The following is a 72,089-nucleotide window of genomic DNA, read 5'->3' as shown; positions in this document are numbered from 1 at the left end:
TACCCAAGGCGCCTTGAGTAGGCCGAGTCAGCCGCGGAGATCAGGAGCGAACTGGTCGAATCTTATCACAGATTCAAGGCGCCTTCCACTGTTCACAGGGCGCCTTCATCTGTTCAAGGCGCCTTCTACTGTTCATCAAGGCGCCTTGAACAGCTTCTCGCAGCCAGCTCCAGCCTTGCACCCGAGGCGCCTCCAAGCTCCATGAAGGCGCCTCAGACACTGTTCATCCGAGGCTTTAGGTTTCTTCTTTGCACCTGCAAGATACGTTAGTCCCAAACACTATCCTGCAGTACAAAGTTAGCACATAATATAATAAATATGACAAATGAAGTATAGATAGTCTCCGGACTGTCCGAGTCTGATTTCGGGTTTCCAACCGGAAACCCTAGGTCGACCCGACGCCTACTGTTCCCTCTACGGGGAACGCGTCCTCACCTACTCCACTCAGGAGATTTACCTGTTGCTAGTACGATCCTCCAGATCGACTGGACTTTTGCTCAGCACTCGACGCTTCCAGACTTTCTGCTGGACATCCTCTTCCCGGCTAGTCCAGTCTTTCACCTGGTTCGCGACACCAGGACTTTCCACCTAGGGTTACCACCCCCTAGGACTTTTGCCTGAAGCCATCGACCTACCAAGACTTTCCGCATAGGGTTACCACCCCCTATGACCTAGGGTTACCACCCCCTAGGGTTTTTCCCTTTGCCTAACCTCAGCTAGGACTTTTCTCCACCTAGGGTTACCACCCCCTAGGACCTAGGGTTACCACCCCCTAGGGTTTTCACCTGCCTAACCGCAGTTAGGACTTTCCTGAAACACTCATTCAACATGTTAGATAACAACAACCCTTAACTTTGAATCCTTTGCCATTATTAAAACTCAGGTTCGATCGTCGGATGCTTCCCGCACCAACACTTAGAATGCCAATCGTCATAAATGTGTTGGTGCGGGAAGCATCCGACGATCGAACCTGAATTTTGATAATGGCAAAGGATTCAAAGTTAAGGGTTGTTGTAATCTGACATGGTTGAATGAGTATTTCAGGAAAGTCCTAGCTGCGGTTAGGCAAAGGGAAAAACCCTAGGGGTGGTAACTAGGTCATAGGGGTGGTAACCCTATGAAAGTCTTGGCGGGTTGATAGCTTCAGGCAAAGTCCTAGGGGTGGTAACCTAGGTGGAAAGTCCTGGTGTAACCAGGTGAAAGTCCGGACTAGCCGGAAGCGGATGTCCAGCAGAAGTCCGGAAGCATCGAGTGCTGAGCAAAGTCCAGTCGATCTGGAGGATAAATCTCCGAGTGGAGTAGGTGAGGACGCGTTCCGTGTAGAGGGAACAGTAGGTGTCGGGTCGACCTAGGGTTTCTCGGACAGTCCGAAGACTGTCAATTCTTCTTTACGATGTTTTGTCTTATTCTAACACTGTCTTGCAGGGGATTTTGCTCGGACTAACCTTTGTTTGCAGGTGAGGAACCTGCTGGAAAAAGGCTGTCCTGGCGCCCGGGATGGATCCGGGCGCCCGGAGGTCCGGGCGCCCGGAACACGTCCGGGCGCCCGGGACCAAAGTTTATCCCCTGCGCGAAGTTGACACGTGCAACATCCTGGTTGGCTAGCCACGTCACACTCCAAGCGCCCGGAAGGGATCCAGGCGCCCGGAACATCATATAAAAGAAGGGTCAAGGTGCAGCTTCAAAAAGACAAGAATCTAAGTAATCTCCCTGCGACAAGCTGCTAACGACTCGATCCAGAAAGTGCTGCAACGACACCCCGACAACCCGGAGCTTCGATTTAGTCTTTTGTTGTCGGTATAATCTGTTTACTGCTTTAAATTGTAGTTAATATGTAATAGTTTTATCGTACTTATAGTTGTTGCCCACGGAAAGCGATCAAGGATCGCGGGCCTTCGAGTAGGAGTCGCTTTAGGCTCCGAACGAAGTAAATCTTCCTGTCTCTCTGTGTTTGTTATTTCTTTATTCCGCTGCGTTTTTACTCTTTTGTTTTACGAATCGAAAGAAATAGCCACGAACGCTATTCACCCCCCCTCTAGCGTGGTCTCGATCCAACAATTGATATCAGAGCGAGGTCGTTTTGAATTGGTGCAACCACCTTTCAAAACAAATTTTTCTTTCGATTTTATATTTTTCGGAGTCAATTAGAATTTAGCCTTAAAGCTTTATTCTAATTCTTTTATCGAATCGGCTTTTGCCCGAAGTTGGTGCAACACCACTCGAGCTCGTTATTATTACTATTCTTTATTCCCGCACTACTAATCCAAGACGTAGTCTTGGAACATATATTTTTTTTGTTTTGTTGCATATTACAAATGGCTCAACAAGAGGGGTTTAGTACTGTTCGTCCCCCACTATTCTCCGGAGATGATTTCGGTTATTGGAAGGGAAGAATGGAGACGTATCTGAAGATTCAGTTCGAAACATGGATGATCATTAAGACGGGACTTCAGCTACCTTCCGATGACGACGGCAAACCAACCCCCTGCGAGAAGTGGGACGCCTCTCTAATCAAAAAGGTGGAAGCCGACGCCAAAGCTACCTGCACCCTCCAGTGCGGCCTTACCAAAGAAGAACTCAACAGAGTCGGCCCGTTCTCTTCCGCAAAGGAGCTCTGGGAAAAGCTAGTCGAACTCCACGAAGGCACTAACGACACCAAGGTAAGTAAAAGAGATCTTTTACTTAATAAATTATATAATCTAAAGATGCAGGAAGGCGAGACGGCAAGTTCTCTACATGCGAGAATCCAAGACATCCTCAATTCTCTTCACGGAATCGGACAGAAGATAGAGAATCGGGACGTCATAAGGTATGTTTTAAACTCATTTCCAAGGAACACATTGTGAGCATCAATGGTAGATGCCTACAAAGTTTCCAAGGACTTGTCTTCAATAAAATTAGACGAATTATTTTGTGAATTTGAACTTCATGAACAGACTAATGCACAACCTACCGAGAAAGGTATTGCGTTGGTTGCAGGTACAAGTCGAACACGGGAACCGAGATCACGACGAAGAACGGAACCGAAGTCGGAGGTTGAACCAGACTCAGACGATGAAGACATTGAAATTACAACCGAGCTGGTAAACCTCGTGAAGAAGCTCTACAAAACGAAGGGCTTCAACAAAAGAGATCTAAAAAAGGCAGTAAAAACGAAGGAAGGTTCACAGAACTCAAAGATGAAGTTTGAAGTTACATGCTACGGCTGCAACCAAAAAGGGCACATCAAATCCAACTGCCCTAACCTGAAGGAAGTCAAAAAGCAAAGAAGGAAAAAGGTCCTTAAGGCAACATGGGACGAATCTTCATCGGAGGACGACGACGACGAGCTCGAACAGACGAGTCTACTCGCATTAATGGCCCGGGACCAAATCGTCGAATCCGGAAGCGAGAGCGAGTCCGAGGCGGAGTCCGAGCAAAGCCACCGATCCGTATCCGTTTCCGAAGGACCAGACCCCGCTGTAAGTATCTCCCGGTTAAACATTTTAGTTAGTTATTTATTGCGCAAATTAGCTAAGTCAAACCTGAAAGTTAAGTCACTTCTAAAGGAAGTATCTGTCCTTAAAGAAGTGGTTGACACTAAAACCTTACCTGACCAGAGTCAGACTGAATTTCCAACTCAAGTTCATAAACTTGAGGAATAAAATTCAAGTCTAAAAAATCAGGTTAAAGATTTAAAAACTACTTTAGAACGGTTTTCTTTGGGCTCCAAGAACTTGGACTTAATTCTTGGGACACAAAGGGTCATTTACAATAGAACTGGGCTAGGATATAAAAGTAAATATAAATCTTACTTATCCTTAATAAACAAACAAAGTAGTAACACAGCCCAAGCATGGGTCCCCAAGTCCAAATTGATCAATCAAGTTGGACTTGGTCAATACTGGGTCCCGAAGGATCAAATACATTACCTCGATAGACCATATCGAGGCCGTGATCCAGGGGGAGCAAAAAGAAAAACAATAATTAGAAATTAAATTATAAATTCAAAAATTAAATTCAAAATTTGAAATTAAATTATAAATTCAAAAATTAAATTCAAAATTTGAAATTAAATTATAAATTCAAAAATTAAATTCAAAATTCGAAATTAAATTATAAATTCAAAATTCGAAATTAAATTATAAATTCAAAAATTAAATTCAAAATTTGAAATTAAATTATAAATTCAAAAATTAAATTCAAAATTCGAAATTAAATTATAAATTCAAAATTCGAAATTAAATTATAAATTCAAAAATTAAATTCAAAATTTGAAATTAAATTATAAATTCAAAATTCGAAATTAAATTATAAATTCAAAAATTAAATTCAAAATTCGAAATTAAATTATAAATTCAAAAATTAAATTCAAAATTCGAAATTAAATTATAAATTCAAAAATTAAATTCAAAATTCGAAATTAAAATTATAAATTCAAAAATTCAAAATTCGAAATTAAAATTATAAATTCAAAAATTAAATTCAAAATTCGAAATTAAATTAAAAATTCAAAATTTAAATTCAAAAATTAAATTCAAAATTAAATGAAATTCAAAATTCGAAATTAAATAATTAAATCAAATTAAAAGGAAGGCTCCAGATTATCTGGCACCTCCGAACTTAATATACCCGATAAGGGTAACCAAGAGTAGACCACCCGGCAGGGTAATTGAGGTTAGGTAAAATGGCCTAGGTTTAACTCGACCCACGGTACTGGTGAAATTTTTTGGATGATAGTACGTTAGGGAAGCTTGGGCATCGCATGTCTAGGAAGATATGGCTTCGACCTGGTGCATTTGGCCAAGTGGAACTGACCGAAGCTACCCTTAAAATGGATCCTAACTAGTTAGACCAAGGGTTAGTATTAAGTTCAATGGGTAGGACTATTTGGAAAACCTCGAAGGCATGGTTACTTTAATGAGCTCCGTGTGACTCACCATAGCCCAGAAGTTTATCCAAAGAATGCTTACTTGTTGAACCCAAAGCTAAACCTGAATCTAATACAAAGTTAAACCAGACCTTTGAATTCAACAATAAATCATCTCACATCAATTATAGAATTCCCTGATTGACAATTTAGATCGGGTGAGATGACTAAGCAAACTAAATTTTAAATCTTACTTAAAGTTAAGTTAAACATCCTTCAAAATCAAATTAATTCAAATATCTCCAACCTAAACAGTGTTAATCAAGTTAAATTTATAATAATAATAATAAAAATAAAAAATAAAAAATAAAAAAAAACTTTAAAACACTTTTCTAAAACAATTGCAACAATATAACCAATTATTGTTAACTTAGCCTGGGTAAGATAAAATTCTAAGGAGTCCACTTCAGTCAAACTATCTTTTTATCCATTAACAAGAAACCAATTCATTCACTTTATGTGTAGGAGTTGGATCAATGGATGTTGGATAGTGGATGCTCCAGACATATGACTGGAGATAAATTGAAGTTTTCAATGCTCAAACTAAAAAATTTAGGATCAGTTGCATTCGACAACAATGGTCAACTTAAAGTGATCGGGAGAGGTAATATCGAACTCAGCTCCGATTTTATTATTAAAAAAGTTCTGTTAGTTGAAAATTTCAATTTTAACTTACTAAGTATAAGTCAATTGTGTGATAGCGGATACTTAGTCACTTTTGACAAAGCTAGATGTTTAGTCAAAAATATTGAAAATCCTGAAATCACACTTAAGGGACTTAGGAAAAATAATATGTACTCAATCAATCTACCCACATCCTCAATAAAGTGTTTAATAACACAGGAAGAGGAAACTGACTTGTGGCACAGAAGACTGGGTCACACTCACACTAGACTCATTTCAAAAATGAGTCATAATGGTCTAGTTAGAGGTTTGCCCAAAATAAAATTCATTGAAAACTCAATCTGTAATGCTTGTCAACAAGGAAAACAAACTAAGTCAACACACAAATCAACAAATCTAGAAAGAACCAACTCGTTACTTGAGCTCCTTCACCTTGACCTATTTGATTCACATGGAGCCAAGTCACTAAGCAAGAACCAGTATTGCTTAGTAATAATTGATGACTACTCTAGGTTTACATGGGTAAGATTCCTAAAACAAAAGATGAAACCTATGAAATATATAACTATGCAGAAATGAAAAAGATACTAAAATTAAAAGAATAAGAAGTGATCACGGGGGAGAATTTGAAAATCATAGATTTACTCAATTTTGTAAAATAAATGGATACCTACATGAATTTTCATGTCCTAGAACCCCTCAGCAAAATGGTCTAGTGGAACGTAAAAATAGAACACTACAAGAAGCCGCTAGAACTATGTTAAATGAATATAATTTAAATCACCAATTTTGGGCTGAAGCAATAAATACTGCAAATCATATTCAAAACAGAATTTTAATCAACAAATTTCACAAGAAAACCCCTTATGAACTATATTATCATAAAATTCCTAACTTAAACTATTTAAAAATATTTGGGTGTAAAGTTCACATTTTAAATACTAAAGATTATTTAGGAAAATTCACACACAAATCTAACCCAGGAATATTTTTAGGATACTCCTCAAATAGTAGAGCCTATAGAGTCTACAATCAAAACACCCTAAAAGTTGAAGAAACAACTAATATAATATTTGATGAAGAAAATAATCTACCAAATATAAATGTGAATGTTGAACCAAGAAATATAGAAGATGATGAAATTCAACCAAATCTTAATAAACCAGAGGAACCAGCCCCTGACCCAATTATAAGACCAACTAGGGCCAGTACCTCTCATCCACCTGACCAAATCTTGGGTGATCCAAACCTAGGAGTCAGAACTAGATCTTCCTATAGAATCCATAGTCAGATTGCCCTAATTTCTAAAATCGAACCTAAAACAATAGAAGAAGCACTACCCGACCCGGACTGGATCATAGCTATGCAGCACAATTTGAAAGAAACCAAGTCTGGGACCTTGTACCTAAACCCATAGATAAATCAATAATAGACACCAAATGGGTTTTTAGAAATAAGTTGGATGATCAGGGTGATATCATAAGAAACAAAGCTAGACTAGTAGCCAAAGGGTTTAGTCAAGTTGAAGGATTAGACTATGATGAAACCTATGCACCGGTAGCTAGACTCGAATCCATTTGAATGCTACTAGCCTATGCAGCAAATAAAGGGTTTAAATTATACCAAATGGATGTTAAGTCAGCCTTTTTAAATGGTTTCATCAAAGAAGAGGTCTATGTAAGCCAACCCCCAGGATTTGAAGACTTAAACAATCCTACTCACGTATTTAAGTTAAAAAAGGCCTTGTATGGACTTAAACAAGCCCCTAGGGCATGGTATGAACGGTTGTCCAATCACTTAATTTCCAAAGGCTTCAACCAAGGTAAAATAGATCCAACTCTATTCGTAAAAACTGTAGAAAAAGACATCTTCATAGCCCAAATCTATGTTGATGATATAATTTTTGGATCTACTAACTCTAAATTTCTAAAAGAATTTGTTAAATTAATGGAAAGTGAATTTGAAATGAGTATGGTTGGTGAACTTAATTTTTTCTTAGGCTTACAAATAAAACAAACTAAAGATGGAATTTACATTTATCAAACTAAATATGCTAAGGAGTTAATTAAAAAATTTTGCATGGAAAATTCAAAGATAATAAACACTCCAATGGCAACCAACATCAATATTGACTCTGACCCAGTAGGAAAACCAGTAGACCCAAAATATTATAGAAGTGTAATAGGTAGCTTATTGTACCTAACTGCAAGCCGACCTGATATATTGTTTGCTGTAGGTATGTGCGCAAGATACCAATCCTGTGCAAAAGAGTCACACTTAACCTATGTTAAAAGAATACTTAGGTACATTAAAGGTACTCTAAATATAGGACTCTGGTACCCTAGAACTTGCACTCTTGACCTTCATGGCTATTCTGACTCAGATTACGCTGGATGCAAGTTAGATAGAAAAAGCACAAGTGGCAGTTGTCAATTTCTAGGGCAATGCCTTGTAAGTTGGTCAAGTAGAAAGTAACATTGTGTTGCTTTATCTACCACTGAAGCTGAATATATAGCCTTAGGTGAATGCGCATCTCAATTGCTATGGATGATGCATACTTTTAAAGACTATCAGCTAGATATCATAAAACAAAAATTTTAATTGATAATATAAGTTCAATAAATCTAACAAAAAACTCAATTCATCACTCAAGGACTAAACATATAGAGGTGAAGCATCATTTTGTAAGGGATCATGTAGCTAAGGGTGATATTATACTCAACTATGTTGAGTCAAAATCAAACCTAGCTGACATTTTCACAAAACCCTTACCTGAACTTGAGTTCAGCTCACTTAGAAGACAAATAGGCATGTGTTGGGTAGAATAGATACTATAACTTTATATTCTTTACTTTTTTTTATAACTTCTAGGCAAAATTGATTTACCAAAATCCCCACTTTACTAGACTTTCAAAAGTTGGATTTAGTCTAGGATTGTACCCTTAGAAATCATGTTCCTCCAGGACTCAACCAGAGCATCTCACAAACACCTAGGTTTACCTTGATTGTGTTTGTAAAACATAGAACGGTGTGAGATGCATAGAGTACACCATGGCCTCAAGAATGCTTATTTCGTGCATCAATATGAGTCTGGGCTTAAATACATAATTAACAGTAATCAAATCAAGTCTTCCACCTTAGTCAAATCTAACTGGATCAATTGACTTGACTTGACTTGACTAACCAGTGAACACTGTTGCCCTCTAGGCAATCAGCAAGTAGTTAAATGGTTAGACAGTTGGTGGAGGCAATATTAAAGTTTAAGCATGTTTGTACTTAAGGGCTCTGATACCTGATCAAAACCAAATCTTGACTCATGCTTGGACTTTAGAACACCGAAACCTTACTAAAACTAAATTAAGGTTATCTCTTCTCCTTTGCCTTAAGTATTCCTGAAATTTATCTCAAAAACATTCCTTAAGCAGTTTTATCAAAATTTTCTCCAAACTTAACTTTCAAATATCTTCTTCTTTGAAAATTTTTTTTAACCCTTTTGAAAATTCATTAAGTTGTTAAAGCTTTAAAAATTATTTTTCCTTGCAAATTTATTTGAAAATCACTGAAGTTGAAACTTGTATTTTGAAAATTTTTCTATGAAAATTTTGGAAACCAATGTTTTTCTATAGACTCTATAGACTCAAAAAGAGCTCATGTTTTTCTATGTCTATTCAAACAAAATAAATTCTAAGGTGTTGTCCTTCACTTCCCTTGCCTAAGTTAAAATGTTTTTAATTCTGTCTTGAAAATTAAGTTTTTCAAAACTAGCTCATTTTTGATATATGGCAAAGGGGGAGAGTAGAGAAATTCAAAGTAGAGAAATTCTAAAGAAAAAGGAAACCCTGTATTAAGGGGGAGCTTCACAAAAAGTTTACAAAAAGTTTAAGTGTTAGCTTAAGTTAGGCGTTCATTTGAATTTAGATACTTAAGCTTGCTTAATATACTTATGCATTTGTTTTTTCACTTAACTTTGAATCTGGGTTGCCATAATCAAAAAGGGGGAGATTGTTGGTGCGGGAAGCATCCGACGATCGAACCTGAATTTTGATAATGGCAAAGGATTCAAAGTTAAGGGTTGTTGTAATCTGACATGGTTGAATGAGTATTTCAGGAAAGTCCTAGCTGCGGTTAGGCAAAGGGAAAAACCCTAGAGGGTGGTAACCCTAGGTCATAGGGGGTGGTAACCCTATGCGGAAAGTCTTGGCAGGTCGATAGCTTCAGGCAAAAGTCCTAGGGGGTGGTAACCCTAGGTGGAAAGTCCTGGTGTCGCGAACCAGGTGAAAGTCTGGACTAACCGGGAAGCGGATGTCCAGCAGAAAGTCCGGAAGCATCGAGTGCTGAGCAAAAGTCCAGTCGATCTGGAGGATCGACTGGCAACAGGTAAATCTTCTGAGTGGAGTAGGTGAGGATGCGTTCCCCGTAGAGGGAACAGTAGGCGTCGGGTCGACCTAGGATTTCCGGTTGGAAATCCGAAGTCAGACTCGGACAGTCCGAAGACTGTCAATTCTTCTTTACGATGTTTTGTCTTATTCTAACACTGTCTTGCAGGGGATTTTGCTCGGACTAACCTTTGTCTGCAGGTGAGGAACCTGCTGGAAAAAGGCTGTCCGGGCGCCCGGGACCAAAGTTTATCCCCTGCGCGAAGTTGACACGTGCAGCATCCTAGTTGGCTGGCCATGTCACACTCCAGGCGCCCGGAAGGGATCCAGGCGCCCGGAACATCATATAAAAGAAGGGTCAAGGTGCAGCTTCAAAAAGACAAGAATCTAAGTAATCTCCCTGCGACAAGCTGCTAACGACTCGATCTAGAAAGTGCTGCAACGACACCCCGACAACCCGGAGCTTCGATTTAGTCTTTTGTTGTCGGTATAATCTGTTTACTGCTTTAAATTGTAGTTAATCTGTAATAGTTTTATCGTACTTATAGTTGTTGCCCACGGAAAGCGATCAAGGATCGCGGGCCTTCGAGTAGGAGTCACTTTAGGCTCCAAACGAAGTAAATCTTCCTGTCTCTCTGTGTTTGTTATTTCTTTATTCCGCTGCGTTTTTACTCGTTTGTTTTACGAATCGAAAGAAATAGCCACGAACGCTATTCACCCCCCCCTCTAGCGTGGCCTCGATCCAACAAAATGAGTAATAATATTAAAGAATAAAATCAAGAGGAAGAAGTAAAGTTAAGTATCTACCTCAGAAAATGTGTGAAGTTTCCCTAGAAAGTAATTCTTAAGAGAGCCTGACAAATACAGAGAAAAATTAGTCCAGTAATTATAAGTTTAGGGTATAGGTGTAATAAAATAAAAGTTTAGCACCAGCTATTAGTTGACAGACGAGACTTGGTTAAAGGATACCGGATGAGGTTTGTAGATATGGATCGGATGGTTCTGACAGATCGGCCGAGACAAAGATCACCCAAATGTATCGACCAAAGGCTTATCATAATGAGTCAAATAATATACACTATGATAAAACCGTATGAGACTCGATTAATACATAAAAAGGATAGATGAAGACATAGGGGTAAACCGATGAAATAAATCGACCAATATTAGGGACATCATGATAAAACTGTGTCAAATTAGGCGAGACATAACTACGCTATGAAATATCCGGCGATATTTATCAATCTTGATATATATCGTCTGGTCATAAGGAAATGATCTAAGACGTGACAACCTGTTGGGAAAGATTGTATGGTGACAAACCGAGCAACATTGGACACATTTATATAAAACAGATAACTATCATGAGAAAGAGTAAAATTAACAACAAAAAGAGAATAATCAGCGTTACATGAGATCGTCATTACAGAGTTTCTGCCCTCCTCTTTACAAGAATTTGAATTTAAGTCAAAGTCATCTTAGGGTACAGATCAGGAGGTTTGTTCTCAATGAGTCTGCGTCGATTTAAGAAATTGGGAGGAGGGTCACGAGATAAGTAGCTCTCCTCTCTTAATTGCTGAATCGCCCCTTGAGCTCCCGCAGTAAAAGTTGACAAGATGGACTTCACAATCGGCCTATTGAATTCAGGATATTCGATCATGGCAGTGGCCCGCTCCCTATAATGGGTATCTTCGTTACCCTTGTAAACCACCAAAGCCATTTGAGAAGTCTTCAATTCAGCTTCTTTTGCAGAAACCTCGGTCTTGACTGAGTTAAGGGAGGTGTTCAAGGAAGTTATTTCATCTTCCTTCAGCTGCAGGGCTTTGAGTTTTTCAGTTAATTCTGCTTCATAATTATCCTTTAGTTCGTCAAGTTTGGAAGTCAATTCTTGGTTAAGGTCCGTAACCGATTTAAATTTTGTCTGAAGACTTTCAATCTATGCTTTTAGTTGTTTCTTGATAGCAGCAGAAAATGCAGCAGAAGATAACTCAGCAACCTCTTGTTTTAGCTTATCATTTTCAGATCTCAACCTCTTGTTCTCTGTATATAAGTTGTGCAGTAGTCGAGAAAAACCCATATTTTCTATCCATCGCTGGAAGTATAATGAAAAGTCATAAGATAACAGTTGAGAAATAGAAAGCAGGCGTTAGTAAGCACACCTGATTCTCCTTATGAGAGAAGCGATCAACCACCTCAGGAATAGAGAGCTCTTCAAAAAGGGGGCGAATTTCATCCCAAGCGCCAGCAAAGGAACCTCCTAGAAGTATGGGGAGAACAGGAATAGTAGAAGAACCAGTAGAAAAGGAGGAAGTAGGAATAAATGGAGGAGCAAAGACTAAATAAGAAGAAGGCGAGGAAGGCAAAGACCCAGAAGTTGGAATAGATAGGGGAAAAGTGAAAGATACATCACCGGAAGCGCTGGCATTAGAGAAGGGTGAGACAGGAAAACTAAGGGAAGGATAGAGTTCCGCCAATGTCGGCTCATCAGAAGGAAGGTCAGCCGAAGCAAAACCTTCTGAAACTAGCTCGTCAGCAGGGAGGGTGAGCCTCCTTTTTGACGGAGGAGCTCTGGTAAGTTTGCACCCTGGGCGTTTACCCTTAGAAAGTTCAGTTATCGATTTACCAGAGCTACCGAGAGACGTGAGCTCAATGAGGGGAAGAGGGGCAGATGAGAAGACAACAGCAGCCGCTGGAGAAGTAACAGTGGGTAAAGAACTGGCAAGGATCTCTGCGGAAGGACCTTCAGGAGCTTCAAGAATGCCCAAAGAACTGGGTGCTTCAGCTAAAGGGGTTGGTTCTTCGATTGGAGGGGGAAGAACAATAGCAACCAGAAGTTTGGCTTCTTTGGCGTGAATAACATCCTCTTCCAGACGTAGTTCTTCATCAATCAAAGCATCATAGAAGCTATCCACTACATAGAGAATAAAAATAGTTTAGTTAGTTAAAAATAAGAAGAAAGAAATAAGGTGTTACCTAAAGGAACTCGAGTATCAGGTCTGACAGGGCTTAAGCCAAACAGGTATAGGAGATCAACCCGTAGCCACTTAAGAATAGAAAGTCGATGATTTAACAATTTCTCACAATAGATAGGGAAAGAAGGATGAAGATGAAACTCCTTGACGTCGGGCAAGGGGGGCAAGAAAGATTTCCAAGCATGAGACCAAGGAATGGGTCCTGAAAACTTTAAGAAGAAAAAACGAGATTTCCAAGCTTTGAGAGACGAGGGCATATCCTCAAAAAGAACCATTTTAGTCCGTGAATGAAACAAGAAAACACCCGGTTCTGAACATTTGGGATAAGAGAACATGAAGAAATTTTGAGGAGTAGGAGGAATATCCCGCAAACGAAACAACATGTAAGTACCGCATAGGTAACGAAATGCGTTGGGGGCAAAATGTTGCAAAGGAATATCAAAATACTGGCTTATTTCAATCAAGAAAGGAGGAATAGGAAACCTTAAACCTCCTATCAACTGATCCTTAAAAAAGGTTACGCAATTATCAGGGGGACGATGAGGACGATCAGTTGATTTTGGGATTATGATACCGTATTCCCGGGGGATTTCATACTGACGACGGATAGCTAGCCTCACATTTTTATCAAAGGAAGAAGACATATGGACATACCAAGGAGCAATTGCTTCCTCAGCCATGGACAAAAGTATAGGCTAGTGAAGCAATAGATTACTTACTGAAGACAAGAAAGGAAATCGTCGAGAAATGGTGAGCCCGGGGTTTAGTTGAAGGCAACAACAAAAAAAGAACTCTAGAGAAGAAAAAAGAAGGGACAAAGTTTAAAAGGAGACGAAGGGTTTAGGGTTTAAAAAGCACACAACTGTCGTCAGATCAAAACACTTTTATTGCAGTAGACGCTGAGGATCACAATATAAAGGCAAAAGACCTACGTGACGTGGCGGTCAGAAAAAGTATGTGTCATACCATCATAAAAACATTTATATGGGATGTGATAGGTCGGATCACGCTGGGGTTGGTAGCGTCTCGGGGTACGCTTCTAACATTCTCTCACCCGAAGAAGAGCCAATCACCAGCTAGGAAGCTTCGAAAGAAGACGTAATTAACTGAACATGATAAAGTGAAAAGGACTGATTTTCTTGACTAAAGTCCAAGCTAAGGACAAAAACATTTAAGGATGGAGATTTAAGCGAATGACAGATTTTGAATTAACGTCCTTATGAAATACAAACTAATATTGATCAAAATAATTTTATATTAGCCGATATAACTTTGGTTATGCTAGGTAGGTATAATATTGATGTCAATCAACGAAATCATGTTGGCTGGCATAATATTAGTCATGATATAGAAGTATGCCAACAATTAAGATAGCCTCAATCATGATAAATGACACGTAGGATATGCAGAGAGGTAATGAATACAACATCACATTTATTCTTGTAAATTACAGAAGGACTCCATAGAATCATTTAATTCAATACAAGAGTTTGTTGTTACACTTAGAATCTGATCAAGTACATAACATTACATTTTCCCTCAGAACAGTAAACCTTAGATAGATAACAAAGTTTACAAACACCAGCTCTTGAAACGCTTAGAAAATTTTAATCCCACTAGATTCAAACTTACCATGGAGCAGAGATGGAAACATTTTACCTCGCCCAGTCTTGTCAAGGCACATAAGTGGCAATATTCTGCCTGGGACGAAGAAAGCAACAAAGTAGAAAAACTCAAGGGCAGGGGGAAGGAGAAAGGTCCATACAGACCATGATGGAAAAGTAAATGTAAAAACCACTTCCCCTCTCAAGCCCTAGAGCTCTGCAAGTGGAGCAACCAAGCATAGCCCAAGGGTAACATGTGTTTGTGCCCTTCACACAGCACCCATGGGTCATTTGGTTGCCCCTCTATGAGTAGCAAAAATCTCTCTGAAGTTTCTTGAGTCCTTCAGAGCATCGGCATCTTTGGATGAAAAGTCTGAATTGTGAATCTTCATCTCTTAAGACAATCCCTTGAACCCTAGAGGTAGTCGGAGCAAAAATCCCAATAAACTCATATATAGATCTCACCTTGTCCGACAAAAGTCGTCCCCAAAGAGGAGGATCCGAGACCATAACCTTAGCAATAAAAGGTGGCAAGGAAGGAAAAGAACTGAGATGGGTGGTGGATGAAGAGAAGGTTGTAACCCTATTTAAAGGATCAAAAGGCTCACAGGATCACTATACTTGGTTTAGTGAGACAGTTGTACACAAAATCTGTGAGGTCATTTCAATATCTGGAGCAGAGTCACGGGTAGGAAAAGACAAAACCAGGCTTATGTCTAGTCAGTCGTCTACGCCTCCTTCGACTAGACTTGAAGGGAAGGCTAGTGATATGGGTAAGGTTTCGAGGGTTCCCGATAAGGAAAGGAAAAGAGGTGATGAAACCAAGGGGTAGGCTAATATTGGTCGGGACATACCTCAATAAGAGGTAAGTCTATATTGACCCAAATATGCTTCCCAGGAGGAAGATCTATATAACTCAAAGGAGGTAGGCTAATATCGGCCGGGATATACCTCAATAAGAGGTAAGTCTATATCGACCGAAATATGCTTCCCAGGAGGAAGATTTATATACCTCGAAGGAGGTAGGCTAATATCGGCCGGGACATACCTCAATAAGAGGTAAGTCTATATCGACCGAAATATACTTCCTAGGAGGAAGAGTTATATACCTCGAAGAAAGTAGGCTAATATCGGCCGGGACATACCTCAATAAGAGGTAAGTCTATATCGACCGAAATATGCTTCCCAGGAGGAAGATTTATATACCTCGAAGGAGGTAGGCTAATATCGGCCAGGAGATACTTCTGAAAGCATGTAGAATAGCATCGATTGCGACATGCCATGAAGAAAGAAGGTTAATATCAGCCATGTCGACCAACACCTTGGAAAAATATCTGATAAAATATAGCTTATTGCTAAGTAGGATAAATAACATAGAAGGGCGCAGACAGAAGCCTCATGAGGAAGAATAAAGATAAATATTTCAAATAAGATAATTAATAAAGATGTCCACAATACATGACTCTATGACAGGTGTTATATATTTTGGCGAGAAATGTGTTTTTATATTATTTTGCAGGTACTAAATGACAAAGAAGGTACATCTGGGATACAAAAAAAGATTCCTTAAAAGTCATTTACCACAAGTACATAGCTGATGTCATCTCATAACAAACTCTAACAAACCGGGGTCCACTTCATGACTACGGAGGTTATATGAAGTGATATAAAAAGGGGAATCCTCTCCGTTGGCAATGTGAGTTCACATCATTGTATATATTCATAACCCTAATTTTCAACTACTGTTCATCTTCTTCCTCCTTCTTCCACACCGAGAGAGATCACTGACTTGAGCGTCGGAGGGCCTAGCCAGGGATTCCCACCCCGGTCTTAGGTCACTGACGGTAGTGTTGGTTGGTCTCTTGTGAGCAGGAAGTCTTGGATGCTTCGGATCTGGGTTTTTCCTCTTCAGATTTGGATTTCTTCTTCATCATCGGGTCTTCGTGCGAGGAGGACCTTTGGTGACTCTGTTTTTTCCGATCCGCTTTGGGTTTCTCGGATCGGTATTCTGTGGATATTATTCTTCACCAGCGTGGTGGGTTTCTTTCTTCCGGATCTCCGTCTTGCCTAGCTTCTCAGACAGGATCAATGTACAAGAAAATATAATATTTTATTACTTGACTAATTGTCAGAAGAAGCAAATACAATGGGTACACTAATCAGTAAAAATGATGAAGTCGCAATTAATATCCTTTGAACGCAACAAATGATATCAGATTCATGGTTCAGACCAGATGTCATATAGGGTGGTCTTGAACAAAATTACGAGGAGACCAGAGTAGGTCAGGGTGATTAGATGATTGTAGGGAGGTCCGAAGCAGGTCAAGAGTGAACAGATCCAGATACTTACAGGGAGGCCCAAAGTAGGTCAGGGTGACCGGATGCTCGCAGGGAGACCCAGAATATGTTAACAGTGACTGGATACTCGCGGAGAGGTCTAGACCTTGAAAGCAATGATGGTCCTTCGTTTGAGAAAAGAATTATTAGAATACAATCAAGTCTCACATTGGAAATATTTGAAAAAGATCATGAGTTCAAAAGGATGTAAGATACTATTGGCACGAGGGCTTAGATCTAAAATGAATAATATTATGTTATTATGGAAAGGAATTTGGCTGTCATGTTTTCTATTTTTTTATATTTTTTTATTTTTTTTAAACTCTTAATTATACTAATAAAATTTATTTTAAGTATTTAGGGGTTAGATTATTGTATTAAGTATAACAAAATTTCAAATAGAAAAAAAAAATTATTTGTAAACGGAGTGTGCGACATGAGATATGTTGTGTAATATTTCTAAAATAAAGGTGAAATATATCACCTTAACAGCTCCCAAGATGGTCTCACATAATTAAAAGGGAGTAAATAAAAAAGTCAAAATTAGTGATCATATCAGAAGATAATTTCTCTATTTTTATTAAGATTTTGCCCTTGATATATTCTATAAATCCATCGTACGATAACTAATTTAATTATACCTTGGGGTATATAATGTTATAATACTTATTTTATGATGCTCACGTTAAGAGTATCATGTTTTTTTATTTTTTATTTTTTAGAATTTAGGTTTAGAATTTAAAATTTAGTTTTAGGATCCATGCACTACAAAAATGAATGTAATTAACGATGGGAGTATCGACTAAATTTTTATTCTGTCGGAGAATGCCGATTGAATTCAATTCTATCGGTCATTGTCGACGGAACACTAATTCCATCGGTACTTACCGACGGACCTAGTATGCCATCGGTGTTTACCGACGGATTTAAATAATTGGTCGCCGATTTCCGACAGAATTGCATTCAGTCGGAAATCCGCAAAGATCATGGGTTAGCGGGCGTCATACATTACCGACGGAATTAAGTTCCCGTCGGGCAACACCGACGGAAGTAGGTTTCCGTCGGTTGGATTCTCCCACCCGTTAGATTTTAAACCCATTAAAATTTGCTCCCGTTAACTGGAGGTAGTCCGACGGAATTATTAATTCCGTCGGTGTCTACTGACGGAATTAGTGTTCCGTCGATGAGTACCGACGGAATGAGGGTTCCATCGGTAGCTACCCACGGAATTAGGGATCCGTCAGTAGTTACTGACGGAAACCTAATTCCGTCGGTAATTCACTTTAGAATTAGGACACCGATTAGACCTTCCTCTTCGCGCAATCCTCTCTTTCCTTTCTCTCTCGGCGATTTTCCAGCGGCGACCTCTTCGGTAAACTCGTGCCCTCTCCTCCCGTTCACTGCGATCCGTAACCAGTGACTCAGGTATGCTCCTCTCCTCTCTCTCTTTTCGTTTTCAGACGGTCGGTGGTCGCGGCCTGCTTGCAACCACAGCGAAAGCTCTACATCGACGGTGGTCTTACCTCTCTCAGTCCTCAACTGATTAGTCAATAATAAACTACTTCTACTTAATGTTCGAGATATGCATCGAGGTCAGTTCTATGTATATTATGAATCATCAGTTCAGTTTTCTAATTATGCTTGTTAATTAGCTACTGTGGACAACTGCATGCGTAATGGTGGATTTGTTCTCTACTTAGTTTTAAATTTAACAGACACTGCTAATTCTTCTGGTTTGTACAATATCTTAATTTTTGCGTGATCATGTTAATTAATTAGGGTTTGATTCAACTGCTGTGTTGAAATCAATTGCTAACGATCCTTTTCTTCTTTTCCTGTTTACTCTTTTCCTTTTGGTTTCCTTGCTTTTGCTTGATGCGGATGGTGCATGCATGCTCACTGTCTCTTCGATTTGCTCATAGAAATGCCTTCTTCGATCAAACTATGAGATTTTAATCACTTTCTTTCATTGTGATATATATCTATGTGTGTGTTTAATTACAAACGGCATAATGCATGAATCAATTAATATTGTTAATGGGAAGTAGAGGCATTTTGCAATTCTCTCTTTTCTTTTCTGTGTTGCCCCTTGATCTCTCTCCCCCTCTCTCCCTCTCTCTCTATAGTTACTTCCTTAGATGTTTACCTATCTTATACTCATCAATTGTTTATATATAGTTTTCCCAATTAATTAATTAATTAATTAGCCATATATATATTGGTTAATTTAACAGACAAGTATATATATATCTTTCATTACTCATACTCTTTAAGTTACATATTTTTTGTTTTTTTTTAAAAAAAATTATACCATTATTGCACCATTGGAGTTGCTAATACTACTTATATATGCATGATATGCATCCTTATTTTGGCACTTCGTACTATTCAAATGCCCTTTTGATTGAAATTAGTTTTATTATTTTATGGAACTTGAAAAAAAAATCATAGTTTCATATTAGATTTGTTTTACTTTCATATATGTATGGTTATTTCATTTGATGATGCTCTAAGGAACAACATGTATATATTAGTTTCATTTATTTGCCTTAGTGTAGAGGAGATTTTTGGTAATATGGTACGATGATCGTGAGATGAAATTGTGCACATAATTCCTTATTTAAACTTATTTCAAGTGATACAAATTTAATAATGTTTCAAATTATATTCTTTTTAGGTTATAACAATTTATATGAACAAAGCTTGGATGTACAATCGATTAAACAATGGTTTTATCAGAGATGATTTTATTGCTGAAGTTGAACAGTTTGTGAACTTTGCTAAAAGTCATCCAGAATGTATGAATGGTGCTGAGTTACGGTATCCCTGCAATCATAAAAAATGTCAAAATAGAGCATTTCGTGATGAGGATACTGTAAAAATGTACATATGTAGAAATGGTTTTGTGCCAAATTACTACAATTGGTACTGTCACGGAGCCTTATTTATATGAACCAATTGGGCCTTCTGGTGGTTCGTCTTCTGGGACTACTGTTACCGCTCCTGAAGCATCAAATAATATTAATATTTCAATGCAATCAATGGTTCAAGATGCGATGAATGCAGTTGATTATTCGAATATAGATGAAATATCAACCCCTGAATATCAGCAACTATATGAAATGTTAAAGGCTAGTGAAAGAGAAGTGTGGGAAGGCATTCCTTTTAGTCATTCTCAATTATCAGCTACTGCAAGGTTATTGAATATGAAAGCAGGACATCATTTCTCAGAAAGATGTTACGATGGCATTTGTCAATTGATGTCAGAGTTGCTCTCTGCTGATAACATAATGACTGATAGCTTCTATGAAACAAAGAAATTGATCAGAGGTTTAGATTTGCCTGTAGAGAAGATTGATTGTTGTATAAATAACTGCATGATATTTTGGAATGAAGACAGTGATTTGAATGAATGTAAAATCTATACTCACCCTCGTTTTAAGCATCATACTCACATACCAGGGAAGAAAAGGAAAAAATATTGCTTGGAAAGTGATGTATTATTTTCCGTTAACTGCTAGACTTCAACGCTTGTATGCATCTGCAGTTACAGCTGACCACATCTTGTGGCATCATGAGCATGAGCATGAGCACGAAGGAGGTATAATGTGTCATCCTTGTGATTCTCCTGCATGGAAACATCTTGATAATGTGTTTCCCTCTTTTGCAATGGAACCACGTAATGTGAGATTGGGACTTTCTGCAGATGGATTTCAACCATTTGGCTAGTCGGGACAACAATATTCATCTTGGCCAGTTATATTAACATCGTACAACTTACCGCCATGGATGCGCATGAAAGATGAATTTATGTTCCTTACCGTGCTTATTCCTGGTCCAGTCAATCCAAAAGATAATATAGATGTTTTCTTGCAACCTCTAATTGCCGAGCTGAATGAATTATGGAATGTAGGGTCGGTGACTTATGATGTTGCAAGTAAAACAAATTTTGCATTGCATGTTGCCTTATTATAGACGATCAGTGATTTTCCGGTATACTCAATGTTGTCGGGGTGGAGCACGGCTGGTAAATTAGCATGCCCACATTGCATGACAGAGTCCGATGCATTTTCATTACTTTGCAGTGGGAAGGTATCTTGGTTTGATAATCATCGTAAATTTCTACCACTGGATCACCCTTTTAGGCGAAATAAGAAAAAATTTCTAAAGAATGTTGTAGTCAGAAAACCTCCCCCAGCAGTCTATGCTTCAGGTGAAGAAATCATTGAACAAATAGATAGTTATGGATTTCTCCCAGTATCTCAGCCTAATTTTGATGAGATAAATAAATATCTTGTTAGGATGTGCAAGTGTGGTTGGAAGAAAAGGAGCATATTCTAGGAGTTGCCTTATTGGAAGTATCTACTCATTCGACACAGTATAGATGTGATGCATGTTGAGAAAAATTTCTTTGATAATATCTTCAACACTGTGATGAATATACCTGAAAGAACTAAGGATACTGCAAAATCACGTGAGGAATTAAAAGAACTAGTCAACAGACCAGAGTTGTATCAGAATGAAACAACCAATAAATTTCCAAAAGCTTGTTATATATTGGACAAAGATGGTAAACATGCTTTATGTAGTTGGTTAAAAGACATCAAATTTCCAAATGGATATGCTTCGAATATGGCTCGATGCGTTGACATGAACAAATTAAAAATGTTTGGAATGAAGAGTCATGACTGTCACGTGTTCATGCAAAGACTTATCCCAATAGCTTTTTATGATTTACTTCCCAATAATGTTTGGCAAGCACTTATAGAGTTGAGTCTTTTTTTCAGAGATTTGACAGTGAGATGTATTATGACGGTCGATATGATTCAACTAGAGACTGACATTCCTCTCATACTTTGTAAGTCGGAGCGCATATTTCCACCTACTTTTTTTGATTCAATGGAACATCTACCGGTACATTTACCATATGAGGCACGAATAGCTGGTCCTGTGCAGTACAAATGGATGTATCTATTTGAAAGGTTTTTGAGAAAATTAAAAAATAATGTTCGTAATAAAGCAAGAGTTGAAGGGTCAATATGTAATGCTTATCTGGTTGAGGAAGCATCTTCTTTCTGCTCTTATTATTTTGCTGATAATGTTAAAACCAGACATCGCAAATGTCCTAGAAATTTCGATGATACACAGAATATAGACTCATCGATGCTTTCTATTTTCAAATTTTCTAATAAACCAATAGGTGCATCTGTTTCTAGATGGTTAACTCAACAAGAATATCATACTGCAAGAACATATATACTCTTAAACTGTGATGAGGTCAAACCATACATAAAGTAAATTGACTTCTCTAATCAAGTTTTTATTTCATTGTACTTATTTGCTTGATATCCTAATTTTCTAATAATTACCTTCTTTCAAAGCTTGTATGAACAACAATTATATCTTCAAAATCCATCAATGACTGCAAGTGAGGTTGCTGAAAAGTTAGAGACTGAATTTACATTATGGTTTCAAATATATGTGAGTTAGAGAAATTTTCATAATTCTTTATTAAATTAAGTTCGGTCCTAATTTTTCTCATAACTATTTTGATAGGTGAAAGACCCCAGAATATCTAATGTACAAGATGATCGAATATTGAATCTTGCATCTGGACCCCTTCACCAAATAATGGTCTACTCGGGTTACTATGTTAATAGTTTCAAATTCCATGTAACACAACGAGATTCGCAGAGATTAACTTTTAATTCTGGTGTTTGTGTTAAAGGATCTATCGACACCAATAACACTGAGTTTGATTACTATGGTAGACTTGAGGAAATTATAGAGGTTGAATATCCTGCATTACCGATAAAAAGGTGTGTGTTGTTCAAATGTTCATGGTATGATCCGACCCCAAGAACAGGTATCAGAATACATCCAAATTATAATTTAGTTGAGGTTAATGCAAATAGAAGGTTCAATAAGTTTAAACCTTTCATTTTTGCAATACAAGCGGGTCAAGTTTTTTATCTTGAATATCCTATGAAGAGAAGAAGAGCCAGCGAATGGTTGTCTGTTTGTCGATTGAAGCCTCATTCGACCATAGAAATGTCGAACACCATTACTGCTCAAAATCATGATGCATTTCAGAATGACGAAGTAGAGAGACATTCAGTTGATTCACAACTCCAATCTACATCACAATTACTTGTAGATGGTAATGCCACTGACGAGGAGATAGATGATGGAGAGAAATCCAGCAGTGAGGATTTTGCTGAACTAATAGAGTCTAGCAATGACGACTTACAAACTGTTAATGTTGAGTAGAAATGCGTCCAGAGTCTAGCATTGATTAAATTTTAGCATTATTATTCATCTAGTAAGTTATGCTTCAATCATGTTTTGTTGCTTATTTATCATGTTATTAAATACTTATTATGATGTGCTGTAATATTTTTTTTATAGATATCTGGTATTATGGCAGATCTTCCAGCACCACTCCGTGGATCCACCATCCTTAGGGTTGTTGGAGAGTCGTAAGTATTTTTTTATTATTAGTAATTCAAGTTCTTTATTTATAACATATATCTTATGTCTTAATATTGTTTATATGCAGATTTACTCCCGACGGCTATCGAGTATCGACATATATCACACGGAAATTTAAGGAAAGAGTCTGTATATCTGTGACTACATGGAGACATGTAGATGCTGCAACTAAGGATTTTTATTATCAAGAATTTGTGGTAAGTAAATTTAATATATACATTATATTTATCCTTTAATATACTAAAATTTTAATTTTTAATTGCAGAAAAAATATACGTGGGAGGATGGGCACGAGGTAGAATTTGCAGCAACTTGGTGCCAAGTTGTACAAAGACCTATTATACTATGTGAGAAAGGATGACAAATGACCAGCTTATGTATCCGACGAGATCTGGAGTGCATGGATGGCCACTTGGTCTGCAGACAGATGGCAGACAAAGGCTCTAAAAGCTCGAGCGAATAGGAATACAGAGCTAGGTGGCCCGAGTACCGGATCTGCTCGGCATATATCAGGATCTCGATCCATTGTTGAGCACGCTATGAATCTGGTGATTTTAATTTAAAGTTATATAATTTAAATTTTTATTTATTAATAAACTTGTATAATTTTAGCCAAACTTATTTGTGCATGCAGGAGCGTTCTTTAGAAAGACAACCCACTTGCCTGGAGATCTTTCTCAAGACTCACCAGAGAAACGATGACACGTATGTTGATGCTCGATCAAAGAACATTGGGGTTTGAATTATTAACTTGCAATTTATATTTAATCTTTAATAATAATAAATTAGCTTTAATAATAATAAATTAGCTTGAATAATTGTGTATAAGATATAAATTGTATATTTTTTCTACATAGGAGGAAATGACAAGCAGGGTTGCTCAAGCATCTCAGCCACTAGTAGAGGGAGGGGAGTCACAGGTTCTTTCCACCCAGGAAATAAACAAAATTTATTATGATGTTGTGGGTGGAAGAACAAAGAACTCTTCCCTCTACGGCCTTGGCTCCCAAGCCAAGGTGGTATTTAATCGCTTGAGGACTCCTAGGGGTCGTGCGAGTTCCTCTTCTTCTTCTTCTGAGGTGGAGTCATTAAGAAAAGATACCCAAGAATTGAAGACTCAGATGACTACCATGGATCAGAGGTGGGAGAAGAAGTGGGCTGCTCAGGAGCAGGTATTGGCCCAGATGCAAGCAATCATTGCTAGATGGGACCCATCTCAGCAGCCCCAGTCACAGCAGCCCCAGTTAGAGAAGACCTCAGACTCATCAAACCCCGCTGATGATTAGATTTTTTTTGAGGTATGTTCAACTATAACTTGATTTTTTTAGAATTTCTTAGAATTTAATTAAGTCAAATATATTTATTCTATTGGGATATTATTAGATGCTTATCTTAAAGTGTTTTAAATTTTTCAAGAGTTCATACTGATATATTCACTATCACCACTATTATTGGTTATCCAAAATATAATACATGTATTTTTTTACAAGTAAAATTAGTTATATATTACAATGTTTGAGTTATATTATATTTGCATCGATTCATTCTAATCATAATCTCTTGTATTTGACTTTTACAGGATTATATTTGGATATATGTATAGGCGATGTATCATGGTATGTATTTTGGATATTTTGTATTTGTCGTTCACTTATATACTTTTAGATACTTATGATTGTGAGCACTTGATACTTGGAATTTATTATATTTTGGAGATTTTATATTTGTCATTCACTTATGTTTATGTATTTATTGTATGTTGTATTTTGGATATTGTGGATTGATTTATATTGTGATCTTGTTGTTGTATGTTGTGATTTATTTTGTGTGGATTGTTATATGTATGAATTGTGTTTGTGATGTCATCGCTTGTGATGAATTATATTCATATTAAAATTGTATATGGGAAATGAGCAAAACAGGAGCAGGTTACCAAATTTTTTTTCCAGTTTATACCGATGGAAATCACAATTCCGTCGGTAAAATATCGTCAGCACAATAAAATTTGCGATATATTACCGACGGAATCCTTAATTCCGTCGATAATTCCCGACAGATTATAGGGTTCCGTCAATAATATACCGACAGAATATAGGTTTCGTCGGGATTTTGCGACGGAATTAAGGATTCTGTCGGTATATTGCCCGACGGAACATATTCAGTCGGGCATTGTCGTTATCTGCCGTTTACTTTTTTTACCGACAGGTAAAATATTCAGTCGGGAAGTTACCAACGGAAAATATAATTTCGTCGGGATATACCTACGGAATAGTATTTCCGTCGGTAAATTGAATTGTCGACCGAATTACTCCCGATAACATGTATTCGGTCGGTAATGGCATATACCGATGAAATACCAACGGAATATTCAATCGTTAATAATAGTTATTTTTGTAGTGATGGTTTGAAATTTTTTTAGATAAAGAAAATTTTTTAAAAAATAAATAAAATACACATAATAATAATTACAAGGCGAGCACCGTAAGTACTACCCTACATTATATTTATATTAAAATTAATTTTAAATCTAAAGAATAGTTTTAATTTTTTATAAGTTTAAAAATAAAAAATAAAATATAAAATATAAAAAAATGTTAAAAATAATTAAAATTAATTTTAAAAATTCATGTTAGAAGTTAGTTATAAATTTTTCAAAAATATAATTTAAAATATTCCAACAACATTGTCAAGATTAAAATTTTTAAACATATTATAACATAAATTTTTTAAAAAAAAAAATCTTTCAACTTTAAATAATTTATAATTTTATCTTTTTTTAGAAATTTTACATTTTATTTTTTAGAACAATTATTCAATAATTACTTTCATAATTTTTAACTAATTTAAATATTTAATTATATATTTTAATAATTACAAAATTAAATATTCAAACATATTCATTTCTATTAGTCAAATATTAATAGAAAATTTAATTAATATGTACTTTATTTTAAAAGGAAAACTTCGGGTGGAGATGCAATATCAAAGTCTTATCGTTTCATTTTAAAATCGAAAAAGGAACAAGAGCACGAAATCTCATTGGCGTGGCGCGAACTCAGTATCACCCGACAACTGAATTTGTGCAGTTCGACTAATTTAATATTATAAGTGTTTAATTCATCCATCATGTATTTATTCATTTATATTTATTTAATTTTGTAGGACTGAATCGGTTATCCCGATTTCAACGTTATCTGATTAATTATTTTTTCATTTATATTTATTTAATTTCCCTCTTTAACTGTTGGGCGAAACTTCATTATTTACTTGGCTTTATTTTACAGTAAGATACACAATACTAGATTTCTTAAGATGAATGATGTTACATTTTATCACACGTTTATATTTATTTAATTGTGAAAATATATAAACTCGATTCCTGAATGATATTCATAAATAATTTATGAATAGAATTATTTATTAATATAAAAAAATAATTATAAAGAAATAATGAAGAATATTGATGAATACAACAAAAACAACAACAAAATCTTTTCCACTAGATAGGGTCGGCTGTATGAATCATTTTATGTCATTGAGCTTTATCTCTTATTATATTATCATCTATATTTAAATAAATTTTATCTTGTTTTATTATTGCTAACCAAGTCTTTTTTGGTCTTCCTCTTCCTCGTTTGATATGCATGTTTATCATAGTTTCACATCGTCAAACTGGAATATTTATTGGTCGTCTAAGTACATGTCTGTACCATCTTAAACGTGTCTTTCGAAGTTTTTCCTCAATAGATGTAACTCCGACTTTTTCTCTAATGCTCTCATTTTTTATCTTGTCCATCCTCGTATGTCCACACATCCATTTTAACATTATCTCTGCAACTCTCATCTTCTGCTCATGTGCTCGAGTCATAGCCCAACATTCCGCTCCATATAACATAGCAAGTCCAACTGCAGTTTTATAGAACTTATCTTTAAGTTTAAGAGATACTTTACGGTCACATAAAACACTCGACGCTCCCCTCCATTTCACCCATCCTGCTTGTATTCTATGTAATACATCTCTCTCAATCCCTCCATCGTTTTGCAAAAATGATCCTAAATATTTAAATCTCTCGATTTCGGGCAACTTGTCCTCTACTATCTTAACAATTATTTCATTACTTCTAATATTGCTAAACTTAAATTCCATATATTCTGTCTTTAATCTACTAAGTTTAAAACCTTTCCCTTCTAGTGTTTCCCTCCAAGATTATAGTTTAGCATTTACTCCTTCACACGTTTCGTCAACCAAAATAATATCATCTGCAAACAACATGCACCTGGTACTGTGTTTTGAATTTGCGCAGTAAGTTCGTCCATAATTAGTGTAAAAAGTTAGGGACTTAGAGCTGATCCTTGATGTAATCCTTATTTTTATTGGAAATGCTTCAGTTACTTCGCCTGAAGTTTTTACTCTGATCGTTACATCTTCATACATATCCTTAATTAGTTCAATATATGTTACGCTAACACCTCTTTTTTCTAAAATTCTCCATATAATTTTTCTTGGGACTTGATGTTAGTCATTTTGCATGTCACGTGACACATCAAAATTAATAAAGATTGGAACTCAATTAAACTAAAGAATAGAGTCGTAGTAAGGAGTCCCAAGTCATATTTTTCCAAGGATAACTAATAAATCGTGTGTGAATTCTAGAAGTGGTTCCAATCAAAATCTAATTTCAACTACGTCAAGAATGGCATCAAAGAAAGATAACTCTCATCTAAACATGGTCCACTTCCTTCTAACCAAATGAGCCTCAATTAAATTCAAGATCTAATGCATCATTTAATTACATGAATCAATTTCTATCTCCATAATTCACAACCACAGTAACAATTACATTCAAAATCTCATCACAATTATAAGAACCGAGCCTAACATTTTATCACCATCACAATCAAGTTCAAAACTTAACTCAATCACCAAGTCTTCTATACTCAATCACAATCAACAATTAAGTTCAAGAGCTCATTCACAATAACAATTAACAGAGATAACAATCAATACATCAAAATAGGCATTCAACATTTAAGCATGATTATAGTCATAACATATCCAATGAACCGAACAAAAGCTTTGCTAACTAAATAACCGAAACTAATAAATTTATGATAATAAGAACATCTAACTTCAAACACAAACTTGTGTGCAAACTGATCCAGTAGTTAAGCAAAATTTGGATTGCAGCAACTCAAATGAAATTAAAATTGTAAGAAAGAACATTAGAATCAGAATTTCAGAAAACTGAAACAAGGAAGAAATGGTAAGGAAAAGAAATCAGATCATCAGATCTGAGCAATGTAATGAACAATTCAGAAAAAAAAATAAAACCTAAACATTCCACAACCCAAATCCGGAACCAAAACTCTCCACTCTGCTGTAAAAACAGAGATGCCACTGGGAACGCCTCTCGAGCAATCACTGGTGAAGATCCAAACTCTCGGCTAGTGCTAGCTGACGACCACAACTACTGGGAATGCCTCTTGAGCTCCGATCAGCTGGCACTACCATCGCACAAACACAGACGCCGAATTCTGGAATTTGCACACACTCGATCGGTTGATCAGATCCACTCAAGTGCAGCAAATGAATTGAAGATGGAATGAAATCCGAAGCTACTGGGACGCCTCTTGAGCTCCGGTGGCTAATGAAGATCGCAGATAAGGGGAGCACCTCTTGAATCTAGATTGCGGAAGTGGAATCAGAACTCAAGCTCGTGGACTGGGAACGCCTCTTGCCACTTTTTGATCTCGGATGACGACGCCGGAAGCTAGGACATCGTCGGCGATGAAGAAGGATTGCTCACGGATCTGAAAGTCGGGAATGGGAGCTCGGCGTCGCGGAGAAGAAGAAGAAGGAACAATAGGAATGTCGCAAACACGCTGAGCCTAGGGAAGCACTGTAGCTTCTCGCGGCTTTTAAACTCTCCCAAATCTGATCGGATGATCCAGATTGTTTTGGGGCTTGATCAACGACCGGATGGACTCAGATCTAGATCAAAACCTCTGGATCTTCATCAACGGATGAGATCTGCTCTTCATTAGATTTGGATGAACTGAATCTTCAACTGATGGCTCAGATCTGTTTGATCTTAGATGAACAGTCCATAATGCTCCACAACTCAATCGTCTCGTTTAGCCCTAGATTTGACTCCAAATGTGGTCTGATCTGATCGGGTCCATGACCCTTTTGATGCCTATAAAATAAAAATCAAATATTAGCATCAAATACCATGATTATAAGTCAATTTGCAATTAAGTCTAAATTCAAATGCAATTATGAAATGTGATGTCAATATATGTTTCATCTATGAACAAGATAAGTAAAAACATGCATTATGAATCAAAATAATATAGCAAAATCATGGTTATCAAATCCCCTACACTTAATCTTGGACGTCCCGTTCTAGTCAAGAAAATCTAAAAATCATCTCCATACAAATCCCCTAACAATATCTAGAAGATGGTATAAGGTAATTAACTAAGGTCATCTTAAAGATCACAAACAATCATGAATACAATCCAAACAATAATCAGTAGGTATAGTAGTTTCAATCCAATTGAAAAATTAAGCAAGTTGCAATCTTACAAGGTGTTTACCTATTCTAACTCTCACACTCAAACATGTGCAAGTGGAGCTCACTCAATGCAACTCACAACATTTCACTACCATATGCTTGCTTATTTTTTGATTCTCCACCACTATAAACATAGCATATATGAATCAAAAAGATTTTATCAACAAGAATTGAAATGGAATCAAGAAGAACAATTAAAGTGAATGAAATAGGCAAAAGAAAAGAATTCAATGCAAAATTAAGAAGATGAGAGTATTGGAGGAATATACTTGATGAGTTGACCATTTTGATGTGAAAAGAGATGAATACCATTTGTCATTACCAATTCAAAATATCAAGGCAACCTCTCCTTCAATTTGATGGTCATCCAAAAATCTTGATACTCTATCTCCACAATTGATACTCTCTTGATTTACCAATTTTTTTCACTATTTTTCCACTTAAATTTAAGCATTTGGAAGGTAAAACAATCTCACATCAACTTGAAGAAGAATCCCCTCCCTCACACTTAAAACATTGGCCGTCTCGAACAATTCAACAATTCTTGCATTACAAAAACTTGATACATTTCTAACTACTGTTAATTTTTCTTTTCTGTTGCAGGTTTCCTTTCTCTCTGTTTTCCTGTGGTTTTTCTGGTAAAGAGCAGCACTAAGACTAGGTACAAGATTATTTCCTTTGTCTTTCTTCATCCTTTCCACTATTTTTTTTCTTTTGACCACATTGACTTGTGAATTCAATGTATAAGCATTTACATTTCATTCACTTCTGAAATAGCTTACAAGTTGGATCCTTGTTGTAGGTTTCATTAGAGAACATGAACCTCCTGGAATTTCCCAGAATTCAAAACAATGCTAATAATATGCTCTCACTGCTTCAATATCATAAATCAATTCCCATAATTCTAGAATTTGCAGAAATGGATAAGTTTGACACTTAGTTTTCAGAATTGAACTTTGCTATAAATGAGTTGCAACCTCATCATTTAAGCATTTCTGTATTTACTTCTAACTCGAAATTCATGACATTGCCTCTCCAATTTGATCTCACTTATCCCATTCAATTTCCTTAACACTTAATATTCATGTAAAAAGGAATACATTTCAAGTATACTGGCCAGCTCTCAGCTTTTACAGATTTACACAATTTCTGCATTTCCTCTGACTAGACAATTAGTCTTCTCTGGTAAGACTGCACTAACAGGGTAAGCAAAAATAATACAATAGTTATCAGAATTAAGAACATTCCCTAGCCACATAATGTATCTTAGCAAAACATTTTCAGAGTATCAGTTTCCTAGATTTCAATTTCAGCAATCAACCTCACACTTATATGCCCTTATACCAGCTCAAACATCCTGCTTCAAATTAAAATAAATCTTACACTAGCTTGTAGACATTTCCAAATTGGCACATATGAATCAAAAGCACTTGTTTCAAATGAGTTCCAGAAATTCTGAATTTTATACCAAGCAAAATAACACCTGATTTTTGCATTTCAGAAATCAGTTTCAATAGTTTCAATGTCAGAGTTAAGACTCTTGAGTTTGATAGATCTTGACTCACAGGAAATTTTATAGGTCTTGATCTCCTATCAAATCCTGAATTCAGATACTCAATTCAGAATTCAACAACTCAGAAAAGTTATGAACTCAAAGATTTACAGTTTCCCACCCATAATTTAAATCAAAACAATATTAATCAGGACAATTTCAACAGTTGGTACAAAACAATTTCTAAATTCATTAGCTGCTGTATTAAGTTTTAGAAATCAATCTCCATAATTCATTACTTCTGGTTTTCCTTCCATACTTTAGTGCTTTGAGGTCTTCTCAAGACTAAACTCCTCTATCCATGGCTAGCATAGTTTCAAGAATTAAATTAAAGAAGTTATAAGTTCTTGATCATAACAATTGTGGAAGGAAAGTGTCATCCAATAGCGTCATGGACTAACAAGAACTTAATTTGAATCTATTTTCTGAAAGAAACCTGCAGATTAGTTTGGCACACAATAGACCAAGTTCATACTTCAATTTCTGAAGTAATTTTTACTATAATTAAAGAAGTTGCAGTCGTTCTTGCTTCAGATTGGCTCTAGCTCTTCAACAGCATGGGAACAATTAAAAAGGCAAAGGAAGGAGAATAGTAGCAGGCTTGTGATCAAAAGAACCAAAGGTCTGAATCTTCATACAAAAACTAGCACACACAAATAAGAAAGTTGCAACCCCTATTCTATCAATCCAATTTCAGAATTCAGAATTGAAAGTCCAAGGAAATTCTAGCTTATTTATGAGGAGCTGGAATCATAGAAAGGTCTCGTTCATCAATGTAATAATAGGAGACTAATTTCATGTTGTGCTAGCATAATTGACATATGGACTTAGACAGTTATTTCTGATTCTGAAAATTGAAACTTCAGTATTAAGCAGTAGCAGAAATCATGGTATCAAGTAGCTGAATTCATCATCATATCTTCAGAAGTAATGCCTCAATCTGACTGCTTCATAAGTGGAATTGTATTTCAATATTCGAATTTCAAATTTTTCTCCATAATAATTAGATTCCAATTACATGACTCCACATCATTGATTTCCAGCCAGTCCTCTTGATTTAGATTTAATGATTTGATACTCTATCTCAAGCTACAGTTCGACATTTCTATCTGTCTTCTATGATTCCAATTTTAGAACTAAATTATGGTACATAAGCTCATAGTTTAAAGTACTTAAATATCCAGCTATCATTAATTCTGGTATTTAAGCTCACAGTTTCAGACTTCATCATTTTGATAAACTATCATTCAACATCAGATAATGAATTGCTTAAAGCACCACATTTTCTGGAATTTAGAATCCAATGCAGCTTACAATTTTAGAGCTTCAGTTTGAAAGGAAGTTGCATTTGTCACAAGAGTAAAAATTCATAATTTAATAACTCTTCTAATGTCAAGGTTCAGTTTTAATAGATTAGAATATGTTCCCAGATTCAGCTTCAAAGTTAAATTTAGACCTTGAATTATCCCATAAATTGAATGGGTTCATTGAATTCTCTTAATTTCATTCATCCTTGATCAACAATAGCCCATCTCTGACAATTTTTCAGATTTTGTAAAGTGATAACATGAATCCGTTCTTTAATTTTTCAGATCCTTCCACCATGATATTTCAGCAAAATTCTTCAACAAGGAAACCTTAGAAAATAGTTCATTTGACATTGAATTAAAAGGACTTTGAATTCTATCCATTTTAGATCAGAGACATCAAGAAAACTTTGGCACAAAACTAAACATTCTTGAAAAACAAAATTCAGCTCTAGAATTATGCACTGTTTCTGCATTTCTGTGTCTAGATGGAGTTTCTGAATTTCTCCTTTCTTATTTTGTAGATGCCTTGGAAGCAAGAATACCATTTGATTCAGCACAATAAAGAACTTAACTTGAATTTCACATTGGCTTTAAGGCTGCTCCTGAATTTCGGCACAACTTTGACACTAACTCCTCATTTCCATGTTACTGCAGCCTTCGTTTACTCCATAGTTGTAGTGTCTATTTCTGTAGAATTCAACACAGCACAACAACTCCAATAGAAAGTTAAGATTTTAGCATTTCCAAAACCTTCTTACCACATATGTCTCTTACAATTTTAAATGTATCAACATAGTTTCAAGTCTTACACTTCAAAACAATTGGAGCTCACTCTTGACATGATAAAACTCAGGATATGGGTACATTTAACATACAATCTTAAAAATACTTCATTCACAACAGTATTCTTCCAAAACTCTATCATTGGCTTAAATTTGAATCCCTACCATTAACAAATGAATCCAAAAATTCAAAAATACTATACACATCCCCCACACTTAATCCTTTGTCCATCCAGTCAATTCAACTCATCAAGAATTCAACCAAAACTCCCAATGAAATGAAGGCAAAGCAAAGTGATCAAGAATTAGAATACTTGATGAACATATTTTAAGAAATTGCGGGGAAAGAAATTAGAAATTATGATGGAACAAGAATGACAAATATCCTTCATTTCTAAGCATACATATGATATTGTGACTTTGAAAAGAAAAAAAACAAGTTCTAGAGTTTCAATTGTTATAAGTGCATGTCACACAATAAGAAAATAAAGTGTAGGCTTGAAGTGGTCCTCTCTAGGTAATTGTCATGCAATCAAACTCAATTAGTCAAATTGGAATCCACCACCAAACTAACCAACATCATGTATGTAACGCCCCGCCCCTCCTGCTAAGGCGACGGGGGTTACTTGAGACACATACATACTTAACACAGCGGAAGTCTTACTTAGAGAATTAAAAAACATTTTCTTACTTAAAAATTCACCATAGATATAAAAGAACCACATAGCATACCGATCATATTTTTGAGTCTTAAATACCCAAACACATACTTAAGGTCATGGAGTCATAAGGTAAAAACATCAACATGGTAAATTTCTTATTAAATAAAAGTAGGTCATTTCTTTTAGCCAGTCCACTACCGCACACATCCTTCTAGCCCCTCCTGCTGCTCCCCTAGTACATCCATTTCTTGCCTTTATCTGTGGTACAAGAAAGTAAGCTGTGAGCACTCATGGCTCAGTAAGTTCCTTTCCTACTCACAAAAACCGTAAAGCATATTAAAAACATAAGTCATAAGGCATAAAGACAAATGTATCATGTCAAGAGCATATCATGGCATATCATAACATAACATAAAGTATCATGGCATAATCATAAGTATAAGCATGGTAAATTCCTAAACATATATCATGCAACATATGCAACATGTCTTTTGAAAACTTATACAATACATACTTAAACATAATCTCAACATGATTGGGGCCCCGGCTTGTACCACATACATAAATGCGCGCGTCCTATGTAGGTCCAAGGTAGCAAGTCTTGAACCCTACAAGACATACATACTAGGCCCGTTTCTTAGTCCATCGACCTAGGGGCACTTAGGAGCACATCCCTAACGAGGCCCGTTTCTTAGTCCATCGACCCCGGGGCGCTTATGGAGCCCACCCTTGGTACAAGCCATACATAAAGTAAAGTAGCATGTCATACATATCGTAGTTCTTATTCTTACATGCATATCATGTTTCTTGACATATCATAAAACATGCATTTTTTTGGGCACACAGCACATGCATGAATCATAGCATACATTATGAACATATCACTTAGCATATCATAAGCATGCATATTTGGGCACACAGCACATGCATGAATCATAAGCTTGCATAATGAACATATCATTTTTATCATATCCTAAAGCATGCATGATTGAGCACATAGCACATACATGGATCATAAGCATACATAAGAGAGCATATCACTTATCATAAAAGACATAACCATTCATGGAATCATTAAATAACATCTCTTGATTCATTCATAACATGTGAGGTACATCAAGGTCACTAAACCCATATGGCCGAAAGTCATGAATAGAGGCATGATATCTAGACAACATATAAATATAAAAATCTCATGATATCTTCACATACTAGCATAATAAAGGTCATAAGCATGTTAACCTAAATTTTTAAGCCCTCCTAGGTTTCAAATTCTTCATGGCCGAAACCTTTCATGTAGAGCAAACAAGTTCTAAATAACATGCAAACATGTAAACCTTAAGTTCATATCATATCATATTTCATAAGGAACCACTTAAGCATATTTAGTTTGGGTTCTAAGTTCCTTAAGCTCCCAACTTATCATGGCCGAACCCTAACATGTCTCCTTCTAGGTTACAAGTAGCATGGAAGTGTTGAACCTTAAGCCAATATCTTATACATTTTCATGAGAAACAACATAAGCATATTTGTTTTAAATTCCAAACTTCCTAGACCCCTTAACTCAAGGTGGCCGAAACCTATAACTCATGGAATTAGGTTTTTAGTGGCATAAGAGCATGGTAACCACAACTACATTTCATAGCATATATCACAAGACATCATAAGCATATATAAGTTGGGTTCTAAGTTTTCTCTAGGCTTTTAATCTTGTAATGGCCAAAACATATAAATCATGGAACTAGATTTTTAGTGACATAAGAGCATAGGAATCACAACTACATTTCATGGTACTTATCACAAAAACATCATGAACAAATGTAAGTTGGTTTCAACATTTCTCTAGGCCTTTGCACTAGTATTGGCCGAACCCTAACAAGCATGAACTACATTTCTAGTGGCATAAGAGCATGGAACCACAACTACATTTCATAGTACTTACCACAAGGAGCATCATGAACATATATAAGTTGGGTTCTAAGTTTTCCTAGTCCTTTAATCCAAAGGTGGCCGAAACATATAAATCATGGAACTACACAATTTTCATGACATCATAACAAGGAACAACATTGGTAAACTTAGTAAAAAAAAAACATCTACTAGTTCCATATTATTTTATCAAGAAAGTCATGAGCTTTCTAGCCTTGGTTTAAACTTTCCTAGACTTCAAATCTTATCATAACCGAACCTTTATAAGCATGAAATGAGATTTATAACTAACATACAATCATGGCATAAAACTTCATACCTTGTCTTAGGAACAATCTTAGCATGCTTAGCCCTAGATTTAAAACTCTCTTAAGCCTTTACTTCTTACATGGCCGAATACTCATGGGCATGAAAAATGGAGTTTCAACAATATACAAGTAGGAGAAAAAGTTAACAACATCATTATCATAAGGTACATAACTCAAGAATAAGGAAACATGCTTAGTTTGAGTCTTAAACTTACCTAGTCTTCTTGTTCATGCTTGGCCGAGAGCTTAAAGCTTATGGATCTAAGTTTTCATCATTCATTCTAGCATGGAAACCTTAGATTAACTTTTTACATAAAATACATATCACAAGAAAGATAGTAAGCATATCTAATTACAACTTTCTTAAACTCTTCTTCTTCTTTTGGCCGAATTTTCTTAAGGCAAGTCCTAGGTTTTTAAGCGATATAACTCCATGAAAAACCATACAAACTATTGTACCACAGGTGAGGGGAAGCTTACCTAGTAATCACTTGTTAATCTTTAAAGAAATGGTACCCTTGGTGAAGAGGAAGTAGGAGGCTTCTTCTTCTAGCACTCCTTTCGATTTTCTCTTGCTTGGAAGGGTACACCTTGAAGGCTCCTTCTTGTAGTTTAGTTTTCTCTTAGGGAGAAACCTAAACTTGGCTTGTGGAGATGAGGGAGGAGGCTTAGAGTCTCGGCAAGGGTGAGGGAGAAGGAAAAAAAAAATGAAAACCTTTAGTTCCTTTCCTTTTTATGCTAAGTAGGTGGAAGTTACCAAAATGAACTTTGCTTCCCTTCCTCCTTATCTCATGCATGTATTTTCTTAATGAGAATATGTCCTCATTCCCTTCCCTAAATTCTTCTCTTTATTATCCTCTTAAACCCCACGAAAATAGAGAAGGAAAGGGAGAAGGACAACTTGTCTTTTGCTACTCTTTTTCCTTAACCAAGAGGTAAACAAGAGAAAGAAGCCACTTGATTTTCCCTTTGTTCCTTCACTAAATTTTAGCTTTACATTTAACTACAATTCCCATCATTTCCCTTTCACATATTATTCATTATCCTAGTGGTTATCATACATAATTTTATTTCTATCCTTTGTGAGAGCTTCAAGGTTCAAACCTTCACCTCTTCTTTTATTTCTCTTATCTCTTTTTTTTTTATTTTTTATTTTTTATTTTTGATTCTTCATATTTTTAGGCTCTAAAGCAAATAACACCCATATACTTATCTCATAATCTTGTGGGTGTTACAATGTAAGTAGAGCATCCAATCATGTCCAATGACCTAAAATTGATGATCAAATTTAAGAAACTTTTACCATCTAAAAAATATTACTAGAACAATTCATGGAGAATTTATTCAAAATGAAAATGCTATGTACTAAACAAAATGCAAAGTGCAATGTATGGAAACAAAATGCAAAATGTAAAAACAAAGTGCAAACGCGAAGTATAAAACTAAAGAAATGTATAAAGAAAAAATAAAAGCAAGGAACAAACTCCCCTTAATTCTGGGCGGTTGAAGTAGATTTAAAAGAAGAATCCATGTCGGTAGTGGAGTATCCTTGATTGCAATCAACTTCTTTTTATTCATCATTTTTCCATTGCAAACTCTTTCTAGAAGACGGAGGCGGTTCAGTTCAAGCATCCACTCCGGAAGCTTGTATTCTCTTACATAATCAATAAAGAAACGCATCTCCCATACACATATGGGGTAGAAGAAAATAGGAGAGTAATAGTGTGGGTAGAAAATATATTAAGAAATGAATCACATTTAATAAAGTCAATAATTGGTACCTCTATTAAATTTTCTGAAAAATCATAAGAAATACTCACCTTGTCATGTTGAAAGATACTTGGAGTGGTAATTGTTACCTCCTCTTCATCAAGTAATGGTACATGCTCTGGTTCTGGTGAATGTACAACTTTATGTAGTGATTCTTGGGTTCTTGCCTCCATAGTACAAGTCTCTACACTTACATCCTCAATTCTTGGTGATTCTTGGGGTAATGCTTCCAGTAAGCATTCCCCTACACTTAAATCATCTTCAACATCAATACCTGCATCATTTCCAACATCTAAAGCAACATCATTAATAGAATCAAAAGTATGTTCAACTACATCATCACAATGATAAAAAGTACTTAAAGAATCTAGTGAAGAAGTAGATGCAGTGTCAGGCCTGACAAGAGCTCCACAATCTATCTCTTCACTGACGCTTCGTTTGTAACTGGTTGATAGATGATGCAATTTGCATCCAATTGATTCTGTATATTCTGTATCCTTGAAAATTGTTGCTCTTGATGCTCTATCATTTGTTGCATAATCTCCTTAACTCTCCATGTTGACTCTTCAATTTGAAGTTCATTTTGTTGAAAAGAATTTGGCACAAAAGATGTTGAAACCTCTTGAAACTCATATGAATTCTGGTAGGTTGGATATGTCTCAATAAATTGTCCTTGTGCACATTCATACCTGAAACATGAATTATCCACCCAATTAGCATTAAAACCATTTGAAAATGGCTCATACCTATTTTGTTGATCCATGTTTGGGTAAAATTGATACTCGGGCTGAAAATACTGATTCTCCATTCCACCTCCAAAATTCTGAAAATATAGATTCATGCTAAAGAAATCTCATGTTCTTACACTACAACACTAACAATCAAAATTAGAAGATTCAAAAGCATAAAGTTTCAAACATATGAAAATATGAACATTTAAAGTACTCAACAACTCAAGAATAAGCCAACATGAAAATACAAAAAGTAATCAATCAAATCAAGAAAGATGCTAACAAAATAAAATCATCCAATGCTCAATCTAAAGTAAACACACACTACTAATTATTCCCCGGCAACGACACCAAAATTTGATGTCAGCCATTTTGCATGTCACGTGGCACATCAAAATTAATAAAGATTGGAACTCAATTAAACTAAAGAATAGAGTCGTAGTAAGGAGTCCCAAGTCGTATTTTTTCAAGGATAACTAATAAATCGTGTGTGAATTCTAGAAGTGGTTCCAATCAAAATCTAATTTCAACTAGGTCAAGAATGACATCAAAGAAAGATAACTCTCATCTAAACATAATCCACTTCCTTCTAACCAAATGAGCCTCAATTAAATTCAAGATCTAATGCATCATTTAATTACATGAATCAATTTCTATCTCCACAATTCACAACCACAGTAACAATTACATTCAAAATATCATCACAATTGTAAGAACCGAGCCTAACATTTTATCACCATCACAATCAAGTTCAAAACTTAACTCAATCACCAAGTCTTCTATACTCAATCACAATCAACAATTAAGTTCAAGAGCTCATTCACAATAACAATGAACAGAGATAACAATCAATACATCAAAATAGGCATTCAACATTTAAGCATGATTACAGTCATAACATATCCAATGAACCGAACCAAAACTTTGCTAACTAAATAACCGAAACTAATAAACTTATGATAATAAGAACATCTAACTTTAAACACAAACTAGTGTGCAAACGGATCCAGTAGTTAAGCAAAATTTGGTTTGCAACAACTCAAATGAAATTAAAATTGCAAGAAAGAACATTAGAATCAGAATTTCAGAAAATTGAAACAAGGAAGAAATGGTAAGGAAAAGAAATCAGTTCTTCAGATCTGAGCAATGTGATGAACAATTCAGAAAACAAAACAAAACCTAAACATTCCACAACCCAAATCCGGAACCAAAACTCTGTTAGGATGTATACTAAAAGTTTAGCTTTTGGTATAAACATTTATCTAGAATTAAGAATCACATGGGTCAAATGTCTAAATTTATGATAAATGTAGTTGTTCAATTAATTTATATTGTAGATAACATGGTGTGTGGTGTCACACACAGAGGATCATGTTATCAGTACCTTATAAATTATAAACAGAAGCTCACGACCAAGATGGAAAGGAACAAACCATTGGAAGGTCGTAGTGTAATTAGGTATTAGTTTATCTTAACTATATAATTACACTAGTACACTTAGAGTGTATTGAGTAGGACCATTAGAGGTCGTTTCTTTTTATACTAACTTTATAAAGGAACAAAAACCTCTGTTATTATGGAAGTGTGTGCTCTTAATCCTAATATAATAACAAGCACATATATTTGATATTTATTTCTTTAATTTATCAATGGGTGAGATTTAGTTCGATAAATCAATAAGCCCGATAAGTTAGGAAATGATATCACTTATAGTGTGTGTTGTTGATTATAGAAGGAAACTGTGTCCTAGTGATCTAGGTTGAGAATGTCCCCAAGAGGAACTCATAAGGATTGTCATGTTAAACCCTGCAGGTGGACTTAGTCCGACATGATAATAAGGTTGAGTGGTACTACTCTTGGACTAAGATATTAATTAAGTGAGTTGTCAGTAATTCATTTAATTAGTGGACATTCATTATCTTAAATACAAGGAGACTAATACACTCATAATAAGAAGGAGCCCAAAAATGTAATTTGGGATTGATGCGGTAGTTCAATAATAGTTCTCTAGTGGAATGAATTATTATTGATAAAATTAAGTTGTGTGTTCGGGGCGAACATAGGATGCTTAATTTTATCGGGAGACCAAAACCAATTCCTCCTCTCGGTTCCTATTGTAGCCTCTTAATTATAGAGTACTATACCCACCTATACCCACCTTCTTACCCATCCTATAGGGGCCGGCCAAGCTAGCTTGGAGACCAAGCTTAGGTGGTCGGCCCTATTAAAATAAAAAGGAATTTTAATTTTAAAATTTTTCTTATGTGGATAACATGATTTAAAAGAGAGTTTAAAAATTTAAATCTTTCCTTTTATAAGATTCTACAAAAGATTAAGAGAAGAGCTAAATCTCTTTCCTTATTTGTAGATTAAAAGGTTGATTTTAATTTTGGTAAAAACTTTCCTTTTAATCATGTTCATGATTTAAAAGAAAGTTTAAAAATTAAAAATTCTCTTTTATTAGTTTCTACAAAAGATTAAGAAAAGATTTAATATCTTTCCTTATTCGTAGATTGAAAGGAGATTTTAATTTTTAGAGATAACTTTCCTTTTTGGAAATTATCCACATGTTTAAAATAAAGATTATTTAATTTATAAAATTTCTTTTATTAACCAATCATGAAGGGATAAAAATTATTGGAGAAATTTTTTATAAATTTCTGGAAACAAATTAGGAAGTTTTAATTTTTGTTTTAATTAAAACTCTCCTTGTTTTGGGGAAAGAGGTGGCTGGCCATTGTAATTGAAAAAAGAAAATTGTTTTAATTAAAATAATTTTTCTTTTTCATGGCAAAGGAATTAAGGAAATTTTTATTTAAATTTCCTTATTTGCCAATACTAAGGATTATAAAAGAGGGGGTAGAGGTGCCTTCATTAAAGAACGACTCTATTCTTTTTCTTCCTCTCTTTTCTTCCTAGGTGTGGCCGACCCCTAGAGTTTCCTCTTCCCCTTCTCTCTTCTCCTTCTTGTGGCCGAGACTTCATCATCTCTTGGAGGCATAGAAGTGGTCGGTGTTGGTCCCTTCGGAGGCCGGCAAGAGGGGAGGGGTGAATTGCCCTACAAAATAAAACTCGAACCTTTCTCGGATTTCAACTATATAACATAAACACTTGTAATAAAAAGTAGAGACTAAGTAAAGAAATTATACATCAGAGATTTACTTGGTTTGCAATCAGAGGATTGCTAATCCAAGGAAAGTAAGCGCACTATGATCTCCTCTAGGCGGAGAAGCCTCTTTACAACGTTGACAGCACAAATGAAAAGAACACAACTGAAAGCACAGAAAGAATTGATTACAAGTGAGTTGTTCTGAATGTGCAGACCAGTACTATATTTATAGTACTGGTCCGGGCGCCTGGAAGGAGTTCCGGGCGCCCTGGAGGGGATAAAATTCTATCCCCAACGATCAGATAACGTTTGACGCGATCCTGGTCAAAATCCAGCTCCGGGCGCCCGGAGGGGTTCCGGGCGCCCGGACCCTCAATAGCGCCCAGGGCGCCCGGACCTCTTAAGTCAACTTTGTTGACTTTTTGTGGTCCGGTTCCACTGCTCCGGTTTAGCTCGTTTCGGTCCGGGTCTGTTCACTCCGGCTCCGTTAGCTTGGGTGATCTCGGCCTTCCGGAATAGGGCTCACCCGAACCCATGTTCCGACCTTCTCCTCGAGCAGCCTTCCTTCCCGGTTTCTCGTCCCTCGAACACCGCGCACGTTCTTCTCGTCCACCGATGTACTCTTCCGCGGACACCTCGTCCCTCGGACGCACCGAGCCCGTCGGCTCTCTCCCGTGACGTCCTTCTCGCTAGCCGCGTCTTCCGCTCGACTTCCTGTGTTCCTAAGCTCCTGCACAATTAGACACAAGGGTTAAACACACGCAGGACCTAATTTAGCTTGCTTGATCACATCAAAACACCTTGGGGTTCCAACAATCTCCCCCTTTTTGATGTGAGCAACCCAAGTTAAGTTAGGGTAAACATATGCAATAAAAACAATTTATATTCAAATAAGTCCAAGTCTTTTTCAAATGAAAAATTATATTACCTCCCCCTAGACTTAACATACTTCTCCCCCTTTGATCACATAAAAAATTGGGGTTATAAACAAGTCTAAGGTAAATTAAAAAAAACTTTGAGTGTAAAAAAAATGTCTAAGTCAGTTTAAAGACACTCTTCAGAATTTTTCTTTCGAGAAAAATTTAAGTAAAACATTTTTCAGGTAAAAACAGTCATAAATGTTAAAAAAAATTTAAGTTTGAAACTTATCTCAGCATTCAAAAAAAATTTGTAATTAAAAAATTCTAAGTTAATATTCATAAGAAACAATTTTAAGTCAATTTTAAGAAAAATGATAAGGCAATATTATCATTAAAAAAATTCTAAGTTAATTTTCATAAAAATTTCTAAAAAAATTTCTAAGTAGTTAAAATTTTTAAATATTTTCTAATACAAATTGAATAACTCTTTTAAAGTATTAAATTAATACTTTTTCAGTTAGTCAATTAAACTTTTCATATCGATACTTGGCTTCCAGGTCGTGGCGAGGCACTAGGCCTTCTTGGTTATTGGAGCAACAACCACTTCCTTAGACAAAGCCTCATAAAGAAATTAGTTGTTTAATTTCCTTGATGAAAATGCTAAGTCTGACTTTAATTTTAAGTTAAACAGGTTTTTGGAACCCAGTAGAGGTTCCTACCTACAGGATTAACTAAGTATTTCCTAGGTATATAGATTTTTGATATATTTCTAATTTGACTTTGATGAAATCTATAATACCAATTTAAAACTCTATAATTTCTAAAAGTAGGAATATTTGAACCATTAGATTTTTTCAATCTTTCTATTTCTTCTTTTAGTTTTTCATTTTCAATTTTTAATTTTTCAAAATCCTCTATAAGACATGATTTTGCCAAAATTCTCTTTGTTTCTAAAATTTCATTTTCTAATTTGGCATTTTTATTTTCTAATTTATACATGGATTTAGTCATAGCTTTGATACCAAAGTAAAGTTCATCAGGGGGTAAGAGGCATACCTCACTTACCATATCAACCTGAATCTCCCCCTGCTTCACTACTTCCATCTGAGGTCGCTCCCCCTTCATCGATGCAGGGTTCTGATGTACTTTGTCCTTCGTGGCTTGCCATCAGTGCAATCCCCGCATATTCTTGAGCTTCTGATTCAGATGAAGAAGTGTCATCCCAAGTTGCTTTTAGGTTGTGTTTCTTGGGTGTCTTCATTTTGACCTTCTTGAGTTCTGGGCAGTCTTCTCTTAGGTGTCCCTCCTTCTGACACTGGTAGCACCATACCTTTCTTCTACCTTTTTGATTCTTTTGATTCTGCATTTTAAATTTATTAGATCTAAAAAACTTTTTAAAGTTTCTTACCATGTACGCTTCTTGATCGTCTTCGGAGTCTGACTCGGGTTCATCCTTGTTAGTTGCGTTCAGTGCCATAGTCTGGGTTGTGTCCTTTGATATCTCTGCATATCTAGTTTCGTGTAATTCAAGGGTAGAAAACAACTCTTCTAAAGTACTTACCTCCAGGTCTTTTGAGATGTAGTAAGCATCGACGATTGATGTCCACTCCGGAGTTCTTGGAAACGCGTTGAGCGCGTAGCGTATAGTGTCTCGGTTTGTTACCGTTTCACCAAGGTTTTCGAGACCAGTAACTAGTTCTTTTACCTTTGCATGTAGATTGGCTACTTTCTCACCTTTCTCCAGAAGGATATTCATCAGTTTGTTGCGGAGGATGTCCCTTCTAGCGAGCTTTGCTTCGGACGTGCCTTCGTGGAGTTCAAAGAACTTCTCCCAAAGTTCTTTAGCAGATAAATAGTTTTCGATGCGGTTGACCTCTTGAGACGGTAACACGCTCAGTAGGTGATGTTCCGCACGGCTGTTTGCTACCGACTCATTCTGCTCCTTCTTTGTCCAATCGCTCTCTTCTTTTTCTTTTCCATCTTTATCTATTGGAGCTACAAAACCATATTTCATGATAAACCGAATTTCAAAATCTGTTTATAGGAATACCTCCATACGACGCTTCCAGTCTGCAAAGTTCCCCTCGAATTTTGGTGGAACAATGCTTGGTCCGGCCATCTTTGTTGCTTCGATCTGCGGTTAGTCCTCCTGAAGCGCGCCTTGCTCTGATACCACTTGTTGGTCCCTTCGGAGGCCGGCAAGAGGGGAGGGGTGAATTGCCCTACAAAATAAAACTCGAACCTTTCTCGGATTTCAACTATATAACATAAACACTTGTAATAAAAAGTAGAGACTAAGTAAAGAAATCATACACCAGAGATTTTCTTGGTTTGCAATCAGAGGATTGCTAATCCAAGGAAAGTAAGCGCACTATGATCTCCTCTAGGCGGAGAAGCCTCTTTACAACGTTGACAGCACAAATGAAAAGAACACAACTGAAAGCACAGAAAGAATTGATTACAAGTGAGTTGTTCTGAATGTGCAGACCAGTACTATATTTATAGTACTGGTCCGGGCGCCTGGAAGGAGTTCCGGGCGCCCTGGAGGGGATAAAATTCTATCCCCAATGATCAGATCGCGTTTGACGCGATCCTGGTCAAAATCCAGCTCCGGGCGCCCGGACCCTCAATAGCGCCCAGGGCGCCCGGAATGATTCCGGGCGCCCGGACCTCTTAAGTCAACTTTGTTGACTTTTTGTGGTCTGGTTCCACTGCTCCGGTTTAGCTCGTTTTGGTCCGGGTCTGTTCGCTCCGGCTCCGTTAGCTTGGGTGATCTCGGCCTTCCGGAATAGGGCTCACCCGAACCCATGTTCCGGCCTTCTCCTCGAGCAGTCTTCCTTCCTGGTTTCTCATCCCTCGAACGCCGTGCACGTTCTTCTCGTCCACCGGTGTACTCTTCCGCGGACACCTCGTCCCTCGGACGCACCGAGCCTGTCGGCTCTCTCCCGTGACGTCCTTCTCGCTAGCCGCGTCTTCCGCTCGACTTCTTGTGTTCCTAAGCTCCTGCACACTTAGACACAAGGGTTAAACACACGCAGGACCTAACTTAGCTTGCTTGATCACATCAAAACACCTTGGGGTTCCAACAGTCGGATCTAGCTTGGAGAAAAGAATAGAAAGGAGGCTTGTTTCTTGCATCCCTTGGAGCTTGGTTGGTGGAAAAAGTTCTTCATCCTTTGGAAGTTTTTGCTTGGCCGAAACTTGAAGGAAGGAAGAAGAATGTGCCTTGGTGGTGTTCTCATCTCGGAAGATCATTGCCCACACAATGTCCAAGATTAGAAGAGGAATACGGTAAAAGATCAAGAGGTCATTGAAAGTTCACAAAGAAAGGTATAACTAGTAATTATTTTCCGCATCATACTAGTTTTATTTCTTTGTAAAAATACCAAATACAAGAGACATGCGATTCTAGTTTTTCGAATTAGTTTTTGAAGTTGTGTTCTTTTATTTTTTTTTCTTTTCCTTGTGATTTGATTGTTCTTAGCGGTTAACCTAGGGTTACTATGGGAAGGTTAAATATTTAATTTCCTTAAAAGGCTTTGTCTAGGCAGTGGTGGTTGCTCCCATATCCAAGAAGGTCATGTGCCTTGCCATGCAGTCCTGGAAGCCGATTTTGGAAAAAGATATTTAATTGTCTTCGTGACCTAGGTGATTTGGATCGAACGTGTTAAGTTCCGCAGGAGATCCAAGTCTAAACCTAAAAGAACGAACAAATTAAACTTAGGATCAAACGTGTTAATTAAGTTCCGCAGGCGATCCAAGTTTAATTTAAAAGAACATATGGTAGCTAGGAAAAGGTTCAGACCTTTGTACAAAATTTTTATACAGTGGAACCATTAGGTTTTCCGAGTAGCAACCAACAAACTCTCCACTCTGCTGTAAAAACAGAGATGCCACTGGGAACGCCTCTCGAGCAATCACTGGTGAAGATCCAAACTCTCAGCTAGTGCTAGCTGACGACCACACCTACTGGGAACGCCTCTTGAGCTCCACAGCTACCATCGCACGAACACAGATGCCGAATTTTGGAATTTGCACACAGTCAATCGGTTGATCAGATCCACTCAAGTGCAGTAGATGAATAGGAGATGGAATGAAATCCGAAGCTACTAGGAACGCCTCTCGAGCTCCGGTGGCTAATGAAGATCGTAGATAAGGGGAACGCCTCTCGAATCTGAATCGCGGAACTAGAATCAGAACTCAAGCTCGTGGACTGGGAACGCCTCTTGCCACTTTCTGATCTCGGACGACGACGCCGGAAGCTAGGATATCGCCGGCGATGAAGAAGGATTGCTAACGGATCTAGAAGTCAGGAATGGGAGCTCGGCGTCGCGGAGAAGAAGAAGAAGCAGTAGAAATGTCGCGAGCACGCTGAGCCCAGGGAAGCACTGTAGCTTCTCGCGACTTTTAAACTCTCCCAAATATGATTGGACGGTCCAGATTATTTTGGGGCTTGATCAACGATTGCATGGACTCAAATCTAGATCAAAACCTCTAGATATTCATCAACGGATGAGATCTGCTCTTCATTAGGTTTGGATGAACCGGATCTTCAACTGATGGCTCAGATCTGTTTGATCTTTGATGAACGGTTCATAATGCTCCACAGCTCGATCGTCTCATTTAGCCCTAGATTTGACCCCAAATGTGGTCTAATCTGATCCGGTCTATGACCCTTTTGATATCTACGAAATAATAATCAAATATTAGCATCAAATACCTTGATTATAAGCTAATTTGTAATTAAGTACAAAATCAAATGTAATTATAAAATGTGATGTTAATATACGTTTCATCTATGAACAAGATAAGTAAAAACATGCATTATGAATCAAAATAATATAACAAAATCATGGTTATTAGGACTCTATCATAAGTTTTTTCTAAGTCAATAAATACCATGTGTAGATCTTGTTTTTACTCCCGATATTTTTCAATTAATTGTCTAAGAAGATGTATAGCTTCTATTGTCGACCTTCCAGGCATGAACCCAAATTGATTTTTTGTCACTATGGTCTCCTTCCTTAATCTTTTTTCTATTACTTTTTCCCAAAGTTTCATAGTATGACTCATTAGTTTAATACCCCTATAGTTTGCACAATTTTGTACGTCTCCCGTGTTCTTATATAAGGGAACTAGAGTACTTATCCTCCATTGATCAGACATTTTTTTTCTTTTTCAATATCATGTTAAATAATTTTGTAAGTCATTCAATACATTGTTTCCCTAGGCACTTCTATACCTTTATCGGAATATCATCTGGTAACAGCTTTTCCATTATGCATCTCATTTAAAGTTTGTTTTACTTCTGAAGTTTAAATTCTACGATAAAAATTAAAATTTCTATACTCATTTGACCTACTTAAATTACCTAAGTTAAGTTGGTCACCTAAACCTTCATTAAAAAGTTGATGAAAAAACCTCTTCCACCGCCCTTTTATTTTTCAATCGTTTACTAATACCATATTATATTCATCTTTAATATATTTTATTTGGCTAAGATCTCTTGTTTTCCTTTTTCTCACTTTAACTACTCTATAAATGTCTCTTTCCCCTTCTTTTGTATCCAATTTTTGATATAATTGTTCAAAAGTTTCATTTTTTGCTTCACTCAGTACTTTCATAGCTTTTTTCTTGGCTATTGTATATTTTTTTAAGTTTTTCTCATTCTTACAAATATATAATTCCTTATAAGATATTCGTTTTTCTTTCACTTTCTCTTGTACTTTCTCATTCCATCATCAAGATTCTTTACTTATGTAACGACCCAAATTTCCTCATTTTGAGCCTCAAAAATAATTTAAAAATATTTAGAAATGCTATAGAAAAATTTTAGAGATTTTTAGAAATTTTTAGAGTATTTTTATGCTATTTTTGGAGTTCGTTTGGTATTTTTACCAAGAGGAAGAAGTTTAAAAAAATAATAAAAAATATATATGTTGAAGCCGGGTTTTGAGCCCAAGACCTCGGACCCGAACCAGGTTTTAACCGGACGCAGCCGACCAGCCGAGCTACGCTCGTTTTGTTAATCTTATATGGAGCGATATATATTTAAGTAGTAGTTAGGAACAGTAAGATAAATTGGAAATAAAAGTGTGCGGCTAAGGGTTCGAAGCCGAGATCTCTGACTTGGTTAAAACCTGACTAACCAAGTGTGCTGCGGGCGGTTTTGTTTAAGAATAGATAGTAAAATTATTTAAGATATAGTTGATAACAGAAATAACCCTAGGTTATAAAAAGGGATAAATTAAGAGAGAAATTAATTTTCTCCCGAAACCCTTTCTCTTCTCTCTCGCGACGGCGTTGCGGGCGAAAACGTAGAAGCCGCAGCGGGCTTCTCCGACGACCGGCCAACGGGGACTTCTCCGCGAGCTCTTCTCGGATTCGAGCTCCTCTCGTCAAGAAGGAACAGTAGGCACGAGGAAGAGGGCGAGTTTGCGAGATCCTCCGCAAGCCCTAGAAGCATTGGAAGCTTTCTTCTTCGGCTGTAAGTCCAAGAAACCCAAGGTGAGTTGCTACTCACCTGCAGTAGGATAGCTCCGGGATTTGTTTTCCTTGCTGCCGTGATTTAAGGATTTTGGTTTTATGCTATTGCTGTGAGTTTGATTTTTGAAGCATGTGGTAAAGATTAGTGGTTTTGTGCCTTCTGCCGTGAGCCTCCAGGTATGAAGGAGGATGAAGGGTATAGATTAAGCATGTGGGTGTTCACCTCAGGCCTTATGGCATGTAGGAGTGGTTTTCGGACTTGTTCTTCTTGATTTCGAATCATGCTGTAAAGAATATGCTTGTGTCTTTTGATTTTTTGAAGCATGCTGTAAAATTGCTTGTGTTAGTTGCTGCCATGACCATTAATTCCGAACCTGTTAGGTTGAATATGAGATCACCGGATTTGCTGTGGCACTGATCATCTTTGAGTTGCCTGCATTGTGCATGATAGATAGAGTTTCTAGTTTTCCTTTGATGTTTGAACTTACCTTAGCTGAGCATGTTTTGTTTTCACTTACCCTTAGCTGATCATGTGCAGTTTTTTCATTTACCATTAGCTGAACATATGCAGTGTTTCATTTGCTACTAGTTGGGTATGAGCAGTTCTTTTTGTTTTGCTATTAGACTTTATTCATGCACCGAAGTTGTAGAATTGTTTAAGCATATTATTGAGCATGTCTAGTTGTTAATTGCTATGAGTTGAACATGAACAGTTTTCTTTATTACTAGATACACATGAGCAGTTTCTTTAGTTTTTATTTGCTATTTTAATAAGCATGAACAACCATGTATTCTAGTGGGAAAATAAGAGTTCTATCAAATTCTTTTAGAAGCATTAACAAGTAAAAAGAAAGAAAGAGAAAAGAAAGAAAAGGCCGAGGCCTTAAGTAGATCCCAAAGTCAAGACTTTAGGGATTTTTGGCACACAAGGTGCCTATTAAAATGCCAAGACATTTAAAGAAGAAGTAATTAAGATTATAAGTATTTTACTTTTAAGAAGAGGCTAGTACCCGACTTCCGAGGTTGTCGTTAAACAAATCCAGGTGTCCAATTCCGAGGTCTTGGCCCTGGTAGACCGAGGTATGCTCTTTTAGGATTGGTGGCTCGCTACCCCAACCTATTAGGGAACGCGCATAAGATGGTACTATGCCTGGGCCCAAGAAGAAGTTGATTATTATTTTGAAGTATTATAAGTATAAGTTTTTGAACAAGTAAAATAAGTTTCACATCAGTATAAAAGTATTAAAAAAAATAAGTTTCACATAAGTATTAAAGAATAAGTCTTTAAGCAAGTGAAATAAGATACAGAAGGTGTTTAGAATTCAGTAAGTTAAGTTCTTTATGCAAGCATGATAGTATAGACTTGCTTTACATGTTTAGCCTTTCAGTATGTTTCTTTGCTAATAGAAGAGCATGAGTTAGTTTACTGTTATTTGCTATTTATGAGCATGATTAGCTATACATATTTAGTATTTCAGTTAGTATGATTCCTTTGCTATTTATGAGCATGAGTAGCTTTATATGTTAGTATTCAGTTTTAGCATGTCTTTATTTATATTCATGCATATCGAGTTTTTGTGAGTTAGATAGCGCTCACTAAGCTTTATGCTTATAGACTGCACTTCCTCCTACTGCAGATACAGGAAAGGAAAAGGTATAGAAAGGAAGGCGACAAGGAGGTGTTCGAAGGATGTGTGATGCCAGGACTATGGAAGCCTTGGGACTAGGAAAGAAGTTTTAATTTTAGTTTCCACATTTTAGTTATTGTAAACATTTGAGATTATTCTGTTTAGATTGCATGTAGGATGAGTTCAGTTTAGTAAGTAGATATTTGTGTGTTGTTTTCTTTATTTTGGATTTATTATACTGCGTGGTTGATTGATATGTGTTCCAGCCGCTTGTGGCTGAGTATATATTACATGTATTGTTGAATATGGTCACCAGTACAAGGGAGATTCTGTCTAAATTTTTCGGTAGGGTTTCTTCGAGGATTTTTAATCATACCGGTTAAGTAGAGTTAGTAGTTAAGTAACGGTCATCCTTAGAGTGTAGTAGTAGTAAGAAGGGTGGTCGTTACAACTTAGTGGTGCATGCCCCTTTGACTCACCGAGTAGACTCTTAACTACTATTTTCAACTTTGATATCATCCTATCTCATGTTGTATTAGAGTCATCGTATATTTCACCTAATGCTTGTACTTCTACATTCTCTTTAAATATATATTTGCTTCCCATCCTTTAGCTTCCACCACTTAATTTTAGGAATCGTATATATTTTATTTCTATTGATACTATGTTTGAGGCGTATATCCAACACTACTAACCTATGTTGGGTAGTTAAGCTTTTTCCAGGGATGATTTTGCATTCTTTACAAATCTTTTTATCCTTCTTCCTAACCATAAGAAAGTCAATCTACGATTTATCATTCCCACTTTTAAATGTGACTAAGTGTTCTTCTCTTTTCTTAAAAAACGTATTAGCTAATATAAGGTCATATGCTATCGCAAAATCTAATATAGTTTTCCCTTCTTCATTCCTCGTTCCAAACCCATAACTCTCATGTACTCTCTCATACTCCTCATTTTTCACTCCGACATACTCATTTAGATCACCTCCTATTAAAATCATTTCATTTGGTGAAATATTTTGTAATATTTCATCTAAGTCCTCCCAAAACCTTGATTTGGTAGCTTCATCTAATCCTACTTGTGGTTCATATACGCTAATTATGTTCATAGTTTCTTTCGCCACTATTATCTTAAGGACTATAATTCTATCTCCTTTTCTAACTGCTCCTACAGTTTCATCCTTTAACAAACTATTTACAATAATACCCACTCCATTTCTTGCTTTACTCTTTCCAGTGTACCATAACTTAAAACCTGAGTTCTCTATCATTTTTGCCTTCTCGCTTATTCATTTTGTCTCTTGTACACACAAAATACTAATTATTCTCTTAATCATCATATCTACTACCTCCATTGATTTACCAGTGAGAGTTCCTATGTTCCATGTTCCAAATCTTAGATTATTAATTTTCCTATCATATTTGTTCTTATCCAACCTATGGTGTGAGAACTCTTGCCTATTTAACACTACACCCAAGTTCTCATGGAGATGTATCGGTCCTTACTAAGACATTACAGTTTGACCCTGTAATGCGAACTCTTGCATATTTAGCACTACACTCAAGTTCTGGAGATGTAACGGTCCTTGCCGAGACGTTATAGTCGGATCCTGCAACGCGTTCCTTCCGGGGAACAACCTAGCATTAACACAATAGTTTAATTGATTCATTCATAATATTTGTCATAATTTTGACGCTGGCTGGTAACCTAATGCAATCCTGTTCTTTTATCCGAGCTTGGGACCGACCATGACCGGTCGTCATGGGCAGAGTTAAGAATGTTGATGAATAATTTTATAATTTTTTATGTTCTTTTTAAATTTAATATTTATAATGTATTAAAAAAATGATATTAAATTTATAAATAAAAATAGTGATTATTTATAAATAATCTTATTAGAGGTAAATACAATAACATCAATTTCCATTAATAGGCCAGGAAAAATCTTTTGTAAATGGGAAATTAAAATTAGTGACTCATTCAGTCGTTGTAATATTTATAAAATTTTCAATTTAAATAAATAAATATTTTTTTATTCACAATATGAATGATAATTCAATATTGAAGAAACATTCACAAACCCAGCAATTGACATCTCGTGGCACTCGAGGATTGGTCAATATCCTCCTAAAGACTAAAAAAAATCTCTCATTATAGGGCCCTTTAAACAATGTTTGTTTAAGAAACTCTTTATCTATGTGTTGTTAGAAATTAATTAAGTAATAAAACTCAATAGAAATATAAATTATTATAAATTTAACTTTTAAGTAAAAAATCAATTTTTAAATGGTAGCTACTTTAATAATGAAGAAAATTATATATATTATTAATTTTGTCCAACTTAATTAATAGATTATAAATGAATACATGACCATCAAACAAAATACACGTAAACAATATTTTTGTGTACACACTAATAAAAAAAGAAAATTTAGTTTTGTTAAATAGCTTTAAATAAAGATTTAGGTTAAAGATTTGGGCGACGTAGAATGAAAAACATTGTTCAGATCCTTTAGTTATTACAGTAGTAAAACAAACAGTTATATTAACTAGTTTAGTTGAGTTGGCTCATGAGAGGTATATCGCGAGTACTCCTAAGTCGGATAGTCTAGTATTGAATGCTGATGCTAAGTTAATCGATTGTCGAATTCGAGTTGGCGGCTGGTATTGGTTGATCCTAGGAAGATCGTATCGGTTTTACTGTACAAAATTTTTTGTACAAGTGTCAAACATTTCCTAACAATCTATTGTGTTCTTTAGAAATTAAATTAGGAATCGCAAACGGAATTTAACATTATTGATTCTAAATTTAACTTATCTGTTCTTAATGATTTAGACTTGGATCGCAAGCGAAACTTAACACTATTGATCCAAGTCCGACCTATGTTACAAAGTTGATTAAATATTTATTTCTAAAATCGGCTCTCAGGTCAAATATGGCGAGACACTTGACTTTCTTGGATATGAGATTATCCACCACTACATCGACAAAGCCTTTAATAGAAATTTAATATTTAATTTCCTAAAATAACATTAGATTTAAGCATAAAGAACAATCGAATCACAAATTCGAAAAACAAAATAAAAGAAACACAAATCTGAAACTCTAGAATCATATGTCTCTTGTGTTTGGAATGCATACAAAGAAAAGAAAACTAGCATGATGCGGAAAACTATTACTAGTTATACCTTTTCTTTGTGTGCTAATAACCTCGAGATCTTCTGCCGTATTCCTCGCCTCCTCTTGGACGTCGTGTGGGCTACGATCCTCCAAGATGAACACCACCACAAAAGCTTCTTTCTCCTTCTCTAATATTTGGCCACCACCACCACCATGGAACAAAAGAGAGCAAGGGGAAAGGAAAGGGGAGAGGGCCGGCCACAAGAGGGAGGTCAAGCAAGAGAATAAGAATTGATGTATCATGAGGCCTCTCCTCCCCTTCTTTTATAATACTTGCCCAAGGCAAACAAGGAAAGATTTTTACAAAAATTAAAATCTTTGTCTTGTTTTTCCTTTCCTCCATTTTAATTCTTTTTTTCTCCTCTTGATTGATTCAAGTTATTTGGCCGGCCTCTTGCTGGGGCACCAAGCAAGGGTGGCCGACCCTAAGAGGAAGGAATTAGAATTTTGTAAAAATTTTATAAGCAAAGAAGGAAAGCTCTTATAAAATTTTACAAGCTCTCTTTTAATCTCCAAATGTGGATGTTTAAAAAAGGAAAGTTTTCTTAATTTTAAAACAAGTTTTAAAATTTAAAACTCCTCATTTAAAATTTCCTTTTTTAACATGGTGACAAAAAATGAAAGTTTCAAATTTAAAACTCCCTTTTTAAAAAACCATGAGGATGGTTAAAAAAGAAAAGTTTAAAAACTTTTAAACTTTCTTTTAAATCATGTGGCCTAATTCAAATAAGGAAAGTTTTATAATTTAAAATCTCTCTTTTAAAACTTGTAGATATCTACAAAGAGAAGATTTTAAAAATTCATAACACATCCTTAATTTTGAATTATGGTGGCCGACCCCTCCAATTTACTTGTGGCCGACCCCCTTTGAGAAGGAAGTGGCCAACCCCTATGCCATAGGCCGACCTCCTCTTGGACACCAAGAAGGGCTTTTCATGAGCGGACTTGAGGCTTCATTGAGGCTATGACAGGGACCTAGAGGAGAAATTGGTTTTGGCCTTTTGACGAGCTTGAGTATCCCGTGTTCGCCCCGAACACACAACTCAAGTTCATCAATAATAACTCATTCCACTAGAGAGTTATTATTGCACTACCGCACCAATCTCAAATTACATTATGGGCTCCTTCTTATCATGAGAGTGTTAGTCTCCCTGTGTTTAAGATGTCGAATGCCCACTAATTTAAATGAGCTACTGATAACTCACTTTAATTAATTTCTTAATCCAAGAGTATTACCACTCAATCGCATTGTCGTGTCGGACTAAGCCCACCTGCAGGGTTTAACATGACAATCTTTATTAACTCCTTTTGGGGACATTATCAACCTAGATTACTAGGACACAGTTTCCTTCTATAATCAACAACACACACTATAAGTAATATTATTTCCCAACTTATTGGGCCTATTGATTTATCGCACTAAATCTCACCCTTTGATAAGTTAAAGAAATAAATACTAAATATATGTGCTTGTTATTATATTAGGATTAAGAGCACACACTTCCATAATAACTAAGGTCTCATTCTTTATTAAGTCAGTATAAAAGAACTTGCCTTAAATGGTCCTACTCAATACACTCTAAGTGTACTAGTGTAATTTATTAGTCAAGATAAACTAATACTTAATTACACTATGACTACTTCAATGGTCTACTCCTTTCCATCTCAGTCGTGAGCTACTGTTTATAATTTATAAAGATCCGATAACATAATGTTCTGTGTGTGACATCACACACCATGTTATCTACAATATAAATTAATTGAACAACTACAAATATTTTTGACCAATGTGATTCTTTATTTTAAAATAAATATTTATAAAAACTAGACTTTTAATATACACACTAACAGCTGGGAGTCGAGTCTATATGAGTTGTTGGCCGCTGAATCGAGAAGCCGAGACAGAGTAAGAAAAGGAAATACCGAGGCTGGTGTCAAACACAGTTTTGATGCATCTTTCTTAAAGTGCTTTAAGTGGCAATAGATGTTTATTTCGTCAAAATCATAATCTATTGAAAAGATTTTATTTTGATCACAAATAAGTGATACCTATTTGTTCAGAATTTTTTATTTATTCAGATCATATATTATAAGATTTAAATATACATAATTAATAATCAAAATTTTACCTTAATATGTATATCATATTTTTTTATTGAGTGCATATCTCATCATAATATACCATAATTTTAAGGATTGACCCAAAGATGAGGTAATTAAAAAATATGGAACCATCACATCAGCGGCTCTCACGCCCCCAGAGAAATCCTTACCAGACAAAAATCTGACAGCATCTTTTCAGTACCGGTGATAATCTGAAACATATATACATACAAAATACATCAGCCACATGCGGCTAGAATATATACACAACCACGCAGTTATATAATCAGTCCACTCGGCTAGAACAAGAATAAACACAACCACGTACGTAGTTTTATATATATTAAATAACCCACACGGCTGAAAGTAAAACACAACGAAAATCACAAATAACGATCATAAAACCACAATACAACTAACTGCGAACCGGCTCGGCTTGATACATCATCACCAAACCAAATACAAGATACCACAAACAAAACTCCATATAAAGGAATACACAAATACAAGAACAAGTCCAAAACTAAAACACAAATAGCGTAAGAAATACCAAAACCATAAGATCGTCCTCGAATGTGACGTGGGATTGTGGATAGGACCTCCAAGCGACTCCATATATCCTTTACCTACTACCTGGCGAAATAACCAGTTTACGGGTGATGAGTACTAAGACAACGGATAATAGACAGATAGTGCATGAGAATAGTAAAGAACTAGAGATACAAAGGTATAGAGTCTCGTAGGGAAAATAACAGATACTACAGTGATATCAAAATAAGTGTCCATACCTAAAATCATATCCTAAGCTAGTAATAGAAGGTCAGGTGTAGCAAAGACCTGCTACAGTATTGGTCATAACTACATGGGTAATATGTGAGGTATATACATAATGCCAATAAACAAATTAGTGTCTAAACACATATCACAGGTATATATCTTAACTTATGTAAGCATATCAGCATAAGTAACAGCAGCATAAGCTAGTAACAGCAGCATAAGCTAGTAACAGTTGCATAAGTAAGCAACAACAGTAACAAATATAATAATAACAGCGTATGCACGGATGGTCACTCCCGCCCACCCCTCTGTACCATGACCCCTGTATAGTCGAGAGGTCGGGACAATGACAGACAACACACCACTCCATCTACTGCTACTCTCGAGTGACCGAGGGGACAGTTGCATAGTAGCTAACTAGCTACGTTTGCGACAGGGGTCCTTGCTGCTCGCAACTCCAGCTATCACTACCCATGAGTGAGCGAGTGGAGGCACGTCAGGACAAGCGGCACGCTCCAGCTACCACATCCCATGAGTGTCGAGCGTGCAACCCTAGCCAACGACCCTCTCAACCACAAGGGAGACATGGTCGCCAGCATGATGCAATGACATAATGCGTAAAATGTAGCAGCCATCATATATATATAAACAGAAAACAGGTATGCTACAAGAAGTCAGCATGCTCAATAAAGAATGTAACATACAACATACAAAACAAGTAAACATGGTATCTAGTCTCCATATATCCAATATCTAATATCTAGCATTAAGTATCTAGTATCTGGTAATCTGGTATCTGCTAAATATCATGGATAACAATGTGAGACTGTATAAATATAGAAACGAGTAGCTCAAAAATTAAGTGGAAGTATCAAGCACAGGAAAAATTTAGAGTGGAGTCAAGATAAACACAATATCTATATGAATTTATAGCTCATGCACTAAGATCAATGTGCTAAAGAGATAAAGCAAGAAGTACCCATTTTTATACGTAGATCGTGTCAAGAAATCACACGTCGAGAAGCTCGTCCCGAACCCAAGTCCTGCTATCACATAATGTATGATATAACTAATCAAGTATATACTAGTTAGCTAAATCCATCATAAACTAAATATCTAACTCAACCCTAATATGATAATTAACCAATCTCATTAATCCTGTTAGACTTAACTCAATCCATACTCTTCATTAGATTAAGTTTAATCCTTCTAATATCCTGACAATAATCATACTATTATCCGAATTAACCTAACTAGATAAATCAACTCGTCCATAATTCCCACCATAAATCCTTTAATCATTGCAAACATAATCTGCAAGTCATCAGTCAACCCAATGCACCTTAAATTAATTTCTACAATTCATCCTTCTAATCTAAACAAATGTAGAAATGAAATAAATCTTTAAAACTCACCTAACCAACCTATTAGTCATCATCAACAGATTATCACAGTTCTAAATCTGACACAACTCCAAATAAATCCACATCACAGTTGATTCCTAAATTTAATCTAATACTTAATGTAGTCATTTCATAGCACAACTCACCCCAATTTGGATTGCTCCTTCGTCAACTCACAGCTGGAGAGGTCCACTTTCAGAATGGGATGGTCGGAATTGTGGTTCGCTGATGAACAGTGCTAGCCGAAGCTATAAGGACAAGCCAACCATTAAAACTCCTCTTCCTAATTCACAGTATGAAAAAGACCAATCTCTGTTTGTTACCTCCATGCCTGGGCATGAAGCTTCGTTCTGTCCAGCTGCCCTCACCATCCCAAGAATGTCGGCCAACTGTGGTGACCGCGTTTTGGTACGAGATGGGGTTGCTGCAAGTAGGGATCTGCGATCCTTCCTGTGGCCAGATGAGTAACGACCGTCAGCTAAGCCACAGCCAGAGTCAGCGATCAACGACGGAGGATCAACAACTAGGGTTCAATCGAAAAGGTGGATCTGGTGCTCGGCTCTGCTCTCGACGAGTACTAGGTGTCTACGGCCAGAAGTAGGCAGACAACGACCAACGGGGGCAACGGGGAAAGAGAAGGCGGAGGGTTGTCCGCCCTGCTATCGGGGTGGAGCTTTGGGATTTCTCAGCGGTACCAGCACCTGCTCGACAAGAATCGGGTGGCAACGATGATGGATCCAGCGAGCGGCAGGGGCGAGAGAAGAAAAGGAGACGGTCAGCGGTGTGCAGCTCGGGAGGGAACGAAAGATCGGCGATGGTGTCGGGATGGCAACATCAGCCAAAGACATGGGTGAAGAGGGAATCACGAGGAAGAGAGGAGAGGATTCAGCGGAGGAAGAGGAATCAGGGTAATAAAAAGAATCGAGAACAATACTTAGGTTTAATAACCTAACTAGGTTTAAATAATAAAACCTTATATTAATAATTCCAATCAACTCCTACTTAAGGATATTCCAAACAGGCTCCCACTTAACACAATTGATTCATCCCCTCAAAATAAGTCATACGGACTCCGTTTAAATTCTAAAAAAATTCTAAAAATTCTTGAAAAATCCAATAAAATTATTTGTCAAATAACCTTATTATTTAGGCACTGTATTTTACAGCGGCCCCCTATAACCGGTCCCACAGATATGGACGAAGGTAAATACAGGTACACAATTGAAAGCATATGACAAATACATTAACCCCAGGTTGTGACACCCCGAGGATCGAACTCTGGACCTCTAGGCCACAAGACCATGCTCCCCTAATAGTACTACGCGCTGGGGACAAAGATGGAGTAATAAGTACACAATTGAAAGCATATGACAAATACATTAACCCCAGGTTGTGACACCCCGAGGATCGAACTCTGGACCTCTAGGCCACAAGACCATGCTCCCCTAATAGTACTACGCGCTGGGGACAAAGATGGAGTAATAAGTTCCTATAAATAGTGGTCTTTAGGATCTTTAAACACACACACTCTTTCAAAAATAATAATATCATTTATAGAATAGGTTTGGAATATTTAGAAGACTCTAAAATATTAATCAACAAAAGTGGTGTTCAAGTCATTTTTCAAATATCAATATCGGGATATAACAATCGATTTATTTTTTCACATTCAATTATCATATTTATTTAGCACAAAATAATTTTTTGAAAAAAAATGTTCATGCAATTTTTCAATTTTTGAAAAAATCAACCAAAATCTAAGGGGTCGGTCTATATATCACGTGGTATCATTAAAAAAATAAATTTCAAAATTTGGTATTTGAAAAAATTAACCCTTCCAAAAATTATAAATATTTATTTTTTTAAAATCAATTTACATGTGATGTATCAATAATTGTTACACCCCAAGGGTAAGGTTATTTGATGAAAATCGAATAGCACCTCGCCTATAATAGTAACAATTGAAACCTGGATACATAGTCACATGGCTAAACAAAAATAATAATATCAGCCCATATGGCTAAAAATAAACACAATCATGCAAGATAAATAGCAACTCACACGGCTGGATCAAAAACACAGCGGAAAGTATAAAGTAAACATATAAACTTAAAATAACTGACTGCGAGTTGACCTGGCTTGACATAATAATATCAAAATAATTACAAAAAGTCACAAGGCTAAACTTCATACAAAAGATACATATTACATGTACAAGGCCAAAGCTAATAATGTGAGTGGAAGCTCGATGTGACATGGAACTAGCGAGCAAGATCTTCAAGCGACTCTATAAATCCTCTACATGCTCCTTGGCGAAAGAAAAACTAGTACAAGGGGTGATGAGTGCGAGAGACTCTGTGAATAATAGACATAGACATTGCATGAATATAATATGTATAGAGATTCAAAGGTATACAGTCTCATAGGGAAATGATCAACAAATATAACGATAATGTCATAATAAGTGTCCATACATGAACGGTATGCAGAGCACCTAATAACTGCAAGTACAAGAGTGAATCTACAATATAACTGCTCGTATCTATTAAAGCATTATATATGGTATATTCAGCTACCAATAAGTAGACCAATGTCAAACACATGCAACTGACATATCTCAACCATATGTAAACATATCACTGACATATGGATATAATCAATTACATGCATATGCAATCACATATCATATACATATGCACGACATGATCACTCCTGCCCACCCCTCAGCTACCGACCCCTTATGGTCGAGAGATCGGGATAATGATAATTGTACACACTACCAACAGTCACTACTCTTGAGTGGTGTGAGTGGACAGTTTGCTGAGTAGCTATCTAACTACATAGCAACAGGGTCCTTGCTTCTCGCAACACTAGCTAATACTACACCTGAGTGAAGCAAGTTGGGCACGTCAGGACAAGCTACACTCACTCCAATCACACTACTCGAGTGGCTAAGTGAGCAGCAATGGATGACAACTCTCTCAACCACAAGAGAGAAATAGTCGCCGGCATGCATGTCATGCTATAATGAGTAAGATGTGAATAATCATCACCACATATATAACAAACAACTATGTCACATTATAACCAGCATGTACAGTATATGTATATATAATAATAAATGCAAATAAATAAGATATCCAATATATACTAAATATCATAGATGGCAAACGAGAGACTGTATAGATATATAATCGATCATCTCAAAGATCAAGTAACTAAGTATCAAACTCATGAAATAATTTGAATGAAGTCAAGGCAAATTCACAACCTATCTAAATATAGCTCATGCACTAAGGTCAAAGTACTAAAGAGGCAAAACAGAAAGTGCTCACCTTAATGTCGATCAAGTGAAACGTCCACATGTCAAGGTCTACCATGAGCTTAAAGTCCTACACGAGTTATTACATTGCTCTATATAAATCAAATAACTCACTCCAATCCTAATCAATTAGGGGCAACCCTAACTTACTGATCATCATTGAAACCTAACCAACCTTCTATTATCCCTCTCCTCTTCACTCTCTTCCTCGAACAATTCACTATTTGAATCAAGATATTTCCCCTAATTAACAACCAAAACCCTAATTAATCCAAAAATCAAACAATAACTTAGATTAATCAAATTTCTAAGTGAATCGGATACCTAAACACAGCTTACCCTTAGCTGACTATCTTTGCTTGGTGAAGAATTCCCGATGCAAGAGCTAGAGAAAAGGGAAATATCCACTTAGATTCGCAGAAAAGATGGTGGCTGTCGAAGACTCTAGAGGTGGTTGTGGGGGAAAACAGTGCTCTCCTCCTTGAATTCGTAGAGAAGATGGTATCCTTGACCTTCGTCCTCCTTTCCAAGTCTCAAATATGATCGAGTGCCCTATTTCACTGGATGACAGTGGTGTTGCCAAGTTGAGCATCGAGCAGAACGTCGATCGTGAGGTATGGTGGACGAGAGGATGCTAGGGCACACGATGAAGATGGAATGAAGAGATTGGCAGTTTTCTCTCTTTAATAGTGTTGGCGTCAGAGCAATGCGAGAGGGCGGTTGTGCCCGGTGCCTTCTTGCTCCTAGCTAAAAACTAGCCTATGCAGAGGCAGGCGACTCAGAGAGGATGGTGACGAAGAGTCGGACTTGGCGATCGAAGGGCGTGTCGGCAGCAATCGCATGAGAGGGAGGAAGAGAGTGGGCGGCCCTGCTCTCTCATGGCCACTGACTAGATCGTAAGAGGAGCGGGCGACATCGACGATCGAAAGGCGAGTCGACAACGATCGCGTGAGAGGGAGGAAGAGACTAGGGCTCGAGAGTGGTGATGTGCGACGGTGAAGCATGGGAGAGGGAGAGGAATTAAGGAAATGAACTTAGGTTAGGGTTTAGGTTAAATAAATAAATATTAGGTTTAATTAAATCAATCAACTCTCAAATAAATGGATATTCTAAAAAGACTTTCTCTAAGCTTAATCGACTCATCCACTTAAACATGTCATATGACTCTATTTAAATTCTCAAATTTCTAAAAATTACAAAAAATTCAATAAGATTATTTCTCAAATAATACATATTATTCAATTGTCGTATCTTACAATAATTATGAATTCTTTCTTGATATACATATATGTTTTGCATTAACAAAATTTGAAATTTGAAATTTAAAATTGGAAAAAATTATCCCTTCCAAAATTATAAATATTATTATTTTTGGAATAAATTTACATATTCTTTCTTGATATACATATATAATTTGCATGAATGAAATTTGAAATTTAGAAAAATTATCCCTTCTAAAATTATAAATATTAATTTTCTTGGAATAAATTACACTTGATATATTAATGATTGTAAATTCTTTTTTAATATACATATATAATTTACATGTACAAAATTTGAAATTTGGAAAAATTGCTCCTTCTAAAATTATGAATATTAACTTTCTTGGAATAAATTTACATATAATGTATCAATTCTTGCAAATTTTTTCTTGCTATACATGTGATTTAACGCGACACTTGCAAATTTTATATGCAAATTAAGTTTAAAAAAATAGCTTAGGAGAATTCATTATTTGAATAATTAAGTTTAATAACAATTATAAGGTGACATGAGGAGACATGATCCAAGGGAGTTATTCATATACTAGTCGTGTTTATGCTCCCACCTTGGGCTAACGCTTGAGGTACTAGTCTTTCTGGTAACATTGCTCTATCTAAGAAGGTTAGATTTTAAAAAAAGTCTTACTCCTACCAATCTTCCCTGTGAGCACTTTTAGAAAGTGTTGATTATATTACTAAATAATTACTATATAAAGATTAAGAAAACTAAAATTTTTGTAAGTGAATTGTATAATTTTAAATAATTTGGATTTAGCCATGACACCCTTAATTATGTAAAATTATACATTAAGGCTACGTTTGGTTGGGTATAATGTAATCAAATTTGTAATGTAATGTAATGTAATCTTGATTACATTACTACATTTGGCAATATAATATATGTAATCTTTGATTACAAGGGTGATTACATTTTTTTATTTGGTGTCCATTATTTTTTATAAGGAATGTAATTCGTATTATTATAAAATAACAAAAATATCCTGCGACTTCTATCGACAGCCGCTACAAGCTCTGACAGAGGTGTAGTGTTGGGGTTCAATCAAAGTCTCATATTGAAAAAATTTGGTAAAGATCGTGGGGTTAAAAGGATGTAGGATATCTCCATTGGCATGAGGCCTTTTGGGTAGAGCACAAGAGCAAAGTCATAAGAGTCTAGGCCAAAAGTGGACAATATCATGTCATTATGGAGATATGTGGACATCCTTTAGGCACAACAAATGGTATCATACCCATGGTCCAGACCAGATGCCATATGGGGTGGCTTTGAACGAAGTTGAGGGTGGGCCCGAATTAGGTCAGGGTGACCGGATGTTCACGGGGAGCCCAGAGCAGGTCAGGGTAACCAGATGCTCTCGGAAAGGCCTTGAGCAGGTCGGAGTGATTGGATACTTGCGGGGAGGCAAGTAGGTCAAGGTGATCGAATGCTCGCGAATAGACCCAAAGCAGGTTAAGATTGGCCGGATCCAACTGCTTACGGGAGGCCCGAAACGGGACAGGATGATCGGATGCTTGTGGGAAAGGCCCCGAAGCATGTCAGGGTGACCGGATACTCGCGGGGAGGCCCGGAGCAGATCAGGATCGTTGGACCGCGTTGGGCCGGCTAAAAGGGGGTTGTTGAATAGCCCTGTAAAACAAAAATACCCTTCTCGGACTTTAAGGTTAACCAAACACTTGCATAAATAAAGCAAAGCAATAAACTAAATAAACATAAAGAAGAGGCTCACAACTTAACTTGGTTACAACCAAGGAGGTTGTTAATCCAAGGAATGAACGTGCACTAGAATATCTCCTTCAGGTGGAGAAGCCTCTTACAGCAATGAAAGCACAAAAGACAGAAGCTTAACTCTAAACTAAAGTACACAAGCGTTGAAATTATAATTTCTGAGTTGAATTCAAAGCTTCTGGACCAGCGTTGTATTTATAGCCTTGGTCGGGGTGCCCTGAAGGGTTCCAGGCGCCCTGGGGGGATAAAATTTTATCCCTAATGCACGGATCTCGGTTTGACTGAGATCTGGATATAATTCTGGTCCAGACACTCGGAATGGTTCCGGGAGCCCAGAACCTGAAAGTCAACAGAAGTTGACTTTTTCGGTCCTAACCCTCTGTTTCAGTTCTCCTCACCTCGGTCCGGATCTTCCACTCCGGCTCCGCTTGGTTGGGTGATCTCTGACATCCGGAATAGGGCTCACCCAAACCCAACTCCCGATCTTCTCTAGCAGGCTTCCGCTCCGGCTTCTCGTTCCTCGGAGTCGTCACGTGCTTCCTTCTCGTCCGCGAGCGTACTCATCCACCCCGTGCTGACCTTCTCGCTAGCTGCGTCTCTTGCTCCTTGAGTAGTCTTCCGCTCTGGCTTCTCATCCCTTGGAACCACTGCACGTTTCCTTCTCATCCGCCGGTATACTCTTCCGCAGTGCCTCGTCCCTTGGGCGCACCGCGTGCCATCCTTCTCGCTAGCTGCGTCTTCTGCTCGACTCCCTGTGCTCCTAAGTTCCGGCACACTTAAACACAAGGTTAAAATAACACAGGACCTAACTTAACTTGTTGATCACACCAAAACAACCTTGGGGTTCCAATAAGGATGACTAGATGCTTGCGGGGAGGCCTAGAGCAGGTCAAAGTGACCAATACTTGCGGGAGGCGAGTAGGTCAAGGTGACCGGATGCTCGCAGGGAGGCCTAAAGCAGGTCAAAGTGGTCGAATGCTCACGGGGAGGCCCGAAGTAGGTCAAGGTGACCGGGTGCAGATGCTTGCGGAAAGGCCCAAAGCAGGTCAGGGTGATCAGATACTCGCGGGGAGGTCCGAACCATGAGAGTAATTGTGGTCCTTCGTTTGAGGGGAGAATTGTTAGGGTTCAATCAAAGTCCCACATTGGAAAAATTTGGTAAAGATCATGAGGTTAAAAGGATGCAGGATATCTCCATTGCATGAGGCCTTTTGGGGAGAGCCCAAGAGTAAAGCCATGAGAACCTAAGCCCAAAGTGGACAATATCATGTTATTGTGGATATATGTGGATATCCTTTGGGCACAACACAACGGCTGGGTGCTAGGGGGGGCGCGGAGGCGGGCGGCGGTGGGCGGGAGGCGGACGACGACTGGCTAGGGGTATATCCGATATTCAAATTTTAGTTAAATAGTGATCTCATAATGTGCATTACAAGTTTAAAGTTAAACCAAACAAAATAATCAACTTTGTAATATAATCTTGATTACATTATAAGGCAGATTCAACCCTACCAAACGTAGCCTAAGTAGATTAGGATCACATAATAGACACAAATTGTAATTAATTATATAAACATAATAAATTTTACCCCATATAGATCTTTGTTATATTTATATGATTAATAATAATAAAATATCAAATTATATTTTCTTAATTTACCTATAGGAGTTAAATAAAAAAAATTTGATAGTTTTATTATAAAGTTATAATAAAATCTAATTGAATTAAAACTTTAGTCCACATGCAAGTTTTATGGCACTAGATTTTTTTTTCATTAAACATGATTTACATTGATAAAATACGACATTTTCCTCAAAATTTTTTAATAAGCGTGTATTTAATTTATGATGCATAATCTTCGAATTTCTCTAATATACATTGTGATATCCTCGAACTCAAGGGTGATAACTATAAAGTCTGAAAGGAAATCATTCTCCTTCATCTGGGGTGGTTGAACATTGACTATGTCATAAGAAAAGATGAACCACTTGTTATTAATGAAATCAGCATTCCTCATGAGATTAACCTTTATGAAAAATGGGAATGATCAAATTGTCTGTGCGTAATGTTCAGAAAAACAAAAATCTATACTGGTATTTGTGGTTCAGTTGAGGAGCATGAAAAAGTCAATAGCCTACTTAAGGCAATTGATGAACAATTTACAACTTCATACAAAACCCTTTCTAATACTCTAATAATGAAATTCTCATTATTAAGGCTCACCAACGTGAAAGGTGTGCGAGAGCACATCATGAAGATAAAGGTTATAGCGGCTCGATTGAAGACACTCATGGTGAAAATATCTAAAATTTTCTTTGTGCACTACATTTTATGTACTCTTCCTTATCAATATAGTTGTTTCAAAATTTCCTACATTACACATAATGGTGGTATGTGTGTACAAGAGAATGGAGGGTTAGAAATAAGTGATAATGTTTTTATTGTTGGTGCGGGAAGCATTCGACGATCGAACCTAAGTTTTAATAATGAAAAAGGATTCAAAGTTAAGGTGTGTGGTGATCTAACAGTCTGAATGAGATTGCAGGAAAGTCCTAAGTGTACTTAGGCAAAAGCCCTAACTGTGGTTAGGCAAGGTGAAAACCCTAGGGGGTGGTAACCCTAGGTCATAGGGGGTGGTAACCCTATGCGGAAAGTCTTGGTGGGTCGAGTGCTTCAGGCAAAAGTCCTAGGGGGTAACCCTAGGTGGAAAGTCCTGGTGTCGCGAACCAGGTGAAAGACTGGACCAGCCGGGAAGCAGAAGTCCAGCAGAAAGTCTGGAAGCATCGAGCACCGAGCAAAAGTCCAATCGCTCTGGAGGATCATACTGGCAACAAGTAAATCTCCTGAGTGGAGTAGGTGAGGACGCGCTCCCTGCAGAGGGAACAGTAGGCGTCGGGTCGACCTAGGGTTTCCGGTTGGAAATCTGAAGTCAGACCCGGACAGTCAGGAGACTGTCATCATATTCTCATATCTATATTGTTGTTTTGTGCAAACTTTGTTTTGCAGAATATGTGTTTGGGACTAACACTTTTTGCAAGACCAAAGGAGCACAATTTAACCTCGGATGAACAGTGTCCGAGGTGCCTCCATGGAGCTTGGAGGTGCCTCGGGTGCAAGGATGAGCTGGCTGTGCGCGGGAGCTGGAGGCGCCTCCATGGGTGTTGGAGGCGCCTTGGACCGCTGCTTGGAGGCGCCTTTGAGGGATCTGAAGGCGCCTTAAGCAGGATAAGTTGTGACCAGTTCTTTGCTCATCCGCGCGGCTGACTCGCTGAGTCTGAGGCGCCTCGGAGTGGTTTCAAGGCGCCTCCATCATGCTTTAAAAGCAGGTCTCGAGCAGCTTATTGAAATATCATCAACCAAGTGATTCCTTTACGACAAGCTGCCAACGACGCAATCCCGAAGTGCTGTAACAACCTCCCGACAACTCGAAGCTCCATTTCTTCATCTATTGTTGTCGGTATAAGATTATTATTTTAATATTAAGCTGTAATTGTTATACTTGTAAATCTTAACGATTCTATAGTTGTTGTCCACCGAAAGCGGTCAACGACCGCGGGCCTTTGAGTAGGAGTCGAACTAGACTCCGAACAAAGTAAATACCTTGCATCTTTTTGTGTGCTTTTAATTTCCGCTGCGTTTATTATTCTGTTAACTCTTCGAACGTTTTACGATTCTGAAATGAACAAAATAGCCGCGAGCGCTATTCACCCCCCTTTAGCGCTTTTCGATCCAACAATTGTATCAGAGCGGGGTCATTTTGAATCACTGCAACCACTATTCAAAACATTTTTTTTTACGTGGTATTTTCAGATTTTTCGGAGTCAATTAGAATTTAGCTTTATAGTTATATTCTAATTCTTTTTCTCGATTCGGTTTTTGCTCGAAGTTGGTGCAACACCACTTGAGTCTGTTTTCTTTGAAATTATTCCCACACTACTAATCCAAGACCTAGTCTTGGAACCGGTTTTAGTGTTTTTGTCGTTCAGGATTTTTTAATGGCCCAACAAGAAGGTTTCAGCACCGTTCGCCCCCCACTCTTCTCCGGAGAAGACTTCGGATATTGGAAGGGGTGAATGGAAACCTTCCTCAAGACTCAGTTCGATACGTGGATGATAATCAAGACCGGACTACAACTGCCATCCGACGAAGACGGCAAGCCAACACCCTACGAAAAATGGGAACCGACCCTAATAAAAAAGGTGGAAGTTGATGCCAAAGCAACCTACACCCTCCAATACAGACTGACCAAGGAGGAACTCAACAGAGTTGGTCCGTTCACATCAGCAAAGGAGCTCTGGGAGAAGCTGATCGAACTCCATGAGGGAACCTCCGACACAAAAGTAAGTAAACGTGACTTGTTGCTTAATAAATTGTATAACCTAAAAATGTAGGAAGATGAGATGGCCTGTCAACTCCACGCACGGATACAAGACATCCTCAACTCCCTCCACGCAATCGGTCAAAAGGTCGAGAATATGGACATCATAAGGTATGCACTCAACTCTTTTCCTAGGAGTACATTGTGGGCATCAATGGTAGATGCCTACAAAGTCTCCAAAGATTTATCTTCAATTAGATTAGACGAGCTATTTTCAGAATTCGAACTTCATGAGCAGACTAATACACAACCTTCCGAGAAAGGAATTGCTTTGCTTGCAGGTACCGGTGGAGCTCGCGAATCAAGATCACGACGAAGAACCAAACAGGAGCCGGAAGTAGAAACCGACTCAGATGAAGAAGACAATGAATTAACAATTGAACTCATGAACCTTGTGAAAAGACTCTACAAGAAGAAGAAAGGTTTCAACAAGCGGGACCTAAAGAAGGCAGTCCAATCCAAGGAGGCCCAACCGAATTCTAAGGTAAAATTTGAGGTGATCTGCTACAGATGTAACCAGAAGGGGCACATCAAGGCCAACTGCCCTAACCAAAAGGAAGCAAAGAAGCAGAGAAGGAAGAAGGCCCTGAAGGTGACATAGGATGAATCTTCCTCAGAAGACGACGACGACGAACTCGATCAGATGAGTCTACTTGCGCTGATGGCCTGGGACCAAGTCAACCTGTCTGAGAGTGAAAAGGAGTCGGAGGTCGAGTCTGAGTGAAGCCATGGATCCGTATCCATTTCCGAAGGGCCCGATACCTCTGTAAGTATCTCTCGACTCAATAATTTAGTTAATTACTTGTTACAAAAATTAGCTAAATCAAACCTTAGAGTCAAGTCACTTCTAAAGGAAGTAGAAGTCCTTAAAGAAGTGACTAACTCCGAATTTTTGACAGAACCAGTTCAGATTGGAAACTCAACTCAAGTCCAAAAACTTGAAGAAGAGAATTCTAGCCTGAAAACTCAAGTCAAGGATCTGGAGAAAACACTAGAACGATTTTCTTTAGGTTCCAAGAATCTTGACCTAATTCTTGGGACACAAAGAGCCGTTTACAATAGAACTGGTATAGGATTTAAACCAAAGAAAAAATATAAATCTTATTTATCTCTTGTACAAAGAGCAAATAGAAAAACAATCCAATTGCATGGGTCTCCAAGTCCAAATTGATTAATCAAGTTGGACTTGGCCAATATTGGATCCCGAAGGATCAAATACACTACCTCGATAAACCATATCGAGGCTATGATCCAGGGGGAGCAACAAGAAAAACGATATTAATAAAACGAACATAATTCTAAATTCAAAATTAAATTCAAAATTCAATTAAAAATTTAAAATTAAATTAAAAATTTAAAATTCAATTAAAAATTTAAAATTCAATTAAAAATTTAAAATTCAATTAAAAATTAAAAATTCAAATTCAAAATTAAAAATTAAAAATTAAAAATTCAAATTCAAAATTTAATTAAGAATTCGAAATTAAATTAAAAATTAAAAATTCGAAATTAAAATTAAAAATTAAAAATTCAAATTCAAAATTCAATTAAGAATTCGAAATTAAATTAAAAATTCAAAATTCAACTTAAATCAAATAAAAATAGAATGAGGATCCAGAATAGCTGGCACCCCAACTAAACTACCCGACTGGGTAACCGAACTTAATCTACCCGACAGGGTAACCAAACTTTACTTACCCGGCAGGGTAAATAGGGTTAGATTAAAATGGACTAGGTTTAACTTGACCCACGGTACTGGTGAAGTATTGGATGATAGTACGTTGGGGAAATTTAGTCATCGCATGTCTAGGAAGATATGGCTTCGACCTGGTGCATTTGGCTAAGTGGAACTAACCGAAGCTACCCTTTATGGATCCTAACCAGTTAGACCAAGGTTTTGTATTAAGTTCAATGGGTAGGACTATTTGGAAAACCTCGAAGGCATGGTTACTTTAATGATGTCCTTGTGACTCACCATAGCCCAGAAGTTTATCCAAAGAACGCCTGCTTGTTGAACCCAAAACTAAACCTGAATCTAACACAAAGTTAAACTAAACCCTAAAATTGAACCTCAATTCATCTCACAACAATTATAGGATTACCTGATTGAAAATTTAGATCGGGTGAGATGACTAAGTAATTAAAATTAATTCAAAATTAAAATTAATTAACTTAAAATTATTTTTTAAAATTAATTAACTTAAAATTATTTTTCAAAATTAATTAACTTAAAATTATTTTTTTTTACAAACTTAATTAACTTAAAATTATTTTTTTAAATTATTTAACTTAAAATTAGTTTTTCAAAATTAATTAACTTAAAATTATTTAACTTAAAATTAGTTTTTCAAAATTAATTAACTTAAAATTAGTTTTTCAAAATTAATTAACTTAAAATTATTTTTCAAAATTAATCAACTTAAATTATTATTTTAAAATTAATCAACTTAAATTATTTTTCAAAATTAATTAACTTAAAATTATTTTTCAAAATTAATTAACTTAAAATTATTTTTCAAAATTAATTAATTTAAATTATTTTTCAAACTTAATTAACTTAAATTATTTTTCAAACTTAATTAACTTAAATTATTTTCAAAACTTAATTAACTTAAACTATTTTTCAAACTTAATTAACTTAAATTATTTTTCAAACTTAATTAACTTAAATTATTTTTCAAACTTAATTAACTTAAATTATTTTTCAAACTTACTTAACTTAAATTATTTTTTTAAAATTAATTGACTTAAAATAAATATTCAAAATAAATTAACCTAAAGTTAAACCTTTGTTTCAACAAATACAAACTCAAACTTAATCACTTCACTTTCTTTTCATCAAATAGAGTCCAATTCAAACAATTTATGTGTAGGAACATAAAGTATTGGATCAGTGGAT

Source organism: Zingiber officinale, chromosome 9B (assembly GCF_018446385.1).
Source record: "Zingiber officinale cultivar Zhangliang chromosome 9B, Zo_v1.1, whole genome shotgun sequence".
Lineage (NCBI taxonomy): Eukaryota > Viridiplantae > Streptophyta > Magnoliopsida > Zingiberales > Zingiberaceae > Zingiber > Zingiber officinale.
This window is presented reverse-complemented; position numbering follows the sequence as displayed.